Consider the following 72,089-nt stretch of genomic DNA (forward strand, 5'->3'; position numbering starts at 1 on the left):
GGAACGAGTAGGAAATCATATATGAGAACAAAGATAATAACTGAGATGCCGATACAAAGTGCCATTGAAGCAGCTGGAATTTGAAAGCCAGAGGAGCCTATGTGTCTCTACATGGTGCTGCCTTGCTTGGTGAAAAGGGTCAGTGTCTGAGGCAAGACAATGCCATACACCGAACATGTAGCCCATATGGGGAACAATTGGGCAAGTCCCTTCACCTCTTCTTCAGTCAAATTATCACTAAGCATCACCTTAGCTTGCTTGGATGGATGAGAACAATGAGGCTCGACCGAAATGACTGCTTCTTGATCAGGAGACCTATTTTCTCAACCAAAAAACAAGAGTAACCAATGACAATTGTGAGCATTGAAGGAACTACAGTGAATGATACTTCCCAAATGCCCACTCTAGCAAACTGGGACTGGATACTTGATGAACTTAATCAGAGGAATTAGTGTGTCAACAGTAATGGACCAGTACATAATCCATTGCCCCAAAGAAGACTGCTTTTTTATTGAAAGTGTGGAGAACTCCTTTTGGACTGTTCTTTTTCATGCACTAGAATAAAAAACAATGCATGAACTGATCTTTAAATATCTAATTAGTTTGGTTAAAGGAAAACTTACATCAAAAAAGTTTGGTAAAGAATAACATAGTGGAACTTACTGTGACTTATTACCTGGTGCTCTCATGCAGCAGCAATGCCTGTTTGGCTTCATCCCTTGAATTAGGACTAGTCTTTTGGTTTCTCAATGATCGAATGCACACCTTGGCAATCCTTATAAATGGGCTTTTGTCCTCTACAACATGGTAGCGGTAGGTTTTGGTTCCAGCCAAGAAAACCACAAGGGCAAGCCCCGTGGCAGTGCACTGGAGTCCAAAGCCAAGGACCCAACCAACATAGTCTGGGACATAGTTGAGGACCACCTGGGCAGCGACAATGCCTGTGTACGCCCCAAAGAACCACCCGTTGAAGAAGGAGCTCCTTGCTTCACTCTCTGAGGGATCTCTGCTGTCAAACTGGTCAGCTCCGAAAGCCTCGATGCATGGCTTGTGCCCACCCTGTGCCAGTGCCGCTAGGTAGAGAGAGAAGAAGAACAATATTGTATGGAACGTAGAGGGGGGTGGGCATGATGATCTCTGTCCCTTAAGAAGGGTGCAGTCAGATGCCTCAGAAGAACGAAGAGCAGCAGACAGACTCAGCAAGCCTAAACCCTGCAACTCCATTCAATTCTAGTCAGCCTTCAGCTCTCCTCGGCTGTTGACAAAGAAAATTACTATATCATACTTAGTAGATAATTGCACTATTGTGAATCGCAATAACAGAGTCCAGTTGAGCTTTTCATCAATCGATGATGTGACCATGAGGTCCCATGAATATTTAATATTGCTGGACTACAATATTTAATCTTAGGATTAGCAGAACTTTAATAACCAGAAACACTGAGTGTGTTATCATACGGATAGCATGACATACTCGAGAGAATAGATAAACAAGATAAAATAAGATTTGTGTTCACCAGAGTTAGAGTTAATCTAAATTTGACCTGAGGATGATGCAGCACTCCCGATACCAATTTAATACTTAAAGGCAGTCCTCTCAAAGGAAACATGAGATATGGTGAGACGATAGGCTTATATCAATTTTTCCAAACATCCTTCAACTCAAAAAAAAAACAAAACGAATAAAATTTATTTTTAAAAAAGAATCCTTAGTTTTATTGACTTAAGGAGAACATTACACTTAATTGGATTGAGAAAAGTGGTTGAACAAAATGCTTCTAACAAACTATCAAAATCAGAGACTAGTATTTGCCAGGCTTGTAGCTAGATTCCTCATCCAGCCTGATTGCTTATAGAGCAAGATGATAAAAGCTTGGTATGGAGCTTGGAGCCAGAGGTCCCAGATCCGGATTGATGCAACTACTCCAATAGTGGTGGTCCAGATCAGATGGCCAAGAAGACTTCAGTTGATGTGAGCCGAGATGCTTAGATTTTCAGTCTATCTCTCTCACATTGGCTGACCTACGTCAGCATAGAGGTGGACGACCACCTGCGGGTCTATGATTTGATCACTACCAACGGCAGGGGTTAGAGGGCTCAGGATATTACCTATCTTTTTAGTGGTTAGCTTAATGACAGGATTCTTGCTATTCCGATTCTTATCCATCGGAGCCATACATAACTTAAGGTTTGGGGCCGGTCTTACTACCCTAAGATTCCTGCAAAGGACCTCGTTGAGATGAGCAGACCAGTGCCAGAGAGGAGGATAGATGCTGTTTGGATATAGAGAGTGGCTATTCATCCTAAGGTCAGACTTTTTCTCTATAAGATTATTTGGAACCAGACGCCGACACGGACACTTCTCAAGGATAAAGGCATGGAGATTCTGGCTACCTGCCGATCTGTGGACTGGAGGATAAGTCGACGGAGCATGCCCTGCTCCATTATCCGAGGGAGTGTTTGATTTGAGGGATAACAGATGGCCAGCCATGGAGGGCGAATAGGAGCCCTTAGCTTTCTTCCTTCCTGGATGCGATCTGACAGAATATGATCAAAGATCCATCCTGGGATGATAGGATGGTGTATGTCGCCTATCAGCTTTAGTTGTCTAGTAACAGCCTGATCTTTGAAGCCGAGGTTGTGCTTGCGCATTAATTGTTGGAGTAAGCCTATTATTTGGCTAAGGAGTATAGTCGTTTTGACACTGCTAGCATATCCCTTGTTACTCCGAGTTCCTAGAACTCCCTCCCTTGCTGCACCTATAGTGACCCACAGGATTCTTTTGATTTTCTGAGAGCCTCCTCCCTTGAAATTTATCAAGGTTGACTTTAATAGCAATGTTAGAGATGGCAGAGTTGGTGCGCGGATATTATTCATAGCCCTAGATGCCAGGCTGTTGGCTACAAGGGGCTCACATCTTTTTGAGCCATCTGTCCCCGAAGCAAAGCTCCACACTGCTTGTGTGAGCACCATTTATTTGGCTGAGTATAGTCATTTTCACACTATTAGCATATCCCTTATCACTCCAAATTCCTGGGACTCCCTCTCTTGCTGCGCCAGCAGTGATCCATAGAATTTTTTTGAGTCTTTGGGATCCCCCTCCCTCGAAATTTATCAAGATCAACTTTAATGGTAATGTTGGAGATGGCAGAAATGGTGCGAGAATGTTATTCATGGTCCAGATGCCAGACTATTGGCTGTAGGGGACTCACATCTTTTTGAGCTGTCCATCCCTACAGCAAAGCTCTGTGCCGCTCGGACAAACATAATCTGCATGAAATAAAAGCTACGAATAGAGAGAATCTTCATTGAGGGTGACTCAACCACAGTCATTAGCTGGATCTAGGATGAGACGAAGCATCTAGAAGTTCATCTGCTGCTCCGTATCATTTGGAGGTCCCTTCATCATTCCATTGCGACACATGTCTGGCACGTTTTTTAGGAGACGAATGGTACTGCGAATTGACTTGCATCTTTTGTTGCTAAGTACATCGGAGACTAGATCTGATGTCAAGATGATGATTGCCCATGGGTCCTGCAAAATATTTTGTATTTTAATTTTTTGGACTGTACGCACATTAGGATGGTGTGATTATCCGCTTGTACCAAAAAAAAAAAGTAAATACTAAACAACGATTATTTGTATATTTATTATTAATAATATAAAATGAAAAAACTCCCTTCCAAGTCATTACATAGGTCATCAGTATTAGGCATATCTAGAGGTGCAAATGAGTCAAGTTGCTTGCGAGCGAATCTAAGCTCGACTCGACTCATTTATTATCGAGCTCGAATAGTAGGATACTCAGCTCGAAAGCTCGTAAACCTATTCAAATTTTTATATATTTTTAATAATATTATTGTTATTTATGATATATATATAAATATATATAGTATTAGTAAGCTAAAGTACGATCTCAAGTTTGATTTCAAACTCAAGTATGGCTTGATTGACATTCAAATCGGTCTTGAGTTTTGTCTATTTTTCATTGAGTCGAGCTCGGATTTGGGATATTAAGATTCGATCGATTTCGAGCCGAATTTCAAGTCCGAGTATTTTGAGCCGAGTTGAGCTCGAGCTTTCATATTTTCGACTTGACCCGACTTGATTGCACGACTAATGGAGCACACATCCTACTCAAGTGATTTAGCACTAAAAAAAAAAATGTCTTTCTTCAAGATAAACAAAAAGAGCATTTGGGATGGAGATTTAAAAAAAAAAAAAAAAATCTTTTTGGTATTGAAAAGCTTTGACTCCTCATATATATTATATATAATGAAAATTCCTGGACCTGAGCATGCTAAACCCAGCAGCTCCCATGATGAAATCTCAGCAGGATCAGACTTTCTTTCTTTCTTTCTTTCTTTCTGCTCTCTCCCTCCGTAGAAACGTAAATGTGAGTTGGTAACTCGTTTCCTTCAATTATTGCGATAAGAAGAGATCGCAATTCCAAGCTAAACGTGCGCACATAGAAAGACTATTAAAGAGAGAAGAAGGTGCACGCTATACTTCGTCTCTTTTATCTCTCGGCAAAATATCTTCGAGGCAGGATCACCGTTCCACCAAGTGGGGTAAGTATAAAACAGGGAAAATGGAGGCCATTCAATGTGTGATAATCCGGTCCGATGGGCCAAAAGCCCACTAAGCCCATTAAATAAAAAAAAAAATAGGGAGGAAGACGTCTTCCTCTTTTCCGATTCCGATCACGAATCGGAGTCCTAGGGCCATTAAAAGATCCTAGGACGAGCTCTATAAGAACCTCCTCCTCTCCTCTAAGAGTAGACCCATCAATCACCGACGATCACCGGAGTTCCTCTCCAATTTTTTCGATTGAAGCTGCGGCCCCTCGACTCGTGCTCGCCGCGATTTCACGCCGGTGGGGGTCATCGGAGGCTGTGGTAAGACCTCCTTCCTCTTCCTCTCTTTTCTCCTTTCTTTCCCATGCCTGTGGGCACGATTGCCGGCGACAGGTGTCACCGAATTTTATCGAAAAAGAAAATCTCTGTTCGGCCTCTTCTTTTCTCTAATTTTCCGGCACCGACGGTCACCACCGACTGCCGGCCTTGGCCCCTCCAAATTCGAAAAGCTCTCCCCTCGCCGTCGGCCGCCGTCATGATCGGGGGTGGCTACGAACAGCCGGTCAAAGGATTCGGGGACCTCTAGGTCCTCTGTTTCGGCCAAAGAAGGCCACGGGAAGAAAAGGAAAAAAAAAAAAAAGAAAGCAAAAAGAAAAAAAAAGAAAAAGAAAAAAGAAAAAGAAAAGAAAAGAAAAAAAAATAAAAAATAGAAAAATAAAAAATAAAAATAATAGAAAAAAAATAAAATAAGAAAAAAATTTCCTCTCTCCCCTCTTTCTCCCTCTTTCTCTCTCTTCTCTCTCTTTCTCTCTCTATTTTCTCTCTCTAAAAGAAAAAGAAAAAGAAAAAAGAAAAAAGAAAAAGAAAGGAAATATATATATATATATAATAATAAAAATACATGTGAGAGAAAGTTTCTCTCATCTATCTCTTAAGTCTTTCTCTCTCCTCTCTCTACCTTCTCTCTATATTTTCTCTCTCTAGATTTTCTTCCTATTTTCTCTCTCTAGACCTTTCTCTCTCATTATGGATTTTATCTCTCTAGGGTCATTCTCTCTCTCTGATTGCATCACAGATCCTAGGATAAACTTGAGATAAAAATATGATGATCTGAGACTGCTCCGAAATTCATGCAGTAGATTGGATCCCGATCCGATCCTTATTCGAAATTGATAATATCAATCATGGTTAATCTATATTAAGTCATCCTGATATGACCTCTGATGATTTCAATCATGATTGTCATTTTTGAAGGATACGAAGATTCTCTCTCCACTTTCTCTCTCGACTTTCTCTCTCATGACCGACTTTCTCTCTCTAAAAAAGGTCTATGAATCCTGTATCGAGTCATGCCTTCATCTTTTAGAAGCTCATATTGACTCTAACAAGATGATCTGAAGTTGCTTTGATATCCGTACTGTATGTCAACTTCATTTGGCCATATCAAGTATTTTTCAAACCCATTATTAAAGAACCCTATTGATTGATCTTGACCTTAATTCGATCTGTGCTTTACGATTTCTTGATCAAGTCACTTAAATCTGACCCTCAGATCAAAGACCCTGAATTGCCCTGGTATCTGGATGGACCGACACATCCGGACAACGATCCTCTTTCCTTATGATTTAATCTTATTATATTTATGGAATAGAAATTGATGATGATTTGATATTTTAAATAGGATTAGCTGATTCTTTTAACGAAGTCTGAAGATCTAAGATGAACGAGGTAAGTAGATCTTATGCTCCTTATTTATTTTTAAATGATCATATTTTTATGCAAAGAATTGCTATTGATGAAATCATAAAATAAGGATCGACATATGTGATATGAAAAAGTATATTTTATTATGAGTATTGATTTCATGAATATGTCTTATGAAAATAGCATGATTATGAAGTATGAATTTCATTGTTTTTTCATCTATGTATATGTATGCTTTAAGAAAAAGATATAATGATTTCAAAGGCTCTCAGATGGCTACGAATAAATTCCTTCGGGAAGGTCGACATTCGGAGCTAGCATTCACACGAAACATGGTCCTACCAGCAGGTATAAAGTTGGTACATAAATTAAAAATTCTGTCGATTAAGAAACATAGTCCTGTCACGGGTATAATAGTGACCTTAGCATGAATATCTGTGAGCAATATTTTGAAACATGACATGAATACATGATGAAAATGATTTACGATTCATGATTGTGAAATATACATGATTTATGCATGCATGATGAGTTTATAACTTATTTTATTATATGCTCTATGAAATACTTTATTTTATATTATCTGTTATTTTCTAAATATTACATTATCATGAAAAACTTATGCTTGATCTGATAAGAAAGTACAAGTTCTACTTACTGGGCTAGTGTAGCTCATATTCTTTTTGTTTTCTTTTTGTTTGACAGAGAAATAAAGTTAGGATCGGCAAAAGGAATCCAAGCTTGAAGATCGGCATAACAAGCTGAAAAATTTGGCAACAGAAGTTTAATTTATTTTATAATCATGGATTTGTAGTTATTTATGAATGTTGAGATTCGGGTTAGTACTTGCTTTTGGATTTAGATGCTCTAAACTAATATTGGTTCGATTATTTGATGAATAATAGAATTGAATCTTTTTATTTGACGAATTTTAGATGATTATGATGGATTGGCTTCGTGTTATCGTGGGCTCCATCCCTCGGTAGTATAGCCGTGTTATGTCCCGAATTTGGGGCGTGACACAATGGAGATAGAAAAGATAGCTACAATGAACCAGGACGTAGAGGATAGAAGCAAGGACGACCATCCGGTAACGACCGAGCCAGGAGTCGGCGACCACCGCTCCAAGAATCGGTAGCATGTTGGCCGCGCCGGTCCAGGCATTGACGTTGGTCGCGCCGGCCGCCGTGGACTCGCCGAGCGGCCCCATCATGTAGCTTATGAGATTGGAAGCGAAGCCGCCGTAGGTGAACCTCTCCACCACCCCCACTCCTGCACCAGAAAATTAGTATTACATCAATAATGTAATAACCCAGATTTAAAAAAAAAATAACAGAGGAGGAGGAAGACTCCTAACCGGAGTCTTCTTCCTCTCCGTTTTCGACAAAATCGGACTCGAGGAGTCCGGCTAGGGTAGGAAACCTCCTCTATAATGACCCCCCTTTCCTCCCTTAGAATCTTACAACAAAACTTCAAAGAAATTAAAGAGATTTGAAGGATTTTTGGCAAAATAGAGCGCCGTGAGGGTTGATCGGAAGAGAAGGGCCACCGGAGCTATTTTTGGCCGCCGGAACAAGGTACGTTCCTTCTTCCTCCCTTTCAGATTAATCTCTCCGGCCTTTGGGTGCTTGGAAGCCGGCGAGATGCCGGTTCAGGCTCAAACAGGGACACCCCTGTTTACATTTTGTTTTTTTTCTCCCCCGTGTGCCACCGGCAACAGCCACCGTTGGGGCTGTCACCGGGGCTGTGGATGCATCGCCGTCGGCTGCTGTCGGAGGGTGGTCGGAGTCGGCCCTCCTTGGCCGCTTGAGGGTGAGAGGAGATGGAGGGGGACGATGCCCTGTTTTGCCCCAAAAGAACCCACGGGAAAAGAAGAAGGAAGAAGAAGAACAAAAGAAAAGAAAAGAAAAGAAAAAGGAAAAAGAAAAAGAAAAGAAAAAAGAAAAAGAAAAGAAAAAAAAAGAAAAAGAGAAAGAGAAAAATAAAAAAATAAAATAAAATAAAAAGAAGAAGAAGAGAGAAAAATTTTCTCTCTCCTCTCTACTTTCTCTCTCCAGTTTCTCTCTCTAGATTCTCTCTCTATTTTCTCTCTCTAGATCTTTCTCCTTTTTTGTGGATTTTATCTCTCTAGAATCTTTCTCTACTCTCTCTCTCTGATTACATCACAGATCCTAGGATAAATTTGAAATAAAAATAAGATAATTTGAGATTACTCCGAAATTCGTGCAATAGATTTGATCCCAGCTCGATCCTATTCGAAATTTATAACATTTGATTCATATTGAGTCACCCTGATAGGACCTCTGATGATCTCAACCATGATTATCTCATCTGAAGGATATGAAGATTTCTCTCTTCACTTTCTCTCTCTACTTTCTCTCTCTAGAATTTTCTCTCTCTTCATGGATTTTCTCTCTCTAGAAGTCTTATAGGTCAGTGGAGGATCCTGATACATAGATAAGTCCTAATTTTGGTTAATCCTAAGAGAGGTACTCGATCTGTGTTATTAGGATCGATTATCGGTAATTATTTTTATATATGATTTTTATATTTGATCAGGGTTATGAAGAGATGATTGTCTGCATATGATATCGAATGGAATATTTTGTTAAAGAAATTCATAAATCAAAGAAGAACATTGATTTCTGTGCTTGGATCAGTCACCGGTAAAGATAAGAATTCCTGTACATGATCACCATTATATATATGCTATTTTACTGTTGGTCTTGCATTATTGGTTTTGCATTGTCGGATTTGAGATCGATGAATTTATTATATCTGAGATACTATTATTTGATTTTGAGCATGAGTATGTTATGTCAATATATATGTATCAGAGATTGATGGTATGATTATATAGATATGACATATCTGAGTTGATCATAATGCAAGTCGGAATTGATTTGATGAAATCAATACATAATGATTAAATGAAAAGAAAGAGATATATGGTATGGACTAGTCTTGTCATGTGGAACAGCCCGCCAAGAGCTTATGCCTGGGACAGCCCCCACTGGCTTACAGGTGGACCAGCCGGCCAGGAGCTCATGCCTGGGACAGCCCGCCAGGAGCTTATGCCTGGGACAGCCTCTCACGGGCTTTCGTACGTGGGACAGCCGGCCAGGAGCTCATCCTGAGACAGTCTTGAAAGACTTTTTAAGTGGATTCGATCCGAATGGTGACTGAGGTATAGACTTGGATAGTCTAGAACCAGAAAAAAAAGGTTAAAAATCATGTAATTATGAAAGGAGAAATGAAAGATAAGACATGAAATAATTGTTGAATAAAAGGGGTTTCACCTGTTAACATATGATGATGCATCTATTTTAACAAAACAGAAAATTTATGAATGTTTGCATTATTCTGGACATTGAACATGAGATTTTATATTTTATTGCTTATCCTTATTTTCAGACTATATTACTATATCAGTGTGATATGGGAATTCTTACTGGGCTGTAAAGCTCACACCCTTTCATCTTTCTTTTCTTCTCAGAGATACAGGACGTTCATGATTGGCTATGGCTTAGATTTATGGGTGAGCAGATGGATAGATAGAGTGTCATAGCACCTGATAAGAGGATTGAAGAAATTTAATTTGTAATTATGCATGGTTTTACGAATTATTATTGAAATTAATTGTTATGGTTGATAAGGTTGTAATGCTTTAATTTGGCCTTACATATTCTTTAGGGCTTGCTCTAAAGAGTGTGCGGCCATCACGTATCCGACTCGGGTGTTGGGTTCGAAGCGTGACAAATAATTAGTGAGAGAATATATATATATATATATATATATATATATATATATATAAATACTTATGATAAAGAAAGCAGAGGTCCAGCCACCGGTGGTGGACCGGGAGATTTCTTTATTTTTTCTATATTTTTTTATAATAAAATTGGATGAATTTTTTCTCTCCCTTTATATCAAAAAAAAAAAAAATGATCCAGATTTAATTTATCTGCTGGACTTAGATGAGCAACCTTTCTTTAAAAAAGAATGGCGAAAAGCTACCTCACTTGGAACAGAACTGTCGGCTTACTGACTTCTGGTTACTAGCTAGACCGTATGTTTTCCTTTCTTCTTTTTCTTTAATACAGGATCCAGTCCATAGCAGTGTGACTTTGGGTGTTTCACATTTTGAGAGAGGTGCCCTTTGGGTTCAGGTATTGTATTGTCCGGTGACTACGCAGAAGAGGATGCTCAAGTCATGAGACAGAAGCCTACTCTAAATCCAGAAATGGAAAGCCCAGATGTCATCCGTATAAGATTCCATTGACTGAGCTTCTTTTGCCCCACCTATAGTTTGGAGAAACTGACAAGCAAAATATTCCAAATACTCTTCCATACTTCTGACACATCATTGATCCTGCTATGTTTCTAATTATCCCATACTTCTGACACATCATTGATCCTGCTATGTTTCTAATTATCCCATTTGACAGATATGCTATGCTGCAAAATCTTGGCATGGTGGGCATCGCAAAAACTTGGTATGGTGGCTTGCTGTGGATTATATTTTGGTGTTAGTGAGGTGAGCAGAAATATGAATCTTGATGACCACGATGATGCGCAAATCTGTAGTCCATGTTTCTGTTGCAACAATCACAAAGCAAATAGAATCAGATAAGGTGAACATTGCTGCAGCAGTGGCTAAGAATCTCAATGGAATGGATAGCCCTGCTCAAATCAACCAAACCAAAACAACAGCCTCCAAAAGATGGAGAGGAAATAGGAGATGACGAAGGAAAGAAGAAAGAAAATGTCGATAATGGTAGTTAATGGTAATGTTGATGATGGTGAACCCAAAGAAACCTTCAACCTGTCAAACTCTTGCAGCAGAGGAAGCACAGCACCGTACCCAAGCTGCTGTACTACAATAATGGCACACGTTGTGCAAGGACAACACTAACATCAGCCCTGTTCCCTTTTACTGTATCTTGCCAAAAAACAAACAAAAAGAAAAAGCAGCACCCAGAGCCCCTCACCATGTGACATTAATAGCGGCGGCCTACCCGCAACATGCATTAGATTGGAGTGTTTTTCTTAATTAATATTAAAAAAAAAATATTTATATAAATAATTTAATTTTTAATTTATTTATCAGATTGATGTAAAAATGATAAAATGTTACTTTGAATGACGTTTTATCATCGCCGCATCATCCTTAATTTTTCACGTAGATGATGTCAAAAATAAAAAAATAAAATTATCAAATAATATGATATTTTTAAAAATGTCACTTGGAATGACGTTTTAAAAAACATCATATTATTTGACGATTTTAATTTTTTTTTCAAAAAAAATGATAAAAAATAAAAAAAATACAAATAAAAAATTTTTAATTTATAAAAAAATAAAAATTTTAATTTTGATAAAAATAAAAATTATCATTTAAAATTAATATCTTCATTTCAAATTATCTTTTTAAAAAAATATCTGAAAAAAATTAGTGTAAAAAAAAATTAAAAATACCATAAAAAAATAATTGAAAAGAAATAGAAATTATAATTCTAAATTTTAATTTTAATTCAAATAAAAATCATCATTTCAAATTACAATCTCCTTTTCAAATTAATTTTTTTAAAAAATATCATAAACGAAAAAATAAAAAAAATTATAATTATAATTTTAAATAAATTTTAAAAAATTTTAATTTTAATTTTAATTCAAATAAAAAAATAATTTTAAATTATTTTATCCATTTAAAATTAATTTTTTTAAAAAAATCTCAAAAAGAAATCTTAAAAAATTTAAAAAATAAAAAATATCATTAAAAAAATGAGAAAGAAATGAGAAAAAAATAAAAATTATAAATTTAAATTTAAAAAATAAAAATTTTAATTTTAATTCAAATAAAAATCATCATTTCAAATTACTTTCCCCATTTCAAATTAATTTTTTTAAAAAAATATGTCAAAAAAATAAAAAATTAAAAAAAATATCATAAAAAAGCAAAATATTTAAAAAATTAGAAAAAAAATAAAAATTATAATTTTTAATTAAAAATAAATAAAATTTTTAATTTTAATTAAAATAAAAAATATCATTTCAAATTACTTTCCTCATTTCAAATTATTTTTTAAAAAAATATTCCAAACAAAGAAGTAAAAAATGAGAAAAAAATAAAAATTATAATTTTAAATTTTAAAAAATAAAAATTTAAATATTAATTCAAATAAAAAATATAAATTCAAATTATTTTCTCCATTTAAAATTAATTTATTTAAAAAATATCCCAAAAAAATCTTAAAAAATTAAAAAAATAAAAAATATTATTAAAAAAGAAAAATGAGAAAAAAATAAAAATTATAATTTTAAATTTAAAAAAAATAAAAATTTTAATTTTAATTCAAATAAGAAATATCATTTCAAATTACTTTTTTTATTTTAAATTAATTAATTTCTTTTATACCGTACCGTACGTAGCTGTTCGTATCCGTACCAGATCGAGATATACCAATGTGGTCCGATTCATCTCATAATTAAATTATTCGATATATTATTATTATTTACGTTATAATTTTTATAGTCCTTTTAGCATAACTTTTTCTCTCCTAATGTTCTGAGACACATTAGAGTATGTGTATCCATATCCATAAAGCATAATATCTGATCATTTGAAATTAAATAATATAAAATAAAATTAATAATTAATAATATTAAATAGAATAAAAATATCAAACATACAAAAAATAATATAATAAAAATTTTAAAAATACTAAGTACAAATCTAAAAAAAACTAAGTCCCACAAGGACGTCGTAGTGCTCGTGGTCGTTTGGACCTTCTCAAGAAGATCCTCAATGACTGCTCCTGCTGTGATGGCTCCTCCCCTATATCAGTGGAGGAGGTTTGCTGGTCATGCTGCTCAGGAATAACTGATGCTGTCGGATCATCTACGGACTGAGCGATTCGCTCAACCCTCTCATCTGGATACACAGATGGGCCTGAAAAAAAAGTATCATACTCATGTGGCCAACTGGTACCCGATGATGTCATCTGGGGGATGTAGGAAGAAGAAAGCACTGCCATCTGTAGATCAAAAGGCGGTGGCATCTGTGCAGCATCCAGTGATAACATCTACGGAATATGTGGTGATGGCATATGTGCAACATATGGTGACGGCGTATATCTCATATCTGACGCATCAGCTGCTCCATACCAAGGCGCACAGCTATATGGATCAACATCAATCACCATCAATATTTCAGAACTTGTTTTCTCTATCTCACGCAGTATCCGAATCCATTCGTCCTCATCAGTCGTAGATAAAGCACGACGAGCGTCCAACACAAGACCCGACATAGAATCAGTCTATAAAATAAAAATAAAATAGTCAATATACTGTAAAATATAAAATAAAAATATAACACAAACAACATAAACTAATTTTCGTAGTCTTACCAAAAGACGCACAGCATAACTCTCGCCTTCGTATCCGGAACTGCATACCGAGGCTGTCCAATGACTCGCACTGTAATGTTAAAAAACCAAGCCATGTAGTCATCGATATATGAATGGCCTCTCAAAATGGGATCACCATGAACAATATGATCTTGACGTGCATCTCAAATATCGATGTACTCTACATGTCTGATACGCCAGTCAATACGAGCTCTCCCTCGTCGATCAATACGATGAAGTCTCTGGCTGGTATCAAACTGCTCTGGGATGTCCTAAATCTGACTAAACTCCTGCAGGACACGATCAGAAAGATGCCACTCTACCATATCAAAATAAATAAGTAACACCCTAGCAGTCCATATGTCATGTCCAACTGTATACATCTGCGGCAATATAGCCAATATCTTATCTGTATATGGCTCCCACAAAAACTGATGGAGTTAAAATAAAAAAAATTAGTAAGCTAAAATTTAATAGATTATGAATACTATAAAATGATATTTATAAAAAATTTAAAATTTATCTGTCTATATGTATCAACTAATGTATCCAACTGGCACCTATAAATCCGTGCCACTCTCGTCGATATGTGATGAACGTTGAATGCAACGTTTCACCTGTTTCACAATCTACTCATGTTAAATAAATTTTATCAAATTTAAAACAGTAAGTTTTAAATAAAAAAAGTAATATTTTTATACCTATATCCCAATGGTCCGTCTAGTCTGAATGGAACATCAGGATCATGCTGTTCTGATGGCATTTCGAGCAACTATCATCGTAATGGATTGATAGTCGGCATACGCTCCCATACCCAAATTTATAAATTTCAAAAAAATCATACATGATATACCCAATGTTTGAAATATAATTGAATTTTAAAAATAAAAATTTTTAATTCACATACCTGTAATAATACAAGATAACCACCAATCTCGCTCTGATCAGTATAAGAATCCCGACACATAGCTCTGTACAGGCAAGCTAGTATTGCACTGCCCCAACTGAGTCTACGAGCGAAGTCTAAATCCTCTAATAATGGCAAAAATATCAACTTCATCTTATTCGATGAAGTATCGGATAACAGGACACCACCTAACAACCGCAGCACCTGATCCTTAACATACTGCTGCACCATCTCCCCTGATGCATCATCCGCAATATAAAAATATCGATAACGATCATCCAAACACTCAATCCTGAGTCGTGAATGATCGAAAAAGTGTGCGTCGTGCTCAAACCCTAGCAATCGCAAGCACAAAGCCTGCCACTCTGGAATGGTAAGCGTGGGATCAATTTCAGTAAATGGATCGCCATCAACTGGTAGTCCAGTAAGGATGCTGACATCTTGTAAAGTGATGGTCGCCTTACCAAATAAAAAATGAAATGTGTGTCTCTGGAGGCCATCTCTCAAGCAAAGCAGTAATAATACCAACATCCATCTGTATACGACCAATCCGATATACTCCATAAAATCCAAGATATCGTAAATAATCTAGCACTCTATGTGGGATGTCCTTTGTCCTCTAGAAGTCAGCATCGGATCGTCGTAGATGAAGGTGTCTGAGCTCCTGCAATAAAATATAATAATTAGATAACGTATATGACTTTTCAAAAAAAAAATTTAATAGTAAATAGGATTGGAATGCTTACGCCGCCATCTAAAATAATCTGTGATCGATGGTGCTCCTACAATGTAAGAATACTGCTATCTCGAAGACCGAAATACCGCGGATCGTAAGCCATAATACGCTAATGAATCTAAAATAATGATATTATCATAAGTGTATTAAAAAATAAGAAATATGATAGTCATTCATTTTATGATAAATATATTTTAAATATAATATTGTCACACAATACAACTTAAACACAAAATTTAGTTCATCTCAGGATATTAAACATGTATATTCAAATACAATCTTACAGAAATACATAAAATAATGACGAAAATACATCTTCGGAGCCTTTAATTTCTTCCACTACTTGAAGTTGAAGCATATATATTGAGATATCCTAGGACAGCGACGGCGGTCATGACCCTATTCTTTACAAATACCACAATGATTCTTACTTCTTATTTGCCTATCATCCATCTCATTTCGTAGTCTTGTTGACTTTGGTCTACCTTTCTGCTTGGGTCTCAAACGATGATGATCAAGAATATATTTGAACATACGTGTATGCATCCAATAATCTTCATGTGGTAATGGATTAAAGTCACCACTCCAAGCATTCATATATGCTATAATTATATATACATCATCCACAAAATCACTAAAATGTATAGCAATTTCTTTACACACAGCTAAAATATGTAAACATGGATATTTGTACATGCTCCACTTTCCACAAGAATATTTTCTTTCAGATAAAGTAACAGTATGAAAATTTCTTCTACCTTGTAACCCTGTGCTTGCTCTCCTCATAAGTACTTCATATTATACTTCTTTGAAGGTTGAATGCTGTTACTCGGTGCTAGTTAGCTTTAACTTGATCTTCAGCAATTTTAATTGCAACATGAGGAGTAAAAAGATTATTTGGATTCTTCTCTACATATCACAAGGCTTGGGCATGCCTCGTATTAAAGTATTTCACAAGACGATAAAATATCATTTGAACACAAGCTGTAATTGGCACATTTCTAGCTCCTCGTAATACACTGTTAAAAATCTTCGATAAATTTGTAGTTAAGACACCATAGTGCAGGCCATCATCATGTACCAACATCCACTTCTCCTTTTCTATCTCGAATAACCAGCTCTAAGCCTCTTCATTCACTGTTCTAATCCTACCCATGATAAAGTTGAACTTACGAACTTGATGAGTACTTTCTGCTTGCCATACTGCTCTTTTTCAGCTGCACATTTTTAAAATGAGTGTCAAAATTACTGCAGATATATCTTAAGCAGTATCGGTGATAGGCACGTGGTGGACTCCATCCAATAGACTCATCTGCGATAGCATTTAATATACCTGGATGCCTGTCAGAAATTAAGCATATTCCATTTCTATCTTTGACAATATATGTTCTGAGCTGAAAAAAAAATTAACTCCAACTTGCAGTCGTCTCCTCATCCACAATTGCATATGCTAATGAAAATATCCCATTCTCTGCATCAATTTCTGTTGCAATTAACATCTTACCTTTAAACTTTCCATACAAGTGCGTGCCATCAATGCTGATTACAGGACGGCAGTGCGTAAAACCCTGGATAGATGGTTTGAAAGTCCAAAAAATATAATTTAAAACTCGAATGTTGGAATTCACAGTTTGAAAAAAATTTCATTAAACAACTGTACCGAGATTTGCATGTTGAAGTACAGCCATATAATAGGGTAATTTAGCATAAGACGGCCCATAAATATCAACCAACGCCTTCTGCTTTCCACACCATGCTTTCCTGTATGATACTGTATATTGAAATTGATCATTAACAGCTGCCACAATAGCTTCAACTTTGACACCGGGATCTTTCTCAATAATATGCCGGACTAGTGTGCCAATCATCCTTCCACTGACATGTTTGTGGTCTCGACTCAACTCCATAAACAAACAAGTGTGAGGACCCTCATATTTTGTGATTTGAAAATATCCATATTTTTTCAACAATGCAGTACGAAGCCTCCATTTATAATTTTGAACATTATCTGATGATGCGCATCGTACGGACTATAATTTCGAATGCGACTGAACTATATTGTATGTCCGGTGCTTCATAATGTGATAAAGATCAACAGCTCTCCTTACATAATCTTTACTCTCAAACATTAGACCTTTAGAAAATTCAGTCATCGAGGAGTCCTAAAACTGATAGTCAGAGTTCAATCTTCGACCAGCACTAACACAACCACCATCATCTAAATTTATATCGTTAAAAAATTATGGAGGTTCATGCAAACGAGGTTGAGGTTCTCCCACATTAATATTAGCCTGAATATCTTCATCATCATTCTCATCTTCACCATTATCATCATTACTGCTACTGTCCTCATCTATCCAATAGTCTTTATCTCCGCTTTCATCTGACTCAAAGTCTAGATTATCAGAATTTATTCTACCGACTACCCAGTCATCGTTCCCTATATGAGTGTCGTCTTCCGTACTTACCACTATTTCTAGCAAAGGAGAAGTCACCATAGCAGAAGACACAGGAGAAGTCATCATAGGACTTTGAATAATTAGACAACTAGGACCGACAGTAGTGAAATGTTGTTCTGCAAATACGGGCTCAACACTATCGGTTTGCACTATAGGAGTTACGAAATGTGAAGTAGGCCCAACATTATTGTCCGCTTGAGTTAAAAGCTGACTATAGTATCCAAAGCTCGGTACATCTTCCTTTTCAATATATAATTCTAAAAATCGACATTCTGAATATTTCAAAGGAAAAGTCAGCATTTCTTCGACATCTTCATCGTCATCAATTGGAACTAAGATATAATTGCTCTGCATTAACTGCCCCGACAGATTAGGAGATTTTCATTTCAATTTTATTTCATATTTTTCTTTGTCTACAAGAATACTGTTGTATAAATGGTCCAATAATTCTTGACGTAATAATGATGAAGATACTCTAATCATCCGATTTGCAGGGTGACTGTACTGCACACCAGTTTCATCATTCTGTATCATACCATCATAATACAATAGTATATGAACTCGAGTACTGGCCATTTTCTCAGAGAAACCTATGACAAAATTAAAATCAAAATAATTAGATATTACTAATTATTTTATCATTTCAAAAGATTTACATGATAAATGCATATCATCAACAAATAGGTACAGATAGATTCTATCCCATTCAAAAATTATATTAATTCTATAGGTTAATTATATTAGTCAAACGATACGCAAAAAGGACCAAAAAAAATTTCAGCAGCATTTCTCCTTAATTCTCCCCACACGACTGAAAATGTGTGAGGAGAACTAAAGAAAAATATTGTCCGAAATTTCTCTCAAACCCTCCGCATATCATTCGAATAATATAATTACCTATAGAATTAAATGTAATTTTTAAACTGTCCAAACTGGACAATCAAGTGACCAATGTATATATTTTACGGTATCCGTACAAAAATATATAATCAAACATATATTTTATATGGATATCGTAGAATATCCTACATTGATTAACTGACAGGTCTACGTTTTCATGAAATACAATATATTTTAAAATTTTTAAATTATGATCGAATCGAATTTTAAAATAAATTTGAATCTAATGAGATAAAAATAAAAAATAATAAGATAAAAATAAAAAATAAAAAGATCGAAATAGAAGGATGCCGCAGGGCCGCACGGGCCTACCATCGGAGGGCCGACACCGGAGGGTCGCTACGGGCCCGCCGTCGGGGGCCACTGCCAGAGAGCCACCGCCGCGGCCCATCGCCGGGGGGCCGCCGTAGGGGCCCGCCACGGCCCATCACCAGGGGGCCACCGCGGGGCTGCCGCCAGGGGGCCACCACTAGGGCCCACCACAGGGAGCTGCCGTCGGGGTGTGCGGGCCCGCTGTCGGCCCTCTGTCACCGGCGGCCAAATTAAAAGAGGGAGAGAGAGAGAGAGGAAGAGGGAGAGAAGAGGGGACCTGCCAAGGGAAGGGGAGGGCCGGGGCCCCCCGCAGGGGGCCACCGCCGAGGCGTGCGGGCCTGCCGCCGGCCGTCTGTCGCCGGCGGCCAAGGAAAAAGAGGGAGAGAGAGAGAGGAAGAGGGAGAGAAGAGGGGACCGACCAAGGGAAGGGGAGGGCCGGGGCCTGCTGCAGGGGGCCGCCACCGGGGTGCGTGGGCCCACCGCCGGCCGTTTGTCGTCGGTGGCCAAGGAAAAAGAGGGAGAGAGAGAGAGGAAGAGGGAGAAAGGAAGAGGGAGAGGAGGGGGCCGGCCAAGGGAAGGAGAGGGCCGAGGCCTGCCGTGGGGGGCCGCCGTCGAGGCGCGCGGACCTGCCGCCGGCTCTCTGTCACCGACGGCCAAGGAAAAAGAGGGAGAGAGAGAGAGGAAGAGGGAGAGAAAAAGGAGAGAGAGAGAGGAAGAGGAAAGAGAGAGGAGGGAGCTCATCGTCGTCGGGAGCTCGCCGTCGTGTCGCCGGAGAGGAGAAAACACTAGAGAAGAGGGAGAAGAGAAAGAGAGGGTTTTTTTTTTTGAATTTTATGCTTCAAAAATGCCAAAAGGAATGGCATTTTCAAAAACGCCATTCCCTTTGACATTTTCTTTCATTTTTTTTCTTTTTTTATGATTTTTTTAATTTTTTAATTTTTTTAATTATTGTTATTTAATTTTTAATAAATAAAATTAATTTAAAATAAAAATAGTAATTTGAAATGATAATTTTTTATTTGAATTGAAATTAAATTTTTTTTAATTTCTAATTATAATTTTAATTTTTTTATCATTTTTTATTTGAATTATAATTAAAATTTTTATTTTTTTTAAATTCAAAATTATAATTTTTATTTTTGAATTAGAATTATAATTTTTATTTTTTTTCAATTCAATTATTCTCTTTTTTCCTTTTTTATAGGTTTTTATTACACCAATTTTTTTCCAGATATTTTTTTAAAAAAATAATTTGAAATGGAGAAAGTAATTTAAAATGATATTTTTATTTAAATTAAAGTTAAAATTTTTACTTTTTTTTAAATTTCAACTTATAATTTTTATTTTTTTTCACATTTTTTTCTTTTTTCACTTTTTTATGGCATTTTTTTCTTTTATTTTTCTTGAATTCAAATTAAAATTTTAATTTTTTTTATTATTTAAAATTTTAATTTTAATTTTTTTTAATTTTATCATTTTTTATTTTTATAAAAATTTTTTAAAATATTTTTTTCATTTGTTTAAAATATTTTTTAAATAAATTAATTTGAAATGGAGAAAGTAATTTGAAATGATGTCTTTTATTTTAAATAAAATTAAAATTTTTATTTTTTTAAATTTAAAATTATAATTTTTATTTTTTTTATTTTTTTAAATTTTTAATTTTTTTATGACACTTTTTATTTTTTTAATTTTTTATTTTTTTAAACATTTTTTTTTAAAAATTAATTTGAAATGAGAAAAGTAATTTGAAATGATGTTTTTTATTTGAATTAAAGTTAAAATTTTTATTATTTTAAATTTAAAATTATAATTTTTATTTTTTTCTCATTTCTTTCTCATTTTTTTATAATATTTTTATTTTTTAAATTTTTTAAAATTTTTTAAATATTTTTTTAAAAAATAATTTAAAATAAAAAATAATTTAAAATTATCTTTTTTATTTGAATTAAAATTAAAATTTTTATTTTTTAAATTTCATTTAAAATTATAATTTTTATTTTTTTCATTTTTTCTCATTTTTTTCTTCTTTTATGATATTTTTTTAAAAAAATTAATTTGAAAAAAAATTATAATTTTAAATAATAATTTTTATTTGAATTAAAATTAAAATTTTTATTTTTTAAATTTAAAATTATAAATTTTATTTTTTAAATTTTTTAATATTTTTAATTTTTTTATAATAATTTTTTTAGATATTTTTTTAAAAAGATAATTTAAAATGAAGATACTAATTTAAAATGATAATTTTTATTTTTATCAAAATTATAATTTTTATTTTTTTATAAATTTAAAATTATGATTTTTATTTTTTAAAAAAATAAAATTATCAAATAATATAATATTTTTAAAAAATTATTTAAAATAATATTTTTAAAAATATCATTTTAAATATTTTTTTTTGACGTCTTCCACGTGAAAAAAAATGAAAAAAAAGATGGATGACATGTCGATCATCCAAAATAATGTTTCATCTTTTTTATATCAATTCAATAATTAAATTAAATATTAAATTATTTTTATAAATAATTTTTTTAAAATTAATTAGATAAAACACTTCATTGGAGCGATCGGTACTGAGGTACGGAAGCGAAGATAACTCAGGCCAGCTGCAACCAAGCACTCATTTTATACAAGCTAGCGCCAGTAGCTGATTTATAGTTTGGAGGTCTTTTGATAATGGATTCTTTATTTACTGCATGTCAAATTGATTTGACCCAGAGCTGCTTGGGACCAGAGAGGTAGATTGTTTATTATTTTATATCATAGATTCCAGTGATTTATCAAACAGATCTCCCGATTCAAAAGCTCATAAAAATGGAAAATCTAGGAAAAATAGAACCAATCTCATAAAATGGCATCTCGAGAGAAACCGATTCATGCTTTTATGTTTAATAGCTGCTGCCAAGTGCGGAGGCCAGAAAAAGTTTACTCAAAGAATCACGAGCAGTCAAGAGCACGATCAAGGAGAACTACTTCTGTTTGATGACCAAAAATCAATAAATACCCTTCCACTTCTACTTATATTAGACACTTCAAATAATATCAACCATGATGATATGCAGCTTCCATATCTTTAGACTGGAATATATATCTGTACAGGAGACCATTCCATTATTCCCTCTGCTGCCACGCAAATGGCAATAATACTACAGCATAAAACCTCAGCACTTCTATTGGCACCTAAGACTTGAAAAGATGCAAGTGAACTCAACTAACTCTTCAAGGGCAGTAAATCATAATCCAAAAGATGATCAAAGTGACCAAATAAGCTTTGCATTGGCCAAAGACAAGCAACTGAGTGATGTTGCATACCAGCAGGCGAGATCCTAGTCACGTAAAGAGAACAGCTGATGGTTGCTTATAACTGGAAGTAGTGGATTTGAGGGATAATGTGAGAGGTCTGTCTTTTAAACTAGCAGAACCTGCAACTGCTTCAGAGGAGTTTGATTGGCTACTTTCACTATTCCCAGGCCTCACCCAGATCTTGATATGTCCCTCCCGACAAATAGTAAGCACTGATTCATTAGTAAATATCAAACCTGAGAGTGGCTCTATATGCACTCGGTGAGCAACCAGAGGCGCGAGTTTGGGCACATCCCGCATACTTGGAGAAGGTTGAAGGGTGCCTATGGGACAAATGTTGTCCCAGTGAGCAGAATGACTTCCACCGCTGAGTGTAGGGGACCCACCAGGAGGACAGCTTCGAAATGGCACCACAATTTCATCCATTACCAGGTCCCACAGCAGCAGTTGAGTATCCTGAAAACATATACGAAAGACAGATGACAGATAAAACACATATAGCACACAAATGCAGGTTAAAATAGATTAAACTATTGAATAGAAACTAAATCTTTGACCACATTTTACTTATGATGGCTTATAGGTGTGATAGCATTCAACAAAAGCTCCAGAAATTATTTGATACAAAACCACGACAAATTATTGAATCTTTGGCAGTGAGTTTAAACCATCCATCAACAGAAAGCATGAGGTCACATGACAATAAACAATCACAAATTGGTCATGGCTGATCATGCAAACTATCTCAGCAATCCTGTCGGCAATGTTCAGTCAATTCCTACAAGGTGCATTAGGCACTCTTCTAACAAGCACAAAAAAATGCAGAAAATATAGCATAAAATATTGTTTTTAGAAAAAGAGAATCTGAAATGAGCTATAATGATTTTTCATAATTGTTATATTAGTAACTGCTACTTCTACTGAAACACTTAAAATAACATATAAGAAATTAAGAATATCACAAAACCAAACATCAAGCACTATCATGCTCGAGTCATCCAAACCACATGTAGCTAACCTACAAGAGTATGGAGTCAGAAATCATTCAGTGAAGTCGATTATGATAGATGAATGTTTCGAGTGAAGACAGCAAACAAATGTCCCAACAAATATTATAGCGAGCTCAACATACCTCACACAATTCTCAACCTCAACGCCACTCTAGCTAATCCTTTGACCACCTCAACTATATAGCACCATATACCCATATATAGACCCCATAGATAGAATAGGGTTTGTTCATTTATGCAGGAAAAAAAAAAAAATCATTTCTCACGCATTGTCAAAATCCAAATCCATAACAATATAGGCGCATACACAAGCATGGTTCACCGAATCGTTTCGAACCAGATGGCTCGAGGCATACCGAACCGAACTAGTCCCTAGCTAGGATGGTTCACCGGATTGAAATGGCATAAAAGGTGGTTTGAGGGTTCTTCGCTTCATTTATTTGTATCCGGCATCCCCTAACTAACCGACACCAACACAAATCGCTCCTAGATAAGCACTGTCCCCCTCTCCTTCCCCCCACCCCTCTCTCCCTTTCTCCACCCCCCCCCCCCCCTCCCACTCTCTCTTCCTTCTCCCTCTTCCCTATGCAGTCTCATTGACAGTGCCGTCTTTGTTTCAAAACAGGGGAGATTTGAATAGGGAAAAAAAAGGGAACAAGCAGAGAATCACAATCATGATTTTCTATTTCAAACTCTCTTTTTTTATTATTTTCAAATTTTGAACTGAAATTGGCAAACCATGTGCTGAATTTCCTATACCAAACTCAGAAAACAATCTGCCAACTTCAGTTCAAAATTTGAAAAATAAATTAAAAAAAAAGCACAAAACACCTCAAAGCGGTACAGTCCGCGCATCCATATAGTACCATACCGCCCACCAACTGATACGGGTCCAACTCGGCAAACCTTATGCACAAGTATCCAAAAGCATAGAGAAATTTATATGATTCAACATGTGGGAAAAAAAAAAAAAGGTCCTAGGTTCATCTTATTTGTCCACTTGAAATGGGAGGAGCATGTTGTGACACATTATTTCATAATCTTACATATTAAAATCATCTAACCGTACCTTGTACAATCAATATTGGCCACTGCATTTCAAAGAGTGTCTCGACATAACATGAACATGGTAGAGAAGATAATTCAATAGCAAACATGCATTTAAAAGATAGGTAGGCTATGATGAAGAATAAGTACATCAAGGAAAGAATAAGAGTTGTATGAATGGACGCTAAGGTGATAGAAATCCAGAATGCCAAAGGCATGTGCAACAGATATAAGAGAAAGCTTGAAAAAAAGCAGTTGAGGCTTGTATTAAAAGGTCAGCAAACAAAAAACGAAGACCTAAGATAACATGGAGATGTGAAAAAACATCTAGCAAAGAAGGGAGACCAAATCTAGCCACATACATTAAAAACTCGCAGGCAAAACTCAGAAAGCCAGATAGAAAAGGTTGTGAATAAGGCTCAATGGTTACGGTTAAAGGTTTTCCTAGCATGTATATTAGCATGGCTTTGCAACGTCTTTGAACAAAAGCCATGTATAACGGTGCATCTCTCAACAGACCGTGTCGTACATGTGTGCCAACACATCAGTTGTTATACAGAATAGGCAATATATACAAATGTTTAGTACAGAATTTCCTAGTGTATCTACCTTAAAATAGGATGGAATAAAATATTGCTAGGATGCATGAATGGATTGGATATTTGGATATGATTGGTCACTGCTCAATAACAATAAATCACATGAGAATTCATTTAGCCTGCAGGCAACAACTGAAACAAGATTATTGAATTTTAACACCCATTCAATTGTCAGAATTGGAAGAAATACAAGATATGTATATTATTTAAAGCTTTCTTCATGTCTAAATGACAAGTGTAGCTGAAAAGTTCGATGCTAGCATGATAGTTTTGGTTCTTTTTTACCTGGCCAACTGAACCAAAGCGATACATGACATTCTCTCCTGTTCCATCTGAATTTGGTGCTGACCAGTAGGAATCAAAAGCAACGCCACTAACCTGCCAAATAAATTTACATCAATATATGTTAAATGGCTAATCAAAAGCTGTTACACAGAACATAAGATTAAAAACTTACCCATGAATTATGTCCCTCACCCCAGGCAACTATCTTCCTGTCTTCCATGCTCCAAACTTGTACTAGATCATCTTCACCGCCAGTCAATATATATTTCCCATCCGAACTGAAACAATATATAACATTCTTAATGAGGTTTGTTCTCCTAAAAGAAACAAAACGCAAACTCATCCAAGAAAATCCATGTTGTATATAGATTTGTGCTTCATGAATTTTAAGCAATTGTTGTATACTGGTGAGACATAAGAAAATGAATCTGTCCAAGCACATGAAGGAGATTGGCAGAGGTAGGGAAGTTACTGTGGATAGACATGCATAAAACAGGATTAAACTTGTGGCATACGCATGATAACAAGGTTAAGTTGTCAATATAACAGAGGCCAACTAGAAGTTGCGGTTGCACCTATAAGAGGGATGGAAAAACAACTGAGATAGTATGGCTCAAGAGACTTACAGCACTACAAAAAAACCGAAAAATATGACGGACCATATTTGTGCATTATAGTGAGATGATAGGAGTCAAGGACCTGATAAGGGCTAGCTGCAGATTCAGCTAAAAGATTTGGAAAGGCTTGCTTGTTTTATGGAATAGCTCTTAATAGGTATGCAGCAAAGAATGATTATATTCGAGGATCAGATAAATCTAAAGAACAGAGAGAACAATATTGATGTTTTATTGTGAGAACCACATCACAGGTCCCAAGCAGAGACAAGCATGATAACTTGTATGGAAGATGTTTTGCATTACCTCCAGGCACAACATAGTAAAGCACCATAATAGCTTTTCCCACCAAATATTAGTTGCTCTTTTGTGAAATCAAATACTCTCAAATAACCTACAAGAGGCAATCTGTCTCAGGTTAAAGTGAACAAAGAAGCACAGAATATTATGGAGAGATACCAAAGGTTAATGGATCTATATGCATCAAATGAAGCAAATACCATCTCTGCCAACAGTGGCTAAATATGCTTCATCTGTTGAGAAAGAAATGTTGTTGATTGAACCTTGGCAAATATGCCATCTGGCAATTGGATTGCTCTGCAACGAAAACCGTCATATCTCAGGATTAAAATATTACAGGACTGCAGAAAATAGAACATGATTGTCTCCTAAATGTCCAAAACAAAAATCTTGAAATGCACTGGTGCAACATCGTGCCAATAATGTATCCAATAGACCTCAACCCATGAGAGAAGATTATGGCCACATAAGACTGCCATTTACAGTTGAATTCCACTAAGAGTGTTTCTCCTAGAAGAAAATTGTACAGGTATTATGATTTCCTCCTCATAGTTCCAGGCGAATGCAAACAAGAAAATTTGATTTCTAATATAAACCTAAGGCATGAGTCACAACCATACAGAACACCTTTTGCAGCAATCTAACCAATAATCTAAGGCATAATTCACCAAGATGGAAACTTATAATAAAGAACAACTTATCCACAAAAACCAAAAAAAAGCAATGTCCTGAATTACATGAACCTTTTTGAGGCATACTTTCATCAAGATGAAAACTTATCATAAAGAGAATCTTTTCCACAAAAAGCAGAAAAAGAAATGAAAACACATTGTCATGAATTACATGAACCAGATCATGCATGGCTTAATAACCAAATCAAGTTAGTCCAGCTTCTAGTGTATATCATAATTCTCAATTCAGGTTCAGTAGGAAGTGCTTTTGTCCATAAGCTATCAGTGATGATTTGCATTAGGAACATTTGCAATTTTTTTTGCAAATTGAATTAAATAGAGGTGGCATCAAGTTGATCAGTGAAGCAAATCATAAGTTCAGCAAACTTGTTCAAGTTTCCTGAATAGATAAGAAATTTGTATTTAATTCAAGATATAATGCGGTGTTCATGTAATCCATCTAATTGAAAGATTAAGCACATCATCACCAGTATCACCACCACCACCACCCATTACTATTAACTATTAGTAATAGATATCATCTAATGAGTAAATCCTGTCATATAAAGTATTAGCTACTATGGATTCCTGTTTACATTCCACTTAATCATTTAGTCGCTTATCTTGATGGAGCTTAAGTTAAAAAGTCTTAAATGAAAATTGTCAAAACAAGTTAATGACACTTCTCTTGACATATAGAAATATGTATTGGTTTGTCGTTCTACAACAGAAAATACTTCTAACAAAATTTGACTACTGATTTGTGATTTCTTTTGATGTTATGCATTCTCAAATCTTCCAAATTTGGATGCAATCTGAGTTGTCAAAAACATGCTTCCATTGCTCATTAAAAAGAAATTATGCCATCTCTTTTAATACACTAGTCTCGCCCTTTTGAGTTTTTGGGGTTTGGGGGGGGTGCGGGTTGGGGGGTGCATCAAGCATATGGCTTCAAACATGATTCAATGATCAACCGTATTGGACAATTTTTTCCTAGATGAAAATTAAGGGTGGCAATCGGGTCGGATCGGATCATAAATGGAACGGATCAAATGCGGGTTGGGTCAAAAATGTCCAAATTTGAACCTGACCTGTTTATTAAACAGGTCAAATATTGAAACCTGAATCAATCCCATTTAATAAACAGGTTATCCGACTCGACCCATTTAACTTGTTTATTAAACGGATAACCTGTTTATATAACCCAACCTGACCCAATTTATCTGTTTACTTACTAACAATATAATCTATTAAAAAAAATAAAACCTAACCCATTTAATAACCAATTAAAAAAACTAAAAAAAATCTGAGATCTCGCCGCATCTCTGCCTCTCCATCCTCTATCCTTGGCCGTGCTCTCGCCTCCATGGTAGACCATGACGTGGAGGAACACGGACGAAGGCCAGCACACCGCACATCGCAGCCCCAAACATAAAACATCCGGTTCTCGACGAGATTAGGGACCAACGGGATGTAAAAATGCCGATAAGTCAAGATGAGGGCCGAGGACCTCTCCAAGACCCCCCTCAATGCTGACACCGACTCATCCCCGAGGACAATGCGCTTGGAAGTTGGATCCCTTGGTAGCGCACTAGAAGCCCTCACGGGAGACGTCATGAAGGAGGCCAAAGATGGGGAGACGGAGGACGATCTCAAGCTACTACTACAAGGTGGAGTGCCAGTTGTCACAGACGAGGCGAGACGGAGGAGGCGAACCTCGACGCACCAGCATGGTGGAAGAGAGGCAATGGGGGTGAGGTGGTTTCACAGTGAGAAATTAGGGCTTTACTTTTGGGGAAGAAGAGAAAAAGGGCGAGGGGAACAGCGGCGGCGCAAAGAAGAAGGAAAGGGGAGGGCCAAGGGGAAGAGAAAAAAAGCCCTAGCGGGGCAACGGATGGGAAACTGGAGCTTGGACGATCGGTCGCTCGGGGTAGCGTGGCGTGTTATCAACCATGGGATGTCACGCGGTCCAATTGTGCACGGGCGAGCAAACTTGGAAAAAAAAAAAAAGAGCGCGCTCCCAACTCTACGCCGCAAGCCTGTGAGCCCATTAGCCTATTACCCAATGGCCCAATTCATCAGATCAATCCAAAACTTATACGGGTTAAACAGGTCAAGCAGGTTAGACATATAAAATCCGAACCCGACCTAAATAATAAATAGGTCAAACGGATCGACCTGTTTACGATCCAAACCTATTTAGCCCAAACCCAAATCTGTTTATGGTGGGTCGAATACGGGTTGGGTTGGCGGGTTAGGTCATATTTTGCCATCCCTAATGAAAATGCTGCCTTCACAGGATCCACATTTTTTGTCTATTTCCTTTTATTCTCCAAAAACATGTTTGATTTCATCTTTTGTGCATAATCTCTTCCTCATAATGTTGAAAATTATGTAAATTTAAGTAAACTTGTGACTTTATCTATCCTCGTGCATAACTTAAAAGGCAGTTGGTCACATTTTCAGTCATTGCCATATCTTAACACAAAGAGCCCTTCCATGACTTCATCCACCTCCACCATCTTATGTACATGCTCTTTCTTTCTTTCTTTCTTTATTTTGCTCCAAAAAAAAAAAATCTAACACAATGTCTTTCATCTAATCATGACCCCAGTTGAACTCAGAGAATTTCTCATAAAAGTTTTTTAGCACAAAACAAGCATATCATCGGGGAAATTCAACGATAGAGCTATGACTAAGACCATAGACCACGGGTCAATCTGAATCCATAGACACACAAGCTGAGCATAGATTCAATGATAGGCCAATAAAACCTTTCAAATCAGGGCCTGGGTCTAGTTAAAGTGCAGAACCCACACCAGGCCCGATTATACAATACATAGGGTATAGGATTGATTACTATGAACCCAACTCAACCTGCTCGGATCCAACTCTGATAGTTTGCCTGGCATATAAAGTATGTCTCTACCCTTGTATCCTTCACATTTCTTATGATATTTATTAAATATACTTTAAAAAATATGTCAATAGTGACTTGTTTTGAGGGTACAAAGGACTAATGGATCTTGTCAATTTTCTCCTACCCAAACCTTGACTTGGATCCCACTTGAGTGTAAAAATGAACGAGCTGCTTGTAAGCTGGCTCATGTTTGGCTCAAAATTCAGCTCAAGATTCGCTTGCTCAACTACTGAAACAACCAAGCTTGAGCCCGATTTTTTAGCTCAAAAACTTGGAAACTAAATGAGCCAAGCTTATGCTAGGTCCAACTTGTTCAAAGTCAGCTTGAATAACTCAAAATATAAAAACATAAAGATTTATTTTTTATAATTTATAGAAAAATATTAATGCTAGCATAACAAAATAATAGAAAAGAGACAAATTAGTAGTGTTATATCTTGGGGTAAGATTCATGGGTAACTACATTTAAAATATCCTCTCACTATTTAAATCATCTCAACCATTGTATTTCTATTTAACAGCTGAGATAAGCTGAGAGGGGTAAAGAAATAAGAGAACTTTTCATTAGCCTTAAAACTATCTCATGATTCATTGGATGCCTCTCTGTCGTGCACGAGCAAGTGCTTGCTTTTTCTTGTAGATGTTCAATCTACTGCTTTCTAGTGCCGATCTAAAAGTTTGGCCAAATTTGCTGCTTGTTGCATGCAACCTCATGTCAAGATTAGCGATGCCACCACCAGCTATTCCCTCCCTCCACTCTCAAGCATAGCCTCATCCCCCCCCCCTCTCTCTCACGCACGCGCTCGCTTTGGCCTCTTTCCATGTGAAAACTATCAAGCCAAACCAAGCCAGCTTGAGTTTAAATGAGCTGAGCTTGAGCACAAGCTTCGCAGCTCATGTCAAGCTCGCTAGCTGACTGAGTTGATCGCCGAGCCAAGGTCAAGCTGGCCTTTGCTTGCTCATGCTCTTCTCATTTTCATCCCTAAAATCTAGTATTTTAATGGGTAGCATTTGGGTCAAAAGTTCGGTCTAGAACCATAACAAGTCTGAGTCCAAGTCAAGACGTATTTGGACTCAACCTGACCAAATAGCACCCCTATTTAACAGATGGAAAATAGAGAACATAGAACACACTAATGATGTATGCCAATCTTAGAGTTTAAGTATGCAAATAATTTTATATCTGAATTTTCTTTCAAGTCTAAAATAATTTACTTCATATGCAGGAAATTCTATGAAAGGAAACATTGGGCAACCCAACTATTTCTCAAGCACAAGGAAGAAAAGAGGCAGCAAAGAAAGAATAAAAGAAAACATAGCTAATAGACTAAAAATTTTCATTGATTTATATGGTTCATAATGCTCTTGAACAATGCCCAATTTACCATTGGTAAATGGCTTAACTTTGAAAACAACTTAAGTGAAACTATTGTTAGAGCAATTTCCAGGGACTCGATAACCCTATTAATGAGCTTTCTTTCCTAGAAATCATAACAAAAATACATTTCCAAAAACCCAAATGATCAATAATACCCAAAGGCCCATCTAAACCTGTTTTGCATTAACTACGAGAACTGCTAAGTGCACAAACAAAGTTTATGCTCAATCAGCTCCTCCAGAGCAAGGACATGGATATATCCAATAAAAGGCCTCAAGAAAATGTCAGACACAATTACCAATTCTACAAGGCATTCAAAAGAATAATACTTTGAAAGCTTTAGCAAGAAAATCAAGTTTGTTTGGTGCTTGAAGGAAATTGGTAGACAGCTAATTCTCACACATGAAGGAACAATATTCTACAGAGAAAACAATGTAGATTCATCCAGGCAAACATCCAGCTAAAAGAATGGCTTGATGTCAAAAGAAATGCATGATTTGATGAAATTCACCTATGGCGCCATTACAGCTAACAAATAGGCAGAATAAGATACCTTGTAATATTTATATCTTTAAAAAAAGGATTTGATGGTTGAACTTCTCCATCAAAAACAAGCCATCTTTATAAAATTTTCTAACATACTGGTCTTTTTTAATCTCAAGAGTATTATGAGTAATTAAAGTATAGAGGTAAAAATTCCAAAGTTGTCCAACAATAGATTTGAAACACATTGAAACTGACTTTCAAAATGCAGATCAGGTTTATTTCTTAAGTTACCTTACTTGACCGTGCATGTGCAACAGAAAATTGGGTTTGATCCTTGATGACAGGAAATGAACAATCTGCAGTCCCATCCTTGCTCTATACAAACAGGACAAGGGTCGAATCAATTTTAGAACAAATTTAAAGGCAATCACTATTAGATTAAACTGAATAATCAATCCCAGACCTACTTTTTCATACACATACAGATTTCCATCAGCATGACCAACAACAAAAGCACCATCACCCTCTGGCACCCAGGCAACACAAGTGCATCGGCTGCAGAAAACAAAGGGATGCGCACATAATAAATGGAAAATAAAATTAGTTTTGAAATTAATAAACAACAAATACTAGCTAAAAAAATCAACCAACAGGACAACAAGGCTATAAAAGGAGTTACTTTATTCAAAGCCCCACCCCTTCATGAGCACACATGTGCACACACCTCCTTAGTTTTCCATTTGACTTACTATTTATCAAGCTTTCCTAGAAAAAGTTGTTCAAAAAAAATTCCCCAAGGTTAGTAGCTAGCATGATCTTAACGACAATAGTTCCCAAGCAGTTTGACTTATTCCCTATTTAATAGTATAAATTTAATAAAACATATGAATTAAAATGCTAAAACTCCTCAAATTTCGATGATTCTTAAGATAAAACCCGAAAGAATTTCAAAAGCTTATACCCATCATTTTCTTCTAAGTCTTTAATGCATTATCTAGAATTTCCCTTTTTTGACCTCAATTACAAGTGCAGCTACTGGGTAGTACAAAATCAATCAGAAAGAATGAATTTCTAAGTGTTGACCGGCAAAAAAAAAAAACACACAATATGTGGCACACAGCCTATAATGTTGGCATGCTGTCGTGCTGGGACACGCCAAGAACTGGCACAACGCAGCATGGAACCGTACCAATAGCAGACCAGCATGCCCTTGCAAGTTCAATCCTTGGCCAAAGTACCCAATTCACCGGACCTTGCTCGCCAAGAAATACGCCAGCCATCTGATGTTGAACATCCCCTTTCCAATGAAGCATGTCTGGAGTCCTATTCCAATGGGGCTTTGTATCAAAATGTTTAGGAGTATTTTATAGATAACTCGGAGTCACTTTCAATCATCTACTTGGCTGGTTTTAGGAGTCTAGTTTATTAATAGTGGTTTTGATATAAATGAAGGGTAACGCTATATGGTGTCCCTCAGTCGCATAAAGTTCGTTATGCCATATGTCCATAAGGAGATTATCACAATTCACAGGGGCTGGTCAAACCACGACATGCCACATTGGCACCATGTCGGTACAAGGAACATTTTTCATACTAAAAATCACTCAACATTTTAGATTAGTGAATCCTCATCACTTAATTTGGGAGCAACTAGAGACTAGTTAGTCCATTTAATACAGGGAACAATTGGATGCTATGTTTCCCTATTTGGAACCCTGAAAGGCAGCAGATAAAAAAGTTGAATGGTCCTCATATTGGAGGATTTACTCACCATTTTGTTTCAGTTTTATTTTTAATTAGGGAGTCCTAAATTAATTGAGATCGGGAATGTAGCTGATCAAAGCTCTCTAAAAGAGGTTTTATCAGTTGATTAGGGCTGGTTGATTCCTATCTTGATGAGTCCTAATAGCGGGCAAAAAGGGGATGGTCTAGAACCGACCTGGGGCCAGCCATTTGATTTGAATGTATGGAGAGCTTATTGGAAAAGTAAAAATTGGCTGCAGGACTTTACCCTTTCTCTTCTTTCCTCTCGTTCCTCTACTCTTTCTTCTCTTATTTCCCCCACCCTCTCTTTATAGACATAATCTTTTGCTTGTTTGTGATAAAAAGCAGCAAATTAAACTTTTTATCAGTAAAGGAAACCAGACCTAAATTAAATATTTGCTCTTGACGACAGATTGGTGGGCAGTCTAGAAGCTGATCACTGTAATACCTGAGTGAGTGGTAAAAACTGCACATTAATCAAATTGTTTCCAATCAAATCAAAAGTTCAGTAACGTGAGTTTCATAAATAATCCTGAAACTCCAGTAAGATGCCATCAACAACTTAAAATAATTGCAGCTTATCGAACCATGGTCATTTCCACTTTTGCTCTCTATCTTGAAATTGAATCTTTCTAGAAGTTATTCCATTTCATCATTATGCATCATGCAAATGCATTAAATAAAGGTCCAGGTCATATCATTGTTTTTCTTGTACCTAAAACCCTGCCCATTAATTCCATAATCTCCCCCAACTCTTTTCAACTGCAACCAAAATGTCTCTCCATGAAATGTTGCCTTCACTCTCATAGCCAATGGCTCCACCAACTCAATCAGTTTCCTATTACTGTCTTCAGCTCCACTTTCCATAACCATATTGGATCATGCTATCCTTAACATTTAGTCAAGCATATAAACAAATAGCCTCACTTTTTACTATACTTATCCTATATGGCTATTATATCCATATACCAGCTTTATTGCTCAAAGCGTTTATCTTTAAAAAACCCTGCATATATCTAACTGTTCCATACTTCCCCCTGACCCACTTCAACAAGTTAAGATCTCCAAACACTCCTTATTTGTATACGCGAAGGTCTTTCTCTTCAAGAAAAGAAAAAGAAAAAGAAATTGTCCAATTCACTTTAATTGTAGGGCAGAACTGAGTCAATGAATATGAACCCAAGCCTAATATCAATATATTGTGGAATCTTCTATTCACTTGCTTATTTTACTTAACTGACTTCGATTTTTGTCCTCCCAAGATGTCCCTCAATGGTATTAACTTAGCACTCATCCTAAATTTAGCTTTATCTATTGATAATGAACATCTGACACTTGTCAAAGCCCTCCCCAATGCCTTGATATTTCTGACAATTTTATTGCCATTTTCTTTTTCCCTTATAAGCACTTGCTTAGTACTCAATGAAGTTATTTATATAGAGAGGGAGGAGGGTGAGAAGCGAAGCAACTTTAATCTTTTTTTTCCTTTTTGGTTGGGAAAGAGCCTATTTATCTACCTTCAAAATTTGCACCTAGCATCTGATTGTGATAGAATAATTCAACAAATCATCCACTCCATGACATCAAAAACTACACAAGCAGCTATCATGACTTCAGGAATGTAAACACCCACAATGGATGATCTCAACCTTTTCATTCCTGACAGAAACAAAATGGTTGATCTAACTGTTCACTTCCGAATACCAACTATTCTTAACCAGCATATATATTACTAACAATTGCACAATAATGAGATGATTAGTTACCTGGTTTTAATGGTTGATATATGTCTTGAAAATTTAAAGAGCAAAATAGTTGAGGTACAAACTTGGTTCTCAAGGTGTGGAATACACATGATGCTGACACTGTATATAATGATATACAATTTTTACTGGAATAAAACATGGATGGATCATCACATTAATCCATTTAAAGTGTCACACCCCAGAGTGCAAGATTGATGCAAGTGGGAAAATAAGAACCAGGAGAACACATGCCTGTTATTTATTGTGCCATCTTTGTTATAATGCTGAGCTGCTACAAGCTTCCTTCCAGGGTCCTGCAATTGTTGCCTCAATGACACCGAATAAACTAAGACACCATAGATATTGGCATTTAGTAGGGCAGAACGACAATCTAATCAGCAAGAAATCATAAAAACAGAACATAATCAGACTGATTTAACCCCATAACTGAACTCACCGTCACCCGTGTGCAGACCAATGAGCAAATCATGCCCATCCTTAGACTCGGCATCAAAGGCATGACATACAGGGTTGGAGTTGCTGAAGTGGATGGACTTGATTGGATCCTGGAAAACAATAACATCCTGTGGTGATCAAACTGCATCACAAAAGAAAAACCAAATAGATGAGAACCTTATCCTGAGAATTGAGATCACTGATGAAGAGAGTGTCAGCAGCATTGAAGATAAGGTACGCCCCCTTGCCGTCGTAATTAGACGTCGACTGAGAACTACTCGATCCAATGGAGGATCCAAGGGACCCTCCAGTCCTGCTGTTCCCCGAAACCACTCGGCTAACGCCATTCCCCCCAACAAAGCTAAGCGCCCGGCTCCCGTTCCCAGCCCCGAGCAGCCTCGCCGCCGCCGACCTCACCCCTCCGCCGGAGCTCGGGGTCGACGGCGTGGACGGCGTCTGGTTGGCCGGTTTCTCCTTCAGATAAGCGATCGTCAACTGAGAAAAATAAAAATAAATCCAATCTTTAGCAAAACATGGAAGCAAGCAAGCATCAAAAAGTTGGGGGGGTCAAAACCCTAACCCTAGGCCAAAAAGCACGGTACCTGGGAGACGGCCTTGCCATGGGAGTAGTGGAGGACTGCGGCCGGATGGGTCTTTTCGTATTGGAGCTTGTAGCGGCCCTCGGGGGTCTTGAAATAGGTCTTGAGGCCCGGCGATTGGGCGTTGATGGAGGTTGACGATGTTGCCATGATTAGAGGCTTATGGTTTTCGAAATTAATAGAATGACGACAACCGATCGACTGATCATACTACCCTCTTTCTTCTCCGAGGATCAAAGACTAGAGACAAGCAAAGATCAAAGAATTAGGGCTTTATCAGGGAGAAGATAGGGATGGAGGCGAGAAAGAGGGACGAAGGGTTTCTCTTCGCCGTCTTTGTTGCTTCCACTGCAATCCCAACGGCTCCGGAGGAGAGAAGAGGAAAGGGTAAATCGGTAGAAGCGTTTTGGCGAAATAATAAATAAATAAATAAAAATAAAGCAAGTCCTTGCCGGTAAAAAAAAAAAAAAGTTTTATATGGCAGTCTTTTATCGCCTTAGACTTTCACGGCCCGACGTATCTCGACCGTCCGTTTGATGGCACTTCCGCTAGACCCGTGGTATGATGGATCTGGAACGTCCGTTGGGGCATTACGTCGGATCTTTTCAAGGGGTGAGTTATATGCGCCTCACTGTGATCGGACGGTCTAGAATGCAGGATCGTTTCCGGTAGTTTGAGTTCCAGTGATAGGAAGCACATACGCGAGGGGTTCTTCTAATGTGGAATCTGGATCCTCTCCAATCCGGGGTTTTAAACTGGAGAGTGAGTCATCCAAGCCGTCCCTACATGGGATGATGGCGATGATGGAGAGGGACTCATGCATCTGAAGCCTACTCAATGACAGCCATTGTGCCATATAAATTATTGTGATCGTGCGACCTTTACAATGGAATCCTGCTAGGATACAGACTCAAAGGCGGCAATGTTTAGATTTTTAATTTATTTAGTTAGATTCAATCCATGAATAAAATATTCAAGTTTGGATCCAAATTTTCGACCTGTTTGATAAATAAATTAGATTTCAGCCGATAAATTTTTAATCTATCATATTTTCCAATGTGGCCCGCTCGAATCTGATTGCCATCTCTACTCATGGATTGGCATCTATTAATTTATAGATGTTGAGGTGGAGGTTAATTTTTTTTAAGTTTGGACTATTGGGGCTGATATTGCTTTGTGCTTGCCATACCTAGACGATGAACTTTGAACTGTTGAATGAATATGACTTCAAAGTCCTGCAAATATTTTATTCCACAATGCCAAAGAAATGAGAGCCGCTGCATTCTAAGCTGAAGTGATCGTCATATTAGTTCTTATTATAATTCAATTTATAGTAATACCCGGACCAGTCGGAGAGTGAAGTTCAATTCAATAGATTAAGCCTTTTAGGTACCACATTTGTAATTTTACCATATTTCTACTTTGTAACTATCATTATTATTTTTCATAATATAAATTAATTATATCATAGATTAACTTTAAATTTTATAGAGAAATTACTTGTTAGCAATAAAGATGCCATCAAACTATGTTTGGGCCTTAGTCATAAAAGATTATGGCAACCTAGGATTTCTTATTTGATGAGATATGCATGAACATCATTGTCCATCCTAATGCATAAAAATATTTCATTGAATTTTCAGCTAAAACTCCTAAACTCGTGATAACAAAATTTTGATCAGAATAAAAAATTAATATTAACTGTAAGGAAATTATGGAAATTTTTAAAAAGTAATTATTGGTGAAAATTATTGATCATCTACATAAGCTATTTTCATGTATTTTATACAGAAATATAAAAAAATACTGTAGATGTCAAATTTCATCATATTCTTTAGAAGAAAATCTTCAATTAAGTAAAACTTAAAGCTACGTCCAGTCCCATAGTTTAGAATTTAAATCTTGTGCATACAGCTTCATTGACCAATTCAGCCAAATGAAAATATACTAATATTATATTTTTGCCAGGTGAATATAAATATAGAATTATTAAGTAAAATCAAATCAAAATTACTTCAGCCAACTCAATAAATAAATAATTAAAATTAAATATAGGCCAAGCAACATATCTATTAAAGGAAAAAGATTATCAACCATCCATACTTTATTCGATGGGAATTTCAATATGACGCCAAGGCTAGAAAAGGACCTCTTTTACCATATTTTCAACCAGATCATGTATCTTGAAAGAAAGATCAAATATTTTACGAGATCCCTATATAAAAAATTTTTAATATTTTATTTCACACATCAGGTATGCTAAAAGTAATAAAACTCGTAAAACCAAGATCCATTTCCTTCTCTTTCCAGCGTAGCATAAAACTTCTTTTGGCATGGTGTTAAAAAAAAAAAACGGCACCGTACATAAAAGCATCAATGATTTTTAATTAGAGAACCTGATTTACCGTAACCATCAAAATTATCACAATAAAGAAATTTTTATAAAATCAAATAGATTCATAACTTTGCAATCCAATGAAATTAGATCCCTTGTCTCCAATTATCAAAAGTCAGTGTACTGTCAGCCGCCTCTTTGATCCCCTCTCTCTTGTGCGCCAAAGAAAGAGCTCCTGGTCGCCCCTCCAACCCCCCTAGATCTCAATCTACGCGCGTATTAAAACCCCCAAGATTCGATGTCTTGAGCTGACCTTTTTGGATTTATTTCTTTCCGTATATAGATCCGATGGATTGCGGCCGCGCCGCAAACGACTCTTGGAGGGGGGCCAGGAGCGACGGCGGAGCCCGGCGGAAGACGGCTGACCCCCGGCAATGACATGGCCGCCTCCGCCAGCTCTCAGCACCGATGCGTCTTCGGTCAGTGATCAAGAACCACTGCTTCCAACCTTTTCCCTAACTACACCAAGAAAAGTCCCTTTTTTTTCTGCGTTTCTGTTGCTTTTCTCCCGGTCCGGTCTCGGTTCTTGGAGTCTTATGTCCTTCTTGGTGGTTCTTTGTTCGTTTTTTATGGATACATCGAGAAAGATTCGATTTTTTTCTCGATCTTTTATCTTCTCGTTGCTTATAATCTCGGTTCTGGAAGTCTCGAGACTACATTTGACATTTATTTGGGATTTGTGGCAGTTGGGAACATACCTTATGATGCTACGGAGGAGCAGCTGATTCGGATATGTGAGGAGGTTGGCCCCGTGGTGTCCTTCAGGTCAGCCGCCTCTTAAAAACCTAGAACTTTGATGTCTTGGAGATCAAAACGAAAACCTTTTCTTTTTCCTTTTTTTTTTTTTTTTTTTTTGTTTGTGTGACGGTCCTTTTGTTGGATCTCTAGAACCAATGGGTTGTAGTTAAAACCAGAAGTTTGAAACCAGTTGCTCTTCAAGTCGCTGCGCTGAGGCAGTGAAAATCCTATTGCTTATCTAGAAAGGATCGCCCAATGTTCGATGTAATTGCTCATCTGAATTTCTGAAAATTGGTTCCTTTGTTAAACTACTGGACAATTGTATTGTTCTCTTGTATTATATATCATGGTTTTTCGTGTTCTTTCATGGCCTGCACTGGAGCTGTAGGTTATGAACTGATCATTTTCTTGCATTCACTTTTTTTTTTTGGTCCTTCATTGAGAAAAGCATGCCTTTCATTACATGATTACCAATAATGTGAACAGCCTATCAGCTATGCTTAGATTAGTCGGATTGCTCTCCCAGATAACCTAAGGTTTGTGAGGATCTTTTAGTAAGATTTTACTAATCCATCTTTGTTTTCTATTATTCCTTGGAGACTGTTTTTGCTGAAAGCATGAACAGTTCCCTCTATTAACAAGAAAGGTTATGTAGATAGGCAAATTAGGGAAGTCTGGACTAACTGTAACTTTTGTATAACAAATGACAACTTCGTATGGAAGTGAAGGAACAAATTTCTTGTCATGAAAGTAAGTTGCTACTTATTAAGCTCAAGAGCTGAAAACCCACTATGAATTTTGAATTCCGAGTTTAACGTGATCTTCTAAATGTCATATCCTTCCCTTATATCTGGCTATAAAGACACTAGGACCTTATTAATCTTACATACACTGAAAATGAGTCTTATGGTTAAACAAGTACATGGAGCCCAACTTTAGTGTCAATATGCATGGATTGGAGTATATAGATGGAACATGTTTCTCGGGCTTACTACTTTAGAAGATCAATCTGTCTACTTCCAATCCCATCTTTTTTTGCAATGTTCCACTTGTTTCTCTGCTGTATTCTCAGTTTTTACCTTAATGTATTCTGACCATAGGAACATTTCCAAATTTACCTTGTCTCCTGAAATAGTTTAACATCATTTGTAAATAATATAAAGTATGGTTCTCCTGAGTATCAATAATTTGCTGAGCTATTGAACATGTAAAGAGATACAAGCTTAGTTCCATGCCTTGTTGTAGGGTCAGCATGACTGAAAATCACTAATTTAACCACAACTATTTGTGATCCTTGTAAGCACTCCTTCATACACCTTCTTGATAATTTTAAACTACCCTTGAAGCTTTATGTCTCCCACAGTGCCTACCAAGTTATTTCTAGGGATATTTTATAATGTTCTTTAAAAATCGACACCGATCATTTGACCACTTTTCTTCTTCTTGAATACCTCCATCAATTGCCTTAACAAGATGACAACATTTATTATGGCTTGAAGAAAAATTGGCTCTTCAAAATTTAGTATTTTTTTTCTTAGCCTTTTTTTCACCATCCTCCTCATTTAATATCCTGGCTCAAAATTCCAGCTTTTAAGATAGTTGATGCACTAATACATGATTACCTTTATATTTGACCTCTTCTGGATGTTGTTGAATAAGTTTCTTAAATAAAGTCAACCTAGTTTCTCCTATGATGTTCCATATCTTAAGTGATATAAATTTTTTTGACTACATTGCCACTTTGTTTGCTTTGCAAAGATATATGTACTCTTATTTCACTAAAATTGAATTGTGGTGTGCCCACCCACTTGTTAATTGTGTTTCTTATGATAACTTTCTTTAATAGAGTCCTTGACTTATTTTGTTCTTACTCATCCTAGTGTACTTCTGAAACCTACAATTAGATGTACTTATATTTTGAGCTCAATCATATAGCTTTTCTTAAGCTACACATTTTAGCAAACTTCCTAGTTTTTCTGTATTCCTTATAGATTTATATAACTGTCAAGTTATTCGAAATTACTTGCTTTTTGCAATTTGCTAATATTCCTCTTTTCCTTAATTTCCTATCACCACTCATAATTCCACCACCTTTATATGGTTGTCCATTTAGGTTCTCCTAATAATTCTATTACACCTATATTGACAATATGCCAAATGATATCACGTTTTATTCAATGCAATCTTGATTTCTAGTTCCCTTCAATACTTGGTCTATAAGGATGTCATGGCTTGCCCTTTGGAATTGACCACCTTATCGTTAACCATGATTTATGCCTTTTCCTTTTGCTTTTAGAGTACATATTCATGACAATAATGTGTTATGTAGCCAGACTTTCTTTTTATCAGCTCACAACCTTTGAATGTTGAACTCTTTACTCCTGTTTCTTTTTGAAACAAGAAAAAGAGGTCTATCTATGACATATTAGATGGGCTTGTGAAACTAACTCAATGCTCAACTTTCATTTTAAGAAAGATTGGAGAGTATTGTCACATTATCTATTTGTTGGCTGAGGTTTATCATGACTTTCTGCTTACTAATCTCTAATTTGTATTGCAAGTGACCAATCAGAAGACAGTGCAAAGTTTGTGGCAGCAGAAAGTTTAACATTTCAGGGACCTTTTTTCATTCTTCATTTGTATACTCTGTTAAATAGTGATCTATAATGTTTTGATGCAGGCTGGTAATTGATAGAGAAACTGGGAAGCCCAAAGGTTATGGATTTTGTGAGTACAAGGATGAAGAGACAGCTCTTAGCGCTCGTCGCAATCTTCAGGGCTATGAAATAAATGGCCGTCAGTTACGAGTTGATTTTGCAGAAAATGATAAAAATGCTGACAGAAACAGAGAGCAGGTCAGATATGATTACCTACTAAAAGAAGCATTCAAATTCTCTGCTCCAGTTACCTTATCACGTAAACTACTAGAACGGGGGGATGTATTTTTAACCTTGTGATTGATATATTCTTGCTATACTTGTCAGTTAGTTTAACTAATCCTAGGAAGTTGTTTTTTTAGAGATATATTTTTGGCAAACAAGTGCTTCCACCTTGTATCAACTTATATGAAGGCAAGCTGTGTTCTCATAGGACTTACATCACATTAGTTTATTTATCTCCAGCGTAATGAAATGCAATGGTTTTCTTTTACCAATAGGGCATATTCTACTTGTTCAGCTATGTCAGTTTGGGGTACAGTTAATTCACTGGGAGGATTACTCTCCCAATTTGAAGTTTTTTCCCAGAAGTTTCAACCATCATGGATGATGACAGCAGTCACGACCGACCATAAAGATCCTCGTGACTATGACAGGGGATATGCTTTTTCACTTTCTTGCCACCCTACTCTAATCAAATAAAGGTCCCTTTGGAAGTTGACAAAGGCAGACACTGACATGAGAAAGGAACAAGTGATGCAAGTTAGAAGTTTTGTTATTGTATTGAATCCTGATCTTTTAAGAAAAAATGCATGTGATAATTGTACTTATGTTTTATAATTGGGGCATGATACAGCTAATTAGATATTTGATATACTTCTTTAAATTTCATGGCCTGGTGTCAAACTGGCAAATTATCATAACTACTGATTCTAGGAGGTGTTTTCGCTGCAATTGCAGTGCAACTATATGTTTCTATCAGTCTAGATAGAATTGCAAGTGGTACTTTATTATCATTTAGTGGATGAAAAGTACAGTTGGAAAAGTACACCATTATATGATACTTGATGAGGAAATTCTAAGTTGATAACTTTTGTTGCAGGGTCGTGGTGGACCAGGGTTGACATCAAGTATCTGTTCGACTTCCTTTTTTTCACTTCAATTTGTTCTTTCATTTCTGTTTTTTTGAGACTTCATTGTTGCATGGACCAGGTTCTTTGGTAACGCTCTTAATGAAAATCTGCAGATGCTCAGAGGCAATCAGGTGGACCCTCTATCCTTGGGGATTCAACTCTTCATCAACCTATTGGTCTGCCATTAGCTGCAACTGCTTCATCTCTCATGGCTGGAGCTCTAGGTGGGGCTCAGACTTCTGGCATCCAACATGGTTTACAAAGCCAGTCTGGAATGGGAAATGATGCCTTGACTTGTTATCTAGCTGGGATGTCTAGACACCAATTGAACGAAATTATATCTGAGATAAAGGTCATTTTTTCTGTGCGCTCACCTTTTCTTTGTCATCGTTCTCCCTCTCATGTATGCAAACCATAAGATCCTGGTATTAGTTTGATTATAGGCTCTGGCTACTCAAAACAAGCCACTGGCTCGACAACTATTGCAAGGGAATCCACAGCTGCCAAAGGCTCTCTTTCAGGTTGCTATTTCACTCATTCAACTTCATAGACCAGATTTTTTTTCTTTTTTTATTTATGACAGTGAGCTATGTGCCCAAAGATGGTATACAAAGTTAAGTGAGGATCATCATATCAACACAAGGCTATTTTGTCTGATTAATGAATAAACATGCTTTTCACATATCTTGAAATTTGCTTTTCATTTGAATCAATTTATAGTGAATCATGCTGACCAGTTATGGCAGGAATTTAGCAAATGCTCAGGACAAAAGGTGCTTCATTATGATGATCTCACTTTATGTGAATAATCATCTTATACATTTTTCCCTTATCTTAGTTAACACAGGAAAAGTTTCAGGTCTAAATCATATCTTCATTCCCTACGAACATCAGTTGCCACCTTAATAATATGCACATTTTATTGATCTCAGCATTATCTGCAACTTGTTTATGTGGTTCAAATTTACCTTAGATTTTTCTCTTGCTTCCATCCCCATGCTTCGGTATTGATTTGTCATTTTACTTAGTATTTACTTGTTACTTATATTTGATAAACTGAAAATTTGGAACTTTGTGCTATGTCTATATTACAGGCACTGATAATGCTTGGCATGGTGACACCACAAATGGTCTGTCTCATTAACCTCAGAAGGATGTACTGGTTTATCTGGTAGAATGATACTGAGTTTGTATAATGTCAAATGCTGGTTGTAATTTTTGAACTGCAGATGCAAATGACAAGCAGTCTGCCATCATCAATTTTGGCCCCCCAACCTTCATCTCATCTTGGCCAAGCATCTTCGCAAAAGGATGCTTTGATTGGAATGTTGTCGAGGCGATCTGAAAGTCAGATGCCCAATGTTCCACAAAACACAACAGATTTACAGCAATCTGCACTTCTGCTGCCCAGTGTGCCTGTTCACCCTCCACATCAGCGCCCTCTGCCCCATGCCCAAGTTCTCCAGGGAAAAATACCAGGCAAACATGGAGCTACTGAAACATCATCAATACAGCCTCAGCCTCTTGGTGGCCCTTCTATTCAGCCAAATCCTCCTGTACCGGCATCAAAAGGCCTGATACCACAAATTCACCCCCCACTTCAGCAGCATCATGCTAGACCAACTGGAGCTGCATCTTTGGCGCAACGTCCTCTGCTGGCCATCCCAAACACAAGCCTCCAGCAATCACTTTTGCTCCATCCTTCAGTATCTCGGGCAAGTTTTTTCACTGTTAAATGCCTAACTAACTATATCTACCGTATGCAGAATTCAATGATTAAAATATAATGATGGGAAATAGACTGTGAAAATCAAATAAGTATTTTCTGTCTGTGGTCTAAGATCTGAGTTTTGGTCCTGAATTTCATTTTTCACAGCAATGGAGCAAAATATTGCAAGTGCCATTTTCTTTTATGTTACTGTATGGTTGTGGATTTGTTTCAATTTTAAGAACTTTATTTCCCGAGCATTCGCATACTTTAAAATTTTTCATGGCTCCTGTATGTTTACATATTGGGTCTTTATAAATATATTTTAGTAATTGTATCCAATTTTTCTTTCCATTTGCTGAACTCTAGTTGTATAACAGATCAGCTCATCAAATTACCAATTACCACTGGGTGGACTGGAGATGCTTTCAAAGGAAGCTGGAACATCTGCTTCTGTTAGCCACGATCCAACTTGGGCATCCAAAGCTAGTACACAAAATTTAGGAGTAGGTTTGGTGGAGCAAACAAGAATGGCAGGTGATGCATCGGAACTGATGAGTCGTCCTTCAAAAATACATAGATTGGAAGATGGAAGTGGTGCTCCCCAGTTGATGAATGGCCATTCTTCTTCCAATAGACCTATTTCAGGTCAAACAATCGGCACTGGATCAGTATCTGTGAGTCAAATGACAGGTTTTGATGGGGTGCAACATTCAGAGAAACAGATGCCTCAGGTATTTTACTCATGGATATTATATCAAAGTGTTTGGCTTTCTGTTGTCACACCACACAGTGCACACACAATGCTTGATCAGGAAACTTAGTAAAGACCGGATCATTGAAGAATTGAATCTCGACCACTGCAATTGGATAAGGTCCAATTTTTTATCCAATGGTCAGATCCTTCATCAGGATAAACTTTGGTTGACTGTTCCAATGGCTTTCACCTTCACATAGGCTATGGGCTTTTACTTTCACATAGACTGTGTACCTCAATAACACCAAGAACTTCTTATGTTTCTTCTCCACAGCTTGCTTAAAATCTGCGAGCTTCTCTTCATGTCGAGAAGAAGATGCAAAACACTAGCAATGGTGCTATTTCCTACCTCTCAAGTTTCAATGTCATGCTGTAGATAGACTAGGAAAGGAAAAGAAAGCAAGGAGGCTTAGATCTGGAGAAATTTTGAAGGATCAGATTTGCTCTGATACCATCGGATGTAGCCTCACTTGAAATTTGGGCTAGAGAACTGCAGATTAGGGCTCAGATCTGATTTCATCCAGACTTTTATGGCTGTTTTCTACCCCTGTTGGGAAAATAGCAAAAAAGATTTTAACAATTGATCTGAAACTCATCTTGAAACATGCTGTCTAACAGCAGGAAATAAAAAAAATAGAAGGGTAAGGGAAATAGGAGAGAATAAGAGAGGAAGAAAGTAGATGAGAAGAAGAGAGGAGAGAAGGAAGGAGGTCTGCTGCCTTTTCTTTCAATATTAATTCCAGAGTACAATGTCATTAATCTGCTTATGCAGGAGGCAACTTATAGCCTTAAACAGACTTAACCGGTCCCTGTCCTTTCCAATCATGACCCTGGAAAATTAGAAATAAGAAATACAAATACAGCCGGCAGAAATCATTTCTAATTTGGATTTTGGATTGATAGGCCAGCAGTTGTTTTTCAATTGAGTCCTTTTGGGAACTTAACAGTAATATTAAAATTCTCCAGATTCTGATAGATAAAGATTGATAAAAGATTCCTAATCCACAGATTTCATGCAAGATCTAAATCTTAACTAAACAAGATAACTTGTATCTCAAGCAAGGACTGGTTGGGGTCATCATTGGCTGCAGTGGTCAAGGAACCAGCATGGGCCTAGTTAAACAGGTTCATTGCTTTTTTGAGCTCCACCAATAAGGCTAAAGCTCTAACCAAGATATACAGTTACTAGTTAACATCATTGTGAAGGAGGCCTATGATAAATTTGCCTTCTTTAAACTACTATAATCGAAGATGATGGAGAAGTGAATTCAGGATTTTATTTCATTTCATCACATTGAAGTTATTTTAAGATCCTCATTTGTCAAAGCTATGGTGGTTATGGAAAAGATCTCACTTTCTGGGGATGAGCTGATTGTGGCATAAATTCTTGAGGTTGGGAATGACCAGATAGGTTGTGAAGGCAATTAGTGATTCCAAGGCGATGGAAACCCATTTGTTTGAAAATGTTGTCTGCTCTTTTCCCTGCGTAGTTTGCTTTGGTGACCTTTGATGTCCCCATAGAGACACAAGAGGAGATACAAGGCTAAACTCTGGTGCCCATCGGAGGATGCAAGGCTTAACAGTGGAGTTGTGCTTGGGTGCAGAGTCTGCCTAGGAACTTGGATGAATTATTTAAATTACCAGGCAGCTAGATGTGACAACATTATTATGTTCAGAGTGATTGGAAGAAATGTACTGGTGCTTTTATTCATGTGGGTAATGTCATGATGTGTATCTTAAACAATGAGGGCTGCCCGAGGATTTTGCTGAATGAATTAAAAGTTGTATCTCTGAGAAAATGCTTACTGATGGCTATTTTACCTCTGACAGATTTAAAATGGAGTGTTGAAGAGAGAACAGTGGGCGCCTCCACAAGTTACTAGGATTCATACTTGTCTTCACTAGTTAAATTGAGATTAACAGAATTATCTCTCCTTGTGAGAAACTTTTTGTGGGAAAATCTGGGAATATGAAATGGGTCTCGTTTTAGCATTATTCTTGTTTTATGTTTTCATCTTTCTTAGGAGTATGAGTTGTGGGTATCCACTTCATTAGTAGATTAATATGCAAACTTCTGTTATAAAATGAGGATCTGGGTTAGAGTCTTAAGCCTTCAGGTTACTCTGCACTCAAACCTGATCGTGCATGGCCACGGGCTCATCCATTTAGTTTTGATTCAGTCTTCTGCTATCTTCGTACTTCGGTTTTTTTTTTTTTCTGCTTGTTTTTTCAGAATTAACTCTAATTCATTGTGGCCACTGTATAAATGTGGTTTAGTTGCATCTATACATTGATATTCACCTGGAGTCGCTTGTGTTGGGTCTCCACATACCGTAGATTTATCTTGATCTTCTTGGCTATTTCTTTATTCATTTCTTGTGCATCCTTGGCTGTTATATGTCATATGCAATTGGTTATGTTAATATTCCCCTTGATTTCTCTTCTGGGTGCAGCTTACATCTGAAATGGAGTCAGCTCTTCTGCAGCAAGTACTGAGTCTAACACCTGAGCAGTTAAGTTCATTACCTGTAGAGCAGCAGCAGCAAGTACTTCAACTCCAACAGATGTTATCAAGCAAGTAGCATAACTCTGTACTGGGTTTCTCGATGCCCTACCCCAAGCAATGGGGAGGACACACGGACATAATGCATAAAGGGGGATCCCAGATCATTTTATTTGTCACCTGTTCAATATATTTGTGCCTGCATTCTTTGATGTGTAGATGTGATGAAAGAAGCATAACAGTCCATCGTCATCTTAGTTGCGGAATGCAAGGCTGGCTTCCTTGCTTCCATGTAACATTAGAGTATAATTCATCGTCTTCAAATAAAAAGCATGGAGCTCTCTTCTATCTATTGTTTTAAGTTTGCATTTGTGCACACATAACCCTTTTCTTGTCTCCAGCAATTAATGCAAAGGAATATAAGATGGAAGAAGATTGAACCTACAGATTTTCCCTAATGGTATATCACTGCTTTGATCCTATCTATGAGAAGCTCTGCTTAACTATGTTGTCTCTCATGTAATTGTAATTGGTTTTGGGAGTTCTGATGCCTCTTCAGCATCCACATGGTTCATGTTAGAAGTAACATTGTCTAGTAAATTCTGGACAACTGCAGTTTGCCTGACATGGTTCAGTTTGTCTAGTAACATTGTCCATGCCTTTTCTTGTTACCTTGTTTAATTTATGTTTAGAATTATTTATTTTAAATGTAAATAATGAAGTTATAATGTAGTGGCCTGCACTTTGAACCCATAGCATGGTGACAACTGTAGCGGGCTTTCATCCGGCATATTGAGCATCTCATACTTGACATCATTGTTTCAGGCAGTGGCTGCTACAGCATCCAATTTTAAAACAATAAATCGAACAAAGAATGAAACTGGGCGTGCAAGTTCTCTGAAAACCTGACGCAACGTGACAAAAGATAGGAAGCAGAATCCGGAATTCAAATCTTGGAGTATGTGCACGGTGGGATGGGTCCAAGTAATAATAATTAGACCTACTGCCTGCTCTTGGGAGGCAATGGCGGGGATGGGTTCGGGTTGTTTGCTTGTATCTTTGGCGCGAAAGAACGATGACTGCTTCACGGTCTGTAAGCGGATGAAAGGGGGCTGGAGTGCTTTGCGATCTCTGTGACGTGCGATCCAACGGTTGGCGTCGCGAACAAAGAAATAGGTCAATCATGCTCTCGCGCCAAAGATTAACCTGAACTCGGGAATGGTGGAAGGAGACGGGGGGAATCTTTGTATTGTCCACTAAATGAATGGATGTGATTTGAAATTGTTGTGAATAAAAAATACTAAAAAAATTATATAAATAAAACTTTAAAAATATATAATTTTTTTAAATTTTTATTATTTTAAAAAATAAAAATAAGAAAGTCGTTATTTAAACCATCATTATTGTCTCCATCATTCCCATATTGCCTTCACACATGTTGCCATCGCCACCATAATGTTGACCATTATTGGTGCTGCTATTATTTTCATCGACATTATTATCGTTATTGTCACTATCCTTGAGTTTTGAAGAAAATTGAAAACTCAAATTTTTTAATCAAAATCTAAACTTTTTATTTTGTTTAATCTCACATTTTATTTTTTCTTTTTAAAAATTTATTATCATTTTTCTTAATAAATACTATATTTTAATAATTAATATTTTATTTGTTGGTTTTCTACCCATTAGACCAATCAATACTTTTATACCCATTAATATGTGTTTAATATATTTTAGTACTGCATTAGAAGTCCAAACAGCTAATCTTTGGACCTACAAATTGGGCATGTGGTGGAGGGATTGAGCATGCCAGAAAATACTCTCTCCCTTCTAATCTAAGATCTTCCTCTAATCTAAATTTTTTTCTTCCAATCCTCTTCTAAGTTTTGTAATCCGTTTCTTTGAACATTCATCTGCTGAGTTGAAAATCTGTCATCCTCTCCACAGTCGTGCTCATAGGAGAGGTTATCGATTGTATCTTGGGATAGAGTTCTCGAATCTGATTCTGTACGAAGATCGAAAATCATCTTAGGACAGTATCCAGCATGCTTCCAATTTGATTATTTATTATTCTTGATTTTCTATAAGTTATTTACAATATTTTTTTACAATCAAAATTGTTATTAGTTTTCCTAAATCACATTTGGAATTTTAAGCTCCGTTTCAACTGTTGTACCTAAGAACTCATGGCCTGGCACGTAAGATATTATACACCCTAACTTACGGTCTGCAGTTTGGAGGCTGTATGGGCCTCAGGGATTCATGATTTTGCCTTTCAAAAAGCACCTCAAGCATGTTTGTATATTTTCATAGACTGATGTACGAACAGGAGGAGCCCCACAGTCCGTGATGGTGCTACCCTCCTAACGCTGCTATTATAGCTAAGCACTTACTATATATTAATATGTTGCACCTTATGCCTTGTTTTATATAGATAGACAACCTGTTCTCTACCTCTAGGAAATTCTGTTTTGCTGCTGGTAGGATTTTACTTGCAAAGGAGGCAAAATCCAATAATTTTTTAAAGATTAATATGCTGATGGTCATATGGTTGTTCTTGTGAACTAATATGACAGTCCCAAAAGCTGCAAGTAGGTCATGCGATATTGCTGTCTTGATGCATTTACAATTATTTGACTAATCATCTTTTCATTGTTAGATGAAAAAAAAAAATAAGATTTTAAATAAGATTTTATGCTTTGCATGCGAAGATAGTTTTAATCAGTGCATCAGAGTTTGTCCTGCATCGGACCATTTCGGACGTGATTCCTGGTGACAAGCGTTTGCCCATGTATTTGCTGAGAAAGATACATTCAGTTTATATATTGTTTTATGGCATGGGACTTGGGTCTGATTATCTGCACTTTATTTTTACATGTATCGTTGCTTTGGTATCTCTTGTATGTGTTTTATCGTCAGAGCAAACCATCTTGATATATGCTTCTTTTCCAAATGGTGGTAACTTAAAAGATTTTTACCTAGAAACATGAAGTGTAAATATAGAAATTTGTATGAATTTTATGTAGGATTTCATATATGTTTGTCAGAGATAAGCTTGTTTGGTGGGAAAAATCAGATGGAAATTGATCTACTGAGCATTGCAAGGAAGAGCTATCATTGTTGTTCTGAATATCTAACGCATTGGGATGGTGCCGGCTGCATGCCAATGCTTGGCAGGCTGCAATGCCATTTTATGCCAAATATTGACACCGTATAACATGCACATATCTAAATGCCAATATGGCAGACACATCATGTTTTAATCTCTTCTATTTGTTTCTGGTTGGAAAATGGAAATTCTTGCGCATACTTGTAGTTTATCTGGTCGATGTCAATTACCTCCAATTAGATGCTTAAACATTCTTCTGTATGATGTATTCTATTTGAATTTTGGTTGATTAGTGAACAAATTAATATTATACTAAAATGAGAACAAAATTCTGCTTCAACTATCCATGCCCTGATTTTTCAATCCTCGGTGATATTTACATGGAAACCAAGGAGCAACCAAATGCAAGAATACACAAGCTATATTTAACCATTTTATTAGTTTTATCGAAAGATTTAGCAATTATTAGACCCTAAATTATGATTTATTTTCTCTGTTAATGTGCGTGTGTATGTGGATCACATTTTACTAGGTTTGATCGTTTCAACCCCGTAAAATCACAATATTTGTAGACACACCTGTGATTTCATCCTTCACCGAATGTTCCCATTCTTTACCAGATTCTGTTACTATCGACATCAATCATACTATTATGTCTTTGATTTGCAGTTTCTAATACAACTTGGATGACAAGAGTATTAAAATTATAAAGAACGTTCTCTTCAAGGTTTGCCATGAGGACTCACATCATCGTTACAGCTTACCTAATTAATAAACTATTTATTTCTAGGTTTTACACATGCTAATTGCATATTTGGTCTGATATAATCTTTTGAAACTAGAAATAAGCTGGAGCAACCACTGAAATAATGTTTTACCTTCTTGCCTTGAAGCCTTCATTTATTCCATATTTTTACTAAGAGAAGCAATCATGCAGCAGTGACTATTATAATGATCAGCACATTTGACATGTCAACTTTGATGGTTACCTGGCAAACTAATCAAATTTTACATGTTTAGATACGTGGACACCCATGTATTATGAAAGCATATGCATTCTTGACGTTACGAATACATATAACTAGATATTGCTCGCTCGCTTAAGGTTAAGTATAAATAATATAAATGCTCATCGGTCTGCTTTATAAAATATTTAAACAGGATTAAGGTCCTAAAATCATCGAAGAGGATGGAGATTAGTCTATAAAGGATTTTTCAACAGTAGAAATATAATCTTTTTCATAGAAGATCCCTTAAAAGAGATTTAATGTGGTAATAACAAGCCGATTAGTTGATTAGAGAGTACATGTGATTTATCTAATATAGGAATTATAGATTCCAACCGATTCCTATAGTGATTAATGCTCTTATATAGTGGTCCGAAAGAGTTTATCTCTAAATGAGATCCAAAAGATATGCTTCAAAATAAGACACTACACACATCCCTAAAGATGCTCACCTATGTGAGAGTATCCATATTTGATCATGGTTAGAAACAGACAATCTTTAAAAACTCTAATGAAATAGTTAAGATACTTACACACGGCCACTAATGTGCAAATTTGTAAAATAAGCTTCTGTATTATATGTATAATAGTAGAATCCTGAATTAAAGAAACATAATTCAAGATATGTTTCACTTCACTTTCTTCAAGTAGATATTATTAATATTAAGTAAAGTTAAGTCATAAAAAATATTTCACCTATTGCATAGTATATATACCTAATAGAAAATTATTTCATATTATTAATTTTTTAAATTTTAATTATTTCAAAAATTTTGAGTTTTGAGGGAGATTGTTTGAGTTCTGGAGGAAATTGAAAACTCAAAATTTTCTCAAACCAATTCCAGCCAAAATCCAAAGTTTTTGTTTTGTTTAGTCCCACATTTTTTTAAAAATGATTATTATCATTTTTCTTAATAAATATCATATTTTAATGATTAATATTTTGTTCATTGGTTTTCTATCTATTAGACCAATCAATACTTTTATATCTGTTAATACATATTTAATATATTTTAATGCTGCATTAGAAGCCCAAACGGCTAGTCCTTAAATCTATAAATTGAGCATGTGGTGAAGGGTTAAGTTGTGATAACCTGGCCCGATGGGCCAAAAGCCCACTAAGCCCAAAAAAAAAAGAAAAAAAAAATAGGGAGGAAGACTCCCGATCGGAGTCTTCTCCTTCTCCGATTCCGATCAGGAATCGAAGTCCTAGGGCCATTAGAAGACCCTAGGATGAGCTCTATAAGAACCCCCCTCCTCTCCTCTAAGAGTAGACCCATCAATCACCGATGATTGTCGGAGTTCTTCTCCGATTTTTTCGATTGAAGCCGCGGCCCCTTGACTCGCGCTCGCCGTGATTTCACGCCGGTGGGGGTCATCGGAGGCCGTGGTAGGTCCTTCCTCCTCTTCCTCTCTTCTCTCCCTTCTTTTCCATGCCTGTGGACACGACCGCCAGCGACAACAGGAGCCATCGGATTTCATCGCAGAAGAAAGCCCTATTCTTCTCTTCCTTTTTTCAATTTTTTATGGCACCGACGGTCACCGCCGACCGCCGGCTTCGGCCTCCGAGCACGGGAGGGTCGCCTCTTGCCGTCGGCCACCATCGGGCGGGGAATGGCTGTGATCGGCAGGTCAAGGCACGGGGACCTCTAGGTCCCCTGTTTCAGCCAAAGAAGGCCACGGGAAAAAGAAAAGAAAAAAAAAAAAAAAGGAAAAGAAAAGAAAAAGAAAGAAAAAAAGAAAAAGAAAAAGAAAAGAAAAAGGAAAAAAAAAGAAAAAGGAAAAAAATATATAATAATAATAATAATAATAAATATATGTGAGAGAAAGTTTCTCTCATCTCTCTTTCTTAAGTCTTTCTCTCTCTAAAATTGGACTTTCTCTCTCTACCTTCTCTCTACATTTTCTCTCTCTAGATTTTCTTTCTATTTTCTCTCTTTAGACCTTTTATCTCTTTTTATAGATTTTGTCTTTCTCGAGTCACTCTCTCTCTCTGATTGCATCACAGATTCTAGGATAAACTTGAGATAAAAATATGATGATCTGAGACTGCTCCGAAATTCGTACAGTAGATTGGATCCTGATCCGATCCATATTCGAAATTGATAACATCGACCATGGTTAATTCATATTAAATCATCCTGATATAACTTCTGATGATCTCAATCATGATTGCCACTTTTAAAGGATACGAAGATTCTCTCTCACTTTCTCTCTCTACTTTCTCTCTCATAATTTATTTTTCTCTCTAAGAAGGACTATGAATCTTGTACCGAGTCATGCCTTCATCTTTTAGGGGCTCATATTGACTTTAACAAGATGATCCAAAGTTGCTTTGATATCCGTGCTGTATGTCAACCTCATTTGATCATATCAAAGATCTTTCAAATTCATTATTAAAGAACCCTATTAATTGATCTTGACCTTAATTCAATTTGTGCTTCACGATTTCTTGATCAAGTCACTTAAATCTGACCCTCAGATCAGAGATCCTGAATTACTCTGGTATCTGGATGGTCCGACACATCCGGTCAACAGTCCTCTTTTCTTATGATTTAATCTTATTATATTCATGGAATAGAAATTGATGATGATTTGATATTTTAAATAGGATTAGCTGATTCTTCTAACGAAGTCTGAAGATCTAAGATGAACGAGGTAAGTGGATCTTATGCTCCTTATTTATTTTTAAATGATCATGTTTTTTATGTAAAGAATTGCTATTGATGAAATCATAATTTTTTATAAAATAAGGATCGGCATATGTGATATGAAAAAGCATGTTTTATTATGAGCATTGATTTCATGAATGTCTTATGAAAATAGCATGATTATGAAGCATGAATTTCATTGTTTTTCCATCTATGTATTTGTATGCTTTAAGAAAAAGATATAATGATTTCAAAGGCTCTCAGATGGCTATGAATGAATTCCTTCGGGAATGTCGACATCCGGAGCTAGCATCCACATGAAACATGGCCCTACCAGCGGGTATAAAGTTGGCACATGAATTAAGAACTCTGTCGATTAAGAAACATGGCCCTGTCATGGGTATAATAGTGACCTTAGCATGAATATCTGTGAGCAATATTTTGAAACATGAAATGAATACATGATGAAAATGATTTACGATTCATAATTGTGAAATATACATGATTTATGCATGCATGATGAATTTATAACTTGTCTTGTTATATGCTCTATGAAATGCTTTATTTTGTATTATCTGTTATTTTCTAAATATTGCATTATCATGAAAAACTTATGTTTGATCCGATAAGGAAGCGTAAGTTCTACTTACTGGGCTAGTGTAGCTCATATTCTTTTTGTTTTCTTTTTGTTTGAACAGAGAAATAAGGTTAGGATCGACAAAAGGAATCCAAGCTTGAAGATCGGCATAGCAAGCTAAAAAATTTAGCAACAGAAGTTTAATTTATTTTATAATCATGGATTTGTAGTTATTTATGAATGTTGAAATTCGGATTAGTACTTGCTTTTGGATTTAGATGCTCTGAACCAATATTGGTTCGATTATTTAATGAATAATAGAATTGAATATTTTTATTTGACGGATTTTAGATGATTATGATGGATTGGCTTCGTATTATCGTGGGCTCCATCTCTCGGTAGCATGGCCGTGTTATGTTCTGGATTTGGAGCGTGACATAAGTGTACAAGAAAAATAGTCTCTTCCTTCTAATCTAAAATCTTTCTCTATTCTAAATTTTCTTCTAATCCTTTTCGTTATCTGTTTCTTTGATCATTCATCTACTAGATTGAAGTTCTATCATTTTCTCCATGGTCATCCTCGTAGGAGAGGTTATCGATTGTATCTTGAGATGGAGTTCTCAAATCTGATCTCATATGAGGGTCGGAAATCACTTTAGGATAGTATCCAACATGCTTCCAATTTGATCATTTATTATTCTTGATTTTGTGTAAGTTATTCATAATATTTTTTTACAATCAAAATTTTTATTATTTTTTTAAATCATAGGTGAAATTTTAAGCTCTATTCTAGCAGCTACTATTACCATCATGGTCATGTCCACCACCTCCATCACACCACCATAAACTCTATCACCCTCTTTGCCACTTGCCATCCTACTGCAATATTAGTGGTGCCTCCACTGCCGCTCATCATTACCACTGCATTTTCATATCATTTTTTGTTTTCTATATTTTTTTAGAATCTATTCATTTTTCATAAGAATTTGATTTATTCATTCATCCAAGACACATTTTTGATACTCTATCCAAATTTCAGCTTAAATCCCAACTCGTGTATTTGGTTGTCTATAGGAAAAAAAAAATTGGTGAAGATTTTTTTTCTTCTCATATAGTTGTTAAGAGATGTTGGATTGATACGAGGCATGCTTAAATATTCAGCTTAATCCATTTGATCCAATTCTATTGCAACGTATTTCTTGAATCAAGCCTTCAGCCCAGAGAATTTTATGTTTTTGACATTGGACCAATGCAAAGAGAAAGTCTTTATGCACTGTGGTGCAATAAAAAAGACATGAAATATATAGCCACACTTTCTAATATGTATTTAATAGTATATTTTATTTTTTTATTTAAAATTTTGAATAATAAAAATATCTCTCCTATTATAAAAAATTATGATATCCTATGATCATTTATTATATTTTATAGTTAAATTATGACTTCCTACACATAGAAAGTCATAATTTTTTTTAGAAGTTATAAAAAAAGAAAGATATTTTCGTTATTAAAAATTTATAAAATTTTTAAATGTTAAAAATATCCCTTCTTTCTTTATGACGGCCTGTAGTTAAATTATAAATAAGAAGTCATAATATGGTCACGGGATGTCATAATATGACCATAGGATGTCATAAATTTTTTAAAAAAAGAGAGATATTTTTGTCATTCAAAATTTTATATAAAAAAATAAAACTATAGATATTAAATATATATTGAAAAATAATGGCTTGGTCCAATCAGATAGGTAGTGTACAAAAAATTACTTTCAGTGCAAATATTGTGTAGCCCATCCTACAAAGTTTGTTATCATCAGCAAACTCGATCTATGTAACGTCTATTATATCTCCGTCATGGCCACCATTCATAAGTCAACATCCATATTTTCCAAAATCGAAGGTCTAGATTAGCCATAATTTTTCCTATCTAATTTCTTTCCCCAACAAATCACCTTCCATAAATAGTGCATCAAGAGTCGCACACGGCATGTGAAATTCACGCATTCGGCTAAGCTCACGCGGACGACGAACTCCATCAAATCTCGACAATCAAATCCCGACCGTCCAATTGATCATCCCCGCAGCAGCACCTCCGGACGCGGTTTGGCCGTTTAGATTCTTATCCAGCATCCACCGGGACCCTGTATATTTTATTAATATCTTAAATATACTTCTTCTCCGTACGACAGCATATCTCAAATTTTATGCGATCTCAGATCCGATTGCGTCCACGTGGTCTTTCCATCTGATGAACGGCAGCTCTTGTTTTTGCATGGAAAAGTTTAGGAGCAGGCTTATCTGGAAGCGTTCCGTTTGATAAGATATTTATTTTTTACCTTAAAATCGGCGGATATATCCGAAACCGCGAAGAGATCCGGACCGATCCTCTCGACCGGCCTGTTAACGTCCGCCTCATAACGTACTCCAGCATCCTTCTTCTTCCCCGCCGCTCTCTCTCTCTCTCTCTGTGTGTGATGGCAGCTGATGTCTCCATCTCTTCCGTGTTCTTCTCTCTTTTCTCGACTCGGAGGTTGAATTTAAGCTCTCTTTCTGAGATTTTTTTTTTCCCCCTCCATCTGAATCTGGGAAATATGAATTAAAGTGGAAAGATTTCTTTTGGGAAATATAAGTTAATGCGGAAAGATTTCTTGAGGAAATACCAGTGAAAGTGGAAAGGTTTCTTTTTTTTAATTTCCTTTTCAGAGTCTTCTCGTGTTTGTTTTTTGCATTTTGTTTCGGTGTTTGATTTATTGATGGTAATGCTAAAAATGTCCAGGAATCAGATGGAGGACGGCCTTGGGTGATTTATGGAACTGAGGTTGGTTTTTATGAGTGCAGAATAAGTCGAAGGTCACTGGATTCTTTTGTTGCTATTGGTCTGAATCGAATTTTTGGTTGGACTCTTGTTTGGAGAATGGCTTCTATGACTCGTATTGATGGAGTGAGGTCGGCGGCTTTTATATGTGCTTTTCTTTTTCTTCTGGTGGAATTGGCATATGGGAGTTTGGTCTTGTTTGGCAGGAACATGTCCAAATCTTTTGATGACATCGAGGCTGACTTCGGTATAAGTTCAAGTTTTTTTTTCCCCCAATTATACTGAGAATATGGATGATGAATCAAAAAATTTGTGAGGTTACCAATGTTTAGATTCTGCATTGTTGATATTCTTATTTGTTTGTTTGGGCTCTGAAGATTTGTAAGGAATCCTTGCCGAACACCTTCTATGAATCAAAAATTGGTTTTCTTGTTTGGTTTTTTAATGTTTTTAAGTATAGGGTAGTAGCAAACAACACTGAAGTGTACGTTGTTTTCTTGGCTTGCTCCTCTCTCTCTCTCCCTTTTGTTATCTCGTCGATTGCGAGTGTTTTGCAGGAATGTAGCACAAAGATGCGGTTCGATTAGGTGGAATTTTAGCATGGACAAATTTGTTTCCTTGGTCTAATGTTAAGTTCGTCCCGTCTAGGGCACTATAAACAAATTGATAAAGTGAAGGCGAAGCACTGGAAGTGCTGAAATCTTTTTTATAAATCACATTTTGTTTCATTGATTCATATTATGATGTTGTGTTTTATTCTCCTTTTAATTTTTATACACATGATGGGGATGCTTGAGGAATTGCTTAAATAGATTGATAAAGACAGCAATGTAAAGTAGCTCTACTTCCTAATCTCTTTGAAAAGCAAATTCCCAAATATAGCAAGAAGTTGTCGCTAAACATGGCAACAATTCTCGTTATAAGTTAGCATGTAGGTACTATGGGATCGATGAGGATGAAACGAGTTGAATATGATATGTAATGATGCTTTATGACTTTAGACTTAATAAGTGTCCTTGCACCTATGATCATGTGTTTTGATGTGCATTAACTGATCCATAAAGGATATCAGAGAAGCAACTCAAATTTAAGCAGTAAACATGTTGTAAGGTTCCTTAAATGTCTTGTTTTGATGCATGGAGAGATTAGGATTGCTGGAACTGAGAGGAGCTGAGAAGAAAAAGTGGGACGGGACTGGTATCCAGTACCAATGTTCGATTTTTGTTGCTTTCATCGGACTCAAATTTTTATTTATGGGATGAAAATTACTTTATTATTTGTACCCTCTTCAGTAAATCTATTTTGAGTCCAATTTACTTATGCTGACCTGTTCACTAGCATGAAAGATGAGTAGACCTGACTGGCATAGGCAATTCATTCAGATGGAAAGCTTTTACAATCTACACTGGGTAATAAATTGGAATGTCCTTGATGTTGAAATCAATTTCTTCCTTGATTTGTTTCTTTGTTTTGGATTTGCAATGCTAGATACATATTTTGCTTAGTATGTTGTTGGAAACTGCAGCTTCCTGTCCCCTTCTCTAATGCTTCAACAATATTTTTTCTTACATTGTTCGTCTCAATAGTGACTGATTTTTATTATTTCTTTTTTCTTACACAATTGTTTTCCTTATTCCAAAAAGAAATGCAATGCGAACAATGATAGTATACATCGCTGGAATAAATAATAAGGTTCTGACGATATATTCATTTTGTTTTCTCCAGCTCCAGTTGTAAGAGGATCTGGTGAAAGTGGTGGCATATACCTAGCTGAGCCCCTTGATGCATGTACTCAATTGAATAATAAAGTAATCAATGATTCAAGTTCGTCATTTGCACTAATCATAAGAGGAGGATGTCATTTTGATGAAAAAGTTAGAAATGCACAGAATGCTGGATTTAAAGCTGCTGTTATATACAATAATGAAGATTATGGTCCAGTATCTGCAAGTAATGTTTTCACATTTATAAACTTAGATTTCAATTTGTGTAGCCTAAAATTAAAAATTCTCTCTGTTATTTCTTACTATTATATATGCTGAACTCTTTTACATGCAAATTTGAAAAGTCTAGCAGCATAGAAGAATTTTTAGTGTGTGTATCATCAGTTATCAGTTTAGACATGAATAGTTGTGTCATTACATTATATAAAATATAATTGATTTGCTATTTCTTCTGAAGTTGATATCAGCTCCTCTTCACAACTTTAGATGTTAGATTTGACAGCCAGTTTGTCCAACTATGTTTATGGAATTCTATGTTTGGTAAACCATTTTGTGTTTGTATATTATTGCTAGTCATTGTTACATCAATATATGGACTATGGAGTATCCTCATTGGCATTACTCGGTACATAGGAGGGTAGGTGTCTGGTTGATAGTTGTTTGTAAAACATTCTCAAACTTTAATGGATCATACCTTGGTATGTAAGGCTGGACACACATATACAGAATAAAGCTTATCATTAAAATTTCATTCTTCATTAGGACTACCATAATGAAATGGACCCATTAGCATGAGCTCAAAGTAGGTTTTAGAGCAGATTCAGATGCCAGATTGAGGAAGTGACACTTCAAAAATTCAGGAAGATGTAGTGCATGTGGAGCATCTGTATAAATTATTCTAGATGCAAATGTTAAATTACAGATTATTAGGTAGTTGCATTTTAGATGATGTACGATTCTATTTATCAGAGAATTGTGGAACTTAGCTCTTGTTCACCCAAAAAAAAAGTGTAAATATTAATATTTTTTGGCCTATGATATAGCAAACATGGGCAGGAAGTTGCTTGGTAACAATGATGTGGTTGTTAGACATGACATATCCTCAGGATTCAGATGCCACTCCAGCATAAATATTTTATCTTATTTTTGGGAGGGACTGGCTTCTATTAAATATATATACAAATGAAGAGCGGCTGATTAGGTCTCCCCTCCTTCCTTATGATCTGAAATATTTCTTCTTGTTATAAGGAGTCCATCTAGCTATCCCGGCAAATAATAAGGATGACAATTTCATCTGTTATTTTCCTTCTCTTGCCTGTTGAGCAAGGAGTTTGTTTGCTTCTTTTTCTCTGTCCAATATTTCTTTAGCTTACTTTCCTTTATCCCAAGTCAAGTTTTGAGCAAGTGGGGTGGCAAACAAGGGGTGTGGGATCAAATACAATGGAGAGGAGCAAAACAATAATATGTGTGAATTAATTGTGGACAGAGACAAGATGCTTCTGATAAGAAAGTTCTTTTTTTGATTATATAGTTATTTTTTGAGGCTAGATGTAGATTATGGTAAGTTTATGGACATAGCACATGCTTTAAGCTCGTGTGCAAACAATAAAAATTGGAAAATTTTGGAGGGTAATTGGGTTGGAGTTCTAGAACTTCTGGCAGAAATAATTTGTACTATTTGACCAAATAACATGGGGGTGACAGAATTATGACATGATACTTGCCAATGGAAGGATATCAATCTACAATAAGTGCAAGGAGCATATGCCCATTTACGAAGCTCAGGTTTTGAAGCAAGTAAGAAGCTAATTCTTGCTTGGGCAAAAGGAAATCAATTTGGATTTATAGCGAGATGGTCATGAATGGAGGTTATATAAAGATAAACAGCAAGCTTCTAAGATCTATAGGGGTTTGACATGTCACTTTTATATATTCATGTGATTTTAATATTATATGCTTACTGATACCATTATTCTAACCCACATAGACTCCTATATAGTACATAAAAAACAAAAAAAAAATCAGAAAGCAACAACTCTCAAGTCGGAATTTCTTAGTCGATGATTATTCACGCTTTCACAGTTCATTATGCAATTTTCTTTGAGTTTCCCTTTGTGAAGGCAATCAATTAGACCTCCATAGTTGCACTTGTCATAGATCTGTGTTATTTCATATTAAATATCCTATGGTCAGTATCTGACTACGAAAATATGGCAGTAAGAGGAATCCCGGATGGCATCACTATACCGGCTGTCTTTATATCTAAAGCATCTGGTGAGGCACTTAGAGAATATGCAGGTGACACAGACATGGAGTTATGGATCTTACCAAGAATTAAGATCTCAGAATGGTCTATTTTGGCCTTCTGTTGCATATCTTTTCTTGTCATGTCTGCTGGTGTGCTTGCTCCATGTTTTTTTGTGCGTAGACAGTATGGTGGACATGAAGGGCCTAGAGCTTCTCAAATCTATGGGATGAGCAGTCGACTGGTGGAAGCAATTCCAAGTCTCATATTCACGTCAGCATCAGAAGACAATTGCACATCACAAACATGTGCTATTTGCCTAGAGGACTACAAAGTGGGGGAGAAGCTTCGTGTGCTGCCATGTCATCACAGTAAGCCACTTCATATCATAATCACCATCACCTTTACTATATCTTATTCTCTAGTAGATGAAGAACCTGCTTTGCTCACATTATTTTGGAGAGTTCAATAATGTGTTTGTTTGTTTGTTTTATTATTATTATTATTATAAAAAGCATATCCAGCTATCATAATATCATGACATATTTCCTTCTGTCTTAAGTTTTTATTACTTGCTAGTTTTGCATCCATGCTAAATGAGACGATGCAAAATTCTTCATACTAAGCTGTATATCTTTGGTGCCCTTTGACATTTTTTTTTTTGGTCATCATGAAACTTCAGAACTAACGTTATAAGATTTAAGTCAGAGATCTTAGTGGTTTCGAAAGATGTGTTCTTGTACAATTTGTGTACTCTGCCAACTTGCACACTTAGTTGGAGGTTCATTTGAAGATTGTAAATGATGGGGGTCATTCTCTCAGATAAACAAAAAGAGCTCAAAGAAATGAAAATTTAGAAGTGATCCATACTGAATTGGAAAAGTATATGAGTTTCACCAGGAGAATATATTTGGTAGGCGAGGGAGGAGGAAGGATGCATTTGTTGCCAAGAACATGTATAAACGAGCAGCCATAAGTGATAACACTAGCTGTGGTGAGATTGAAGAGCCAAGTTGTGCACAGGGCAAGAATCTTCCCCATCTGGAACCTTTTGTGCTTGTTGCATGTTGTTGATATTCAAGAAGATGTGTTACAGTTTTGAAAATAATTTAATTTTTATAATGTGATGTATATAAGGTTAAAGTGCTAAATTGAAACTATGGACCATGCCTTCTGAAGATACATATCTAAAGGTTGGTACTTGGTAGAGCTAAAACGAAGTACATATTATAGTTTCAATGAGACTGAAAATGAAGCATCAAACAAAATAACAAAATGGATGACTAAGACATAAACTGATGGACTGCTATTATGATATTTGGATCAGTTATGCAGAAGAATGGATGATTGACAGGGACATACATAATGTAGTTAGAGTGAACGAAGTCAAGGGTTGCTTCCAAGGTGTCATACAGCAATTTATATTTAGGACTTCTATTAAGGTTTCGGTAACATTCACAATTTTATTTTGTTTCAAAATTTTAAGCATTAAGACAAAAGATGACAGTTGGGATGATTATGCTGAGATGGATGTTTACTTAAATGTAGGACATGGTGGTGAGTGAGAACTGAAAAGATAAAATGAAACATAAGTTGCACTAATCATGGATGAACTCATGAAAAAAAAAAGCATTGAAATATCACAAGCATGTGTGATGGTGATCTTATGTGCTTCTGATGAGGAAAGGGGATTAGATCTGTATTAAATGGTTTTAGGAAAAGGATGGGGAGATCTGAGATTTCTCTTTCATGAAAATTGTGATTTTGGATTCGTAAAAGTTGGTGGTGATGAAGGATGTAGCCCATAACTGGAAGCAAATGCGAGAAAGTATTTCATCAATGTTTACATGACAGTGGGGAAAAAGCTTATTGGTTGTAGACTTCATGGTTTGCAGATGAGTGCAAGATCAAATCACAACCTAATGCACTTGTACTTAATTTCATGGACAATGTACTCTGATATAATTTTGGATGTTTGATGACATTTTGCTTTTCAAGATTTCTAAGATACCCTTCTCAACTGAAAATATGCACCTTGATAGATTTTTTTTATTTGTTTTCATTTTTCTTTTTTCTCATCTGAGCATCTATGATTTTATCTAATTCATGTTGCACTCGCTTATATTCTTCATCTTATTATTTTGCAGAGTTTCATGCTGTTTGTGTTGATTCTTGGCTCACCACATGGAGAACTTTTTGCCCTGTGTGCAAGCAAGATGTTAACTCAAGCACAATCTACATTCCAGCCTCTGAGTCTACTCCACTACTTTCTTCTCTCTCTTCATTTGCCTCTTCCTCTGCTGGATCTTTAGCAGCGTTTCCCCCTAACTGTGCAATTTGACATGGTACATTCTTGTTGATTAGTTTGAGCTATAGGTACTGATGTTGGGATAGGTGAATGACGCCCAAAACTCATTTTTGGTTAGCTATCTATCTGTGGTGGAGCTCAGGCCCAGAGAGCAACTCTGTCACGAACGATTTGGCATTTAACTCAGTGAATACCTAACAAGTTCTTGCATATAATATGTCAATGACTATATTTCTTGCCATTGCCACTTGACCATTGGTTTTGTTTCAGACACCGATTCATTTGGCAGAATTCCAAATCTTTTCGATCAAGGGATTTTCGAACACTTTGTTGCTGTTGCCTCTTAATCATTCTTTTCAAACTATATTCATGTTTCTTTTTCTCATTCAAAAGTATTATGATTTCTTTTTCAAGCATCGATTTCCAATGCCTATATATTTTTTCCAGCAATCCGTTTATTCCCACTACCTGAACTAAAAGCCAAAGGTAATGCATACAGAATCTATAGGAACTTTAGTTGTAAACTGCTGGGCAGCCGTTTGTGGTAGTGGTCAAGAACTTGGGGACAAAAGTTGGCTGGCATCAAGTTTTTGGATGCTTCTGCTTGTCCTCACCAGCCCAGTTGTTCCCCCTCTCTCTCCTTCATTGATTGATTTACGCATCTCAATTAGATCTGGATTTCCTCAGCGTTCACAACGGCGAAGAATCTACAAACATAAAAAAAAAATACTTGTAACTATTCTGGCTGCCAGATGGTGGGTGTCTAAGAATGATAAGGTTGTAGGTTGACTCACGTGTACAAACCCAGTAATTTAGATATAGTCCTTGGGCTACTCCAACTAATACTTTGTCTGTATTCATGGTTTAGGATATAATTCGATGTCGCCCCACCAATCACAGCCAGTCATTCCTATGGATCCCACTCATCAAGTGCTCGTCTCGGTCGCCCAACCAATCACAGTCAGTCATTCCTATGGATCCTAATCATCAAGTGCTCATCTCGATCAGATAAGCGTCTATGATATACGGCATGCACAGCCACATAGTGCATACAGTGTAGGGAATAATTTCTCGTAGTTTAGGCTGTTAAAACCTTAAAAGTTTATAGGTTGCGCAAAGGTCACATCCAGCCGGATCAGGCTGTTTACAGGCTGAAATTACTCTATTAATTTTGGGCAAAAACATATACAAAAGTTTGGAATTTAACAGTTCAAGGTGTAAATGTTAGTATTGTGTGGGCTGGCTCAAATGCAGTGTGGATGGAGCCATGGGTTGCAAAAGCTTTCAGGCTAAATTATTCACCTAACAAAGCTGGTATTAGCATGAATACTATTTACAAGCTTTCTGCTTGTAAACACAGGTGTTTCTCATGTTAGTGATTGCATTAGTGTTATTATTGTAGGAGGGGCAGATACAAAGCTCCAGCTTGTTTTATTGGATGAAGAAAAGGATTAAATCTGGGTCCTATAGGTCGGTAGGGGGTCTTCCATGACCTGGTCTTTCTCGTCGGCATCCAATAAGGTTCCAAGCTCTTGTAACTCGAGGAGTTTTGAAATAAATTAAGACACAGAGATGGCCAGATATAGAATGGCTTTGAATCCAAGTGTCACGGCCGTCCCTTAACATCATTGGTGGATTTCCATTATCTAAATGTCAGAAGGGATATGTAACCAAACCCAGGCCAGATGATGCAGATGCTTCCCTTCAAATTCCCACCCCTCAGCCATGAAACATTTTGTCCTTGATGTTTTTGTTTTATATATCGTTGTACCATGCATGAGAGGATGAGAGAGAAAGAGAGAGAGAGAGAGAGCGAGAGAGGACCAACATAAACCTCAAGGTTCAAGGAGCCAAGAACAAGAACGGTGGTGATCAGAGAGATGGAATGTAGGTGGAGAGATGACATGGTATTGGGTCGGCTCAGCCAGTCTCAACTCAAGGAGGATATTGCATCTTTAGTTCTTTGAGAGGCTGAGCCGAACCAATATCACTTCTTCGCTTAGCCATCATGGCCTTTTGTGGATCAGTTCTCCAAATTCTCCTTGCTGCATCCTCTCAGTATTTGAAATTTTCAGTGTTTTTCTTCATGGTAAAACCATTGCCTCAAGACCTGGTTTGTACTCTTTCTCTGTGTCACATGGTAAGTTCTGTTAGAAAGCTTTTTGTTTCTTTGAAAATTAGGATCTTTAATTGATTTTACTATGTATGTTTTTTTTGATCCTTTTATACAATGCATGATGATATTACCTAAAAAATCTTCATAAATATTGACTTTTAAGGGGAACTTCTAATGGGATTTTTGATTGACTATTTTTGACTGACTTTAATTGATTTCTTTTTCTTTTGATGAAATGGGAGGTTTAACCACCTAGTTATTATCATATGGAGATTAAAAACTTTCCCACTGTCTTCTTCAGGAATAGAGGTTTACTCTTGGCATGGTTTTCTCTCTTTTTGTTCCTTTATTTTGTGTTATTTAGTTTGAGGTTGGTCCATGATGATAAATTTTTTATTATTTTTTCTTAAAATAAGATGAGCCTATAGGCAATTCCTCCAAGTCAACTACTCTTGGAGTGGGTCACAAAAGTTCCCTTGGATGGATCGAGGAAAGGTATGTGCAGCCTTTATTTGTGTCTCTTTAGTTCTTCCAGTTGTATGCCTTTCTCTTTTCTGAGAAAAAACAATGGAAGTGCAGCTTATGAGAATCATGATAGGTTCAACCCCAACACCTCTCCCTAGCATGGAATTTTTCAGAAACTAAAGAGAGTTGCCTTTGGCTATGGAGAAAAAAGGCTTGAGCTATGGTGGAGATGAGATGAGCTTGCCTTGCCTTGAAGTCCAAATTCTGCATATACTACTTTATCTCAGTCTTCAGTGACAGCCTTAAGCACAGACAGGCAGATAAACTTGCAGAGAGAACTGCCAAAGGATCTGAAGAGTTGACAAGGACTTGATCAAAGCCAGCCTGATTTAGAAAATGATGTAACCAATAACAAGCATTAACCAAGTCTAAAAAATGGTCAACAATTCGAAATTTAGTTGAAGTGGCTTATCAGAGCTGAAATCTTTAAGAATCCAAGTCAATGACAATCTCTAAGATTTAGAGAATGTCAAGACCAAGCCACTTCCAACCTTTCTAAGAAACAAGAAGGAGGGCAAGGCCTGTCTTCCCCTCTGGTCCTCTTCCATTGCTTCCAATGGCTTGCTGGAATCAAAGATGCTTGTTCTCTTCTCAGAGCTATCTGTTTCTGTACTAGGTCGGTAATTCCTATTTTGAATTGCCTGTTTTGTAATTTGTTGCATTTTTTTTTCTAATTTTTGATCTCTTATTTTTTCTGTATTTTTTTTTCCTATGTATGCTTTACTTAGTTCGAGAATTACATTTTTCCTATGTATGATTTACTCATAGGAAGGTAATGCATTTCAGTTTTGATACTTGAACTAATCTCCAGGCTTCTGACGAATAAAATTATACATCTAAGCTGTAGTCATTTGAGAGAAATCTAGATTATAGTTTATAACACAAATCTTTGAAACTTCACAAAAATAATTCACATATCTGATCTCAAAGCACCCAACACTGCACCCTTTCTGATAGTATCACTATTCTCTGTGGAAAAGAAGAATCTGTATTATTTAATTATTCAAAAAATTATTTATTAATTGTTTGATTTATTTGTCAATTGCTGGTAATTAATTCAATTTGCCTTTATAATTTACAGATTAATGGAGCTATGTTGTTGCCAAAATCATGTTATTCTTTTTTCTAACCTTCACTGATCCTGCCTCCTGGATTTTTGTTTTATGGACAGGTATATGTAAAGTATTGGCTTTGTTGTTTTTTTAACTTTCTGTTTCCTGAAATCTTTTAAAAAAATGGATTATTGCCTTCTTTTTCCTATCCCGAATCTTTATTGTTAAACTCTGGTCAAATGGTTCCCACATACTGAGCTGATAAATATGCTCTCATTAGCTTGTGAACCCACATGCTGGTGCGAGGGTGTGCATTTGGTGCCTGAAAAGATCTATATGCATATTTTTAAATTTTTTTAATTCAGCCATCTTCTTTTAAATTATTTGTAGATAAAGATTGAAGTTCTATTTCATTGCTATAATCTATAGCCTATCTTACTCATGACTTGTTTGGTTCGTGGAAAGTGGAGGAAGGAAACTGTAGTCAATGGAAAGTAGAAAATAATCTCCCTGATTGGAGTTTTTAAAAAAGAGAGTTTGGAAAAAGATATTCTCAAGTAAATATAATTTTCGTATTTCATAGAAAAAAAATCTATGACTTACATGAATTTTTTTTATAGAATGGGAATTGGAGATTTTTTTTTTCAAAAATATCTTTTTAAGCTAGCAAAAAATCTATAGCTCAAATGAACATTCTCTTCATCGCACCTCAAATCTTTCTCTATCACAATCTATGGCTAAAAATATTTTTAATCATCATAATTTTTTATTTACAACCAAATACAAGTATAGAATAGGAAAAGATTTTTTTATTTTTAATGATGGAGAGAGGGCTTTGAATTGTATCTTTAGCGTGAAAAAATGCTCAATATTCTTTCATGACATTGACTATTGGATCAAGCCATGCATAGATTTTAAAGCACTCTAAAATACTTTATCAAGAATGGCAATTTTAGCCAATCTCTCAAGTATCCGATTTGATCCGGAAGGAATGGGTTTTAACTAATCCGATTAGAATTCGAGGTGAATATGGGTTTCAGAAAAAAAAATATCCAAAGCGAATTTGAGTTGGATACGAATAATGAGAGCTCTGCTCCAGATTTAACCCGATATAATTTTAATCTATATATTTATTTCAAAATTATAATTATTTTATAATATTTATATATATCCAACTCGATTTGATCTAATCCTTCTGGTCTATTGGATCCATTTTGATTCGGATTTCAATTTGATCCGACCCAATTCCAAATAGATATTCGGATTTCTATTGGATCCCTAAACTTCATTCATCCGCCCATGCAGATCTTGAAGCGGCAATTTTACAATCCAAACGGTGGATTGGCGCGAAGGAAAGGTGAATCATACTTTGCGCGAAAGGCACGACACCCGTCCCGGCGGTCGAGTCCACCTCCTGTGCAAGAAAAAGCCATCGTCAGCGAAGGGTCAATCCCCATTACTAGTCTTTTAATTAAAGAAGGATTCCATTAGCTGTCGCCCTCTTCCTTTCTGCTCCTAAGCGAATAGGAGGCCAAGCCTAGAGCCGAAACCCTCTCGCTCGATCGCCGGAAATCTTCCGGTCGCCGTCCGATGGATGCTCTCGCGTCGCAGGGGAAGCAGGCGGGCAGCCTCTGGCTCGCCGGATTCAGAGAAGCGTGCTCTCTTCATCGTGTCCTCATCTTCTGCTTTAGGTTCTTGATTTCTTCCAGTTTTTCTCCAAATATTCTTTATATACATTCGATTTCTACGCCTCTGATGCTTAATTTCGATTAAATTCCTGTTTCTTCGATCTTCTTGGTTCAGGTCGAAGATGCTGTCGATCAGAACAGGCCAGTGCTTCCTCTTGAACGGATTCATTTTCTTGGGAAGGTACCAGATTGTGGTTTTTGAATCTTTTCCAACGTTTTATTCTCTTCGAAAATTTGTTTACTTCTTTTGATTGATATGTGATCCTAAAGCGATGGTGTGGAAAGTTTAGATGGACGGTTGGCTGGGAATTAAGGAGTCATTTGGAATTGTTTGTGAAATAAAAAGAAATCATATCTGTTTTTGGCTGCTGTTTTCTTTTTTGGCTTATGGTTCTGGAATAGTCTGCGAGAGCTGATGATGTTATATAAGAGTTTCTTGTTTGAGATATTGGCTGAATTATTACACTTCTTTTTCATCCTTCCTCTTTCCTCTGGTTTCACCTAGAGTTTGTTTCCAAGCGAGGATTTTGACTAGTTTAGCGAGCTCATATAATACATACCCATTTCTGGAGACAAGCTGTGCGAGGAAGTTTTGATGATGTCTTAAACAGTTAGTATTTTTGATATGTCGGGTTGTTGTTGTGGCAAGTAAGGCAAATGGGTGAAAGAGGGAAGGTAGAACAATCTTTTGTTGTAGCTATCTTACTAACGCTGTTTTCATTTTCTTAAGAGGCAGGATCATGGTGTCTGGTCGATTATGATTATGATTATGATTATGATGATGTCTGTCCAATTTTATTGAAAGTATGATATTGTGCACGGATCTATGCTGATTCTATGAATATGGTGATTAAAGTTGCATTTGGTAAAGTATGTAACATGTTGGAAAGGTGGATATGAAAAATAGTTTATGATTTAAGGTCTGATTTTCTTGTTTGTACATTCATGCATGTTATTCTCTTTCCTTTTTTTTGTTCAAGATTATGGATTCCAGATAAACATCCATGCCAGCTATGATGCTTTTGGGGATTTGAAGGTTTCACTCGTGATACTGACTAAAGATGACTTGTTTGGCTGGGGATTTGTTAAATTGCTGGAACAGTAGTATATGGGTTTTCTAAGGGTCAGTAGGATTTGTTATGATGTTTATATTATTGTGATTGTGTTTTTCATATATTGGGGTCTAAATTTGTGCTTTCATATGTTGGGGTCTATATTTGTTAGGTTGTTTATATCATTTTGATTGTATATTCATTTATTGTGTTGTAGATTTGTGTTAGGGTTTCATTGCTTTCTTCTTCATGCAAGTTCTATGTCTGGAAAGTGGTGAGCCTACAAAGATCAAGAAATTTGTTAACTTTTTGTTAAATCATGCCAACTTGAAGTTTTTAGTACCGCCCCCCATGCCCCCCCCACCACACACACACTCACAAAAAAAAAAAAAAGAAACACACACACACACACACAAGTTCTCTTGCGATTGAGGATTCAATCTAGTATCCTAGTTGTTAAAGTGAGAGACGTAGAAGAAGAGGTACATAGAAATTAGATTGACCATAACCTCAACAAATTACATCAATCCAGCAAATTTTTCTAAATAAAACATGAAACTTAATATACTTGATAGCATCATAAAGCATTCTATTATAGTGATACATACAAGTTTGTCCTCCTTTTGATTGCCTACTTGATAGCTTCATAAAGCATTTTGATATAGTGATATATACAAGTTTATCATCCTTTTGATGTCTTCTAAATCTTTCCAACTAGCCCATGATGTGGTCATGCACTCACAGGCATGTTGTGGTCATATATTTACATATTACATTATGCATTTTCAACAGAAAAATTGTTATATATACTATCTTGCTCCAATATTAAAACTTAAAAGTATGATATATTCAATCTATGTCATCTGAGGCTTTACTTTATATGCTTGTTTACTTTGGGACATTCATAGATCGCCTCTTTTGTTGTATTGGCAAAAAATTTGACATTATGTCTCCAGTGTTCTCAGCCTGCTTGGGACCAGTATTTTTTTGTCATTATCAATATAATTTGTTCAGATTTTTCTGTAATTTTTGTCTAAAATTTTGCATTATTTCCCTTTTATGTCCTAATATTTTGTTATGGCCTCCAATTTACATAATTCTGCAAGCATCTTAAAAATGGTTATCTTTTTATATTTATTAAAAAA

General features: G+C 36.3%; 4 protein-coding genes and 1 pseudogene across 13 annotated transcripts in view; 3 read left to right on the plus strand and 2 right to left on the minus strand.

Annotated features, from left to right (window-relative positions):
* The window catches only part of LOC109505460 (protein NRT1/ PTR FAMILY 5.10-like), a 1,831-nt pseudogene extending 603 nt beyond the window's left edge, over positions 1-1,228 (minus strand).
* Positions 1,229-22,001: 20,773 nt separating this feature from the next.
* On the minus strand, positions 22,002-36,603 carry LOC105038456 (probable catabolite repression protein creC). 2 transcript variants are annotated; one of them, XM_073259113.1, is made up of 11 exons: positions 36,189-36,603; positions 35,764-36,081; positions 35,588-35,696; positions 35,383-35,444; positions 32,089-32,176; positions 31,913-31,996; positions 26,367-26,463; positions 26,173-26,260; positions 25,425-25,530; positions 25,253-25,345; positions 22,002-22,767 (listed from the first exon to the last, which is right to left on the minus strand). In XM_073259113.1, exons 2-11 carry the CDS (start codon positions 35,931-35,933, stop codon positions 22,339-22,341), a joined length of 1,326 nt encoding a protein of 441 aa, XP_073115214.1. In that variant the 5' UTR covers positions 35,934-36,081; positions 36,189-36,603; the 3' UTR covers positions 22,002-22,338. The 2 variants fall into 2 exon arrangements, with proteins under 2 accessions (XP_073115214.1, XP_073115211.1); XM_073259110.1 differs by having other exon boundaries at positions 35,383-35,476.
* Positions 36,604-38,626: 2,023 nt separating this feature from the next.
* Positions 38,627-48,428, plus strand: LOC105038400 (cleavage stimulating factor 64). 2 transcript variants are annotated; one of them, XM_010914200.4, is made up of 11 exons: positions 38,627-38,758; positions 38,864-38,999; positions 39,267-39,345; positions 41,999-42,173; positions 43,078-43,105; positions 43,222-43,460; positions 43,552-43,629; positions 44,203-44,238; positions 44,338-44,823; positions 45,197-45,550; positions 48,027-48,428. In XM_010914200.4, exons 2-11 carry the CDS (start codon positions 38,960-38,962, stop codon positions 48,153-48,155), a joined length of 1,644 nt encoding a protein of 547 aa, XP_010912502.1. In that variant the 5' UTR covers positions 38,627-38,758; positions 38,864-38,959; the 3' UTR covers positions 48,156-48,428. The 2 variants fall into 2 exon arrangements, with proteins under 2 accessions (XP_010912502.1, XP_019703905.1); XM_019848346.3 differs by having other exon boundaries at positions 38,730-38,999.
* A 9,358-nt stretch (positions 48,429-57,786) lies between these two features.
* On the plus strand, positions 57,787-64,726 carry LOC105038401 (receptor homology region, transmembrane domain- and RING domain-containing protein 1). Of its 3 annotated transcripts, none has more exons than XM_010914205.4 (5): positions 57,787-57,949; positions 58,196-58,481; positions 59,960-60,184; positions 62,176-62,574; positions 64,351-64,726. In XM_010914205.4, exons 2-5 carry the CDS (start codon positions 58,334-58,336, stop codon positions 64,542-64,544), a joined length of 966 nt encoding a protein of 321 aa, XP_010912507.1. In that variant the 5' UTR covers positions 57,787-57,949; positions 58,196-58,333; the 3' UTR covers positions 64,545-64,726. The 3 variants fall into 3 exon arrangements, with proteins under 3 accessions (XP_010912507.1, XP_073115237.1, XP_010912506.1); XM_073259136.1 differs by having other exon boundaries at positions 57,793-57,949; positions 58,258-58,481; XM_010914204.4 differs by having other exon boundaries at positions 57,803-58,095.
* Positions 64,727-64,971: 245 nt separating this feature from the next.
* Positions 64,972-72,089, plus strand: part of LOC109504739 (protein EI24 homolog) — a 34,498-nt gene continuing 27,380 nt past the window's right edge. For 5 of the 6 annotated variants that reach the window (XR_012142033.1, XR_012142024.1, XM_073259147.1 and 2 more), the window contains exons 1-5: positions 64,972-67,122; positions 67,207-67,768; positions 68,234-68,323; positions 69,510-69,895; positions 70,008-70,073. Coding sequence is in view for 4 of the 6 variants with exons in the window: in XM_073259147.1 (XP_073115248.1) it covers positions 69,795-69,895; positions 70,008-70,073 (167 nt within the window). In the remaining 2 variants the exon portion in view is untranslated. Of the gene's footprint in view, positions 67,123-67,176; positions 67,769-68,233; positions 68,324-69,509; positions 69,896-70,007; positions 70,074-72,089 lie in introns of those variants that run through there. The other variant, XM_019848348.2, reaches the window with a different exon arrangement.

This window comes from Elaeis guineensis, chromosome 1 (assembly GCF_000442705.2).
Source record: "Elaeis guineensis isolate ETL-2024a chromosome 1, EG11, whole genome shotgun sequence".
NCBI lineage: Eukaryota > Viridiplantae > Streptophyta > Magnoliopsida > Arecales > Arecaceae > Elaeis > Elaeis guineensis.

Coding starts and splice junctions, on each gene's coding strand:
- LOC105038456 (XM_073259110.1), bottom strand. CDS start 36,335: ATGGCAACATCGTCAACCTCCATCAACGCCCAATCGCCGGGCCTCAAG. Junction 25,531..26,172: donor TTACTATGTTGTGCCTGGAG/GTAATGCAAAAC, acceptor ATATTGTTTCAG/TTCGGATGGGAAATATATAT. Junction 25,346..25,424: donor GTGAGGGACATAATTCATGG/GTAAGTTTTTAA, acceptor TTTATTTGGCAG/GTTAGTGGCGTTGCTTTTGA.
- LOC105038401 (XM_073259136.1), top strand. CDS start 57,894: ATGGCAGCTGATGTCTCCATCTCTTCCGTGTTCTTCTCTCTTTTCTCG. Junction 57,950..58,257: donor TCTCTTTTCTCGACTCGGAG/GTTGAATTTAAG, acceptor TTATGAGTGCAG/AATAAGTCGAAGGTCACTGG. Junction 62,575..64,350: donor TGTGCTGCCATGTCATCACA/GTAAGCCACTTC, acceptor ATTATTTTGCAG/AGTTTCATGCTGTTTGTGTT.
- LOC105038400 (XM_010914200.4), top strand. CDS start 38,960: ATGGCCGCCTCCGCCAGCTCTCAGCACCGATGCGTCTTCG. Junction 43,106..43,221: donor TGGACCAGGGTTGACATCAA/GTATCTGTTCGA, acceptor GAAAATCTGCAG/ATGCTCAGAGGCAATCAGGT. Junction 43,630..44,202: donor TGCCAAAGGCTCTCTTTCAG/GTTGCTATTTCA, acceptor TCTATATTACAG/GCACTGATAATGCTTGGCAT.